Genomic DNA, 72089 nt, shown 5'->3' with positions numbered 1-72089 from the left:
TTGTATTCTATCTTGGAGAACATTATGGTTGGCATCGAAGTCCAAAACATCACTAGAGAAATGGTCTTTTGTAATAGTCCACTTCATAATCAATTAACACCAACCAACCGTGATGGTAGCTTCCACACCTGTTCAAGGGACACAACATCGAATAAGGTCCGGTTGGCAAAGAAATAGTGATACAACGCCAATTAGTAACACTATTGCTCCGCACCACTAACTGGCTGAGATGCTTTGAAAAAACTATCACGACCGATTTCTGACATGGATTGGTTATTTTTAGAGAAAAGGTCTCCCCGCTTTATTAATCATAAAACGTTCAAACATTTAGGTTGAAGGGTATTGACGAGCCCGCCACAGATAGAAAGGCCTAACAGCCAACTTCGTGCTCATCACAAATACCCAAGACGCTAATTCTAATATTTTCATTCGTGTGATGAGCCACAGCCGAAGAATCCTGTCCCTAGTGCAGAGCATCTGGCGAGTCCATCGTTAAGTAGCTTAATGTTTCGGCATTCCAACCGATTCTGGCGGCTGCAAGGCTTGGTTCTGCTTCTGCAATAGATGCACAAAAGAGTCCACCTTCGCTCCTAGGTCCTGATCCCACATGGGCCTCCATTTTTCCCACATGATCCCACATAAGCAAGCTTTTCTCTCCTTACCAAGTGACTCCCTGAAAGCACAAAGAATTGTATAATTTCCACAAACACCGCAAGACAACCGAACCAATGAGGTTATAAAGCTCATGTTTCTTATTAGCAATCCATTAGTAGCAACAAGCTCAAAATTAATATCCTTCATTAATCGCCAGAACCAAATTTAGATGGCCTAGATGTTTTTTAAGCTCAATCCTATTGCACTTAGCTCATTGACAAAAACTTTTATAAACACTATTATATGCCATTAGCTAATTAATTAGGCGTCATTTTGAAAGAATAAAAAACGTTTTTCACGAACGCCATCCAGGTCATCATGAAGCTCCAAATAGCTACCAAATATATAGGCTCTACTCTAGAATCCATAAACCAAAATGGCATGCAGGGTTGTCATGTATAAAGCATGGGCAAAGTGATATCAGCAACCGTATACCATGTCGAGGTTAATAGAAAGTGACAACTTAAGGCCTTCTTTGGAACGGCTCCAGCTCACGGCTCAAGCCACAGAGCCGTATCAAACGGCCATATAAAAATGGTTTCTTACAAGGAGATTACAGAAGCCGAAACATTTTTTACGGAGGAGTTTGAAGCCATGAAAACATGGCAAACTTGACATAGTTTTATTATAAAAACTAGGTAGCATGTTCGTGCGTTGCTACGGGATAGCTAACATTTTGTACTAAAAACACATGGATCGCACGATAAGATAACAATACTGTAAAAATTAAATATCAACGTTAAAGTTACAGTTAATCCAAAAAGCAAAGTTTGTGAAATTAACAGTCACGAAGAGCGCGGCGTCACAGGCTTACAAACTCTACTTTATAGACCTTTCCGTGATGCGCCTAAGATAATGTTTTATATCGGCAGGAAGAAATCTCTGATATCTATTTCTTTCGTGCGCCAATAAATCCACGAATAAGTTCCGTCGCATCTCCATACCATCCTGTACACAGGCTCGATTATATATGTCAATATTAGTGCCTGTCGCATGGGTAATACTGCGTCTCTTGAAAAATCTTCCATAAAAACTTAAAACAAAGTGTTATACTCATCGTATAAATATGTGTGGCTTTTGGTCTATTCCACGCAGACATATACTGTAGAATAAGATATCCACTTAAGTGTCTGTGGCAAGATTTACGATCAGCGATATATAGAAATAGTTAAATCGTAGGTATTATTCTTGCAAGCTATAGTGACTCTGCGTTAGTTACCCATTATGTCCTCTGCAATGTTTCCTTCCCGTCTGAATTTCTATTTGAAGACATCCTCGTTCCATCTAGAAATATGTACATTCACTGCGTTCGTGTACTACAAGGTAAATCCAAGAGTGTATCTGTCATACATCAGCATTGGTGTGTCTTTACACCAGTCTTCAATAGGTCTAGGATCAATCATGATAAGCATCTTCTCCTTCTGATCGAAAATATAAAGCATATATTTTCGAACGTGCAGCCATGGCAAAAGAAATTGCAAACATGGTAGCGTTTAGAATAGTATATAGGAAACAAGTAATAAAAGCATGAACAAGCGACTTACATATCTACATTGTGCTAAGCTGTATTCCATATCCTCACATACACCAATCGCAGCAGCCATTTCTTTCTTAGTGTATTTTTTATGGTATCCTGCATTTTTGTTAAAGCACACATTTTCTGGAAGAGAAGGATATCGAGAGTCAAGATTAGTATAACTTGGCCTACTTTATACAATTAGGAGAACAACAAATAAGACAATATAATATAGCATGATAAGAATTTTAAAAATGCGCTTACACAGAATCTCAGGTCCATGTGATGCTTCGTAATACTATTGTATTTTTTTATTGTATTGTACTCTCGAACTGCCTGAAAACGGACACCTAAGTTGAAACAGTTCTCAGAGATGTCTCGATTTTTCATTAACAACTCTTGTAGGTCCTTGACACTTAGAGCAATCATGGAGGGATGAAAACCTTTAACCCAAGGCTTCCTGCAAAGCATTAGACACAGATGATGGTTTTCATCATATAAGATAGCCACTATTATTAGTAAATAAAGTAATTAAAATAAGCATGTAGCTTACTTCAACGTCACTTCATCCTGAATTGCCATGACGTAATCACACAGTAACTTAGTCATCTGTTCCTTGTTTATTGGCATGTCTTTCATGGCCTCAAATACCCAAAACTCATCAGGGTTTTGGTTGGCATGGACTTGTGGGGATTTATTCTGAGTTTGTATGTGTTGAGGAGTGCACGTTTGAACCACTAAGCATTCGGCCTTCTCATAATGTTTTCTCTTTTTCGTGGATACTTGATCAGCCATCTTTGGATTCTCTATTATGGCACAGTCGCTTAGGCTTCCAATATTTTCATCCCTATCAAGATATGGAGCACCCTTTCGTTTGTTTAACTCTAACGATAGCAAGATCGCCGCAAGCTTCAATCTAAATTCTTTCATATCATCCTACATGATAGTATGAACCTAATTATTTATTAATTAAAAACCCACAGCTAGTGCACACTCATAACTTATGGTAAGACGCATAGTTTACCTGATTGAATTCGTCTGACAAATCGTTCCCAGTCCAATACTCCATAAAGTTTATTAAGAATAAACCGCATCAAAAAAACTACATACAACATTAATAGAGGTTCAGGCTCACATTAGATCAAAAGGAAAAGACACATAAAATTCTACTTATATGACATGCCATTATTTCTGATGTACCCATCTGTTTGTAATAATTTACCGTAGAAAATCTCCCTAACCGGCCAGGTATCAACCTCAATATCTAGCCATTTGTGCTCTTTCGGGCATGTCTCCCCCAATATGAAATCTATCTGTTTCTACAATCCACCTCGCTATTTGTTCATAGAAGAACGAATCAATCAGCATTTCTAAAATATAAAATGTGTACAAATAGCTGTGTTAGGAAATACCCACAATTTTATTGAGGTCAACACGTCCAGACATCTTGCCCAAAGAGTCTAGCACCTGAACCTCACGTTTGTCAGCGTTTATAACAGCAAGGTACCAATGTGTATTTGTAACATTTATTGGAAGGAACACTTATCAAATCAAACAATAAACATTTTATCAGGCATAAAAAATTGATAATGAAAGACCAATAGATCATTTAAAAAATTGCTACCATGTCATGCTTCAAGTAAGCTAGCACCCTTTGAACTAAACCAGGACGCTGTGAAGTGCCATGGTTAGGGTAATTGGCTTCAATGGTCTCATCCTTTTCTCCATCCCGCTTCATGATTGCAACTAAGCACGCAGTTTCAAGATAGACTGTACCTCCTGGCCTCTTTTTTAAACCCTCCTGGGCCTTCAGCGGTTTAATATAAGCATCTATGACCTGCATACATTTTGCCATTAGAGAGAAAGAGCATTGAAGTTGGCAATGTTTGATTGAGTATTATGACTTGGTCTGTTACCTCATCAGACAAGTATTCATATGGCTGAAAAAGACCTTCCATGTGGTTTCTCGACACCAGAACATCATCTATGAGCACAAGCTCCTCATTCCCATGTGAAGATGGATTTTTTGATAGATTCAATTATGGCTCTATCAGTATTGGTACAAACATAATCTAAAAGATGATTAAATTAAAGTATACAACAATAGTTAGCAGTTTTTTCTAGGTTAATCCATCAAAGAGAAAATATCAATACCTTCTAGGCAAACGGTGAAGACATAGATTTTTGGGTTATTTTATACGATTATGATTTCCGAAACTCCTTTTTCTCCCGTCGGATCTACCCCAGAAGTTGATAGGGCCTTTTCATCATGGGCCGTGCTAAAGCCCTGGTCAACTGGTAGAGCTTCGTGGGTAACTTCTGTACTCATGCTTTCTTGCAACCATCTAGAATCATCCATAGGCTCACTGGAATTTTCTGTTTGTACAATATCTTCTAAGGGGCCTCCATTTTCCTTCAAAACCTTTGCATCTGAACTATCCATCGAGACCTAAAAGACGAACATATTAATTTTTTTAAAATAATTAAGGTATATGAAACATGGATGTCATTAATTCAGAACTGAAATGATATATAGCTATATAAAATTGTATTGTCTTTGTTCTACTTTGTTTTTAAAAAAAGTATTATATACTCTCAGTTTAGTTTTCTAAGCACTAATAATGAAATCATTTAGATTTGTTCTGTTCAATTGAATAACCAAACAAAAAATAGCGATTAATTATTTAGTTGATTTAATCAAACCCTAATTATAATGTATTTTTATGTAGCTATATATCATTTCAATGCTCACACCAGGCAGCTTTGCCTCGGTGTAAAGCAAACATTAGTCTGAACATAATAACTATTATTCTATGGAGATCGGCAAGCAATTAAAGATTTAAAGTTGTTCGCGTGCTCTGTGCCTCTGTCCTGTTATCTTGATGACGTCATGTAAAGCCTCTGAATAACTACAACACCTACATTGTTAATTTGTTAGCATACATGATCGCAATTTGATGCCCGTGAGTGGCCACATGCCAACAAATTTTGAACTGCAGGTGATGGATCATGATGCAAATCAAACCACCAAAATAAGATCATGTTTTGGTTGCTATCATGATGCCTTAGAAATAATTTTTGGTTTATGATTTTTTATTGGAGTTGTGTAGCCTCCAGAAATCCAATCCAAACAAGGCCATGAAATTTTTAGGATTTACATGCTCTAAGAAGTACAGGGAATAAATTTTATAAAGAGATAAAATGAGCTAAGCCTTGTATTAGCTAGAGATCCCAACACGCATCACATAGCATCTGCACGTATCTATCCAAGACTCTTAAAGAGACATTTCATATCACACAAGCACTGGAGGCAATAACAAATAAAGAAACGCATCAGGGTAGGATGGGATTCACTAACAGGGTGGACGCATTCTATATAACATCCATATTTTGTTTATCCACGTGCGCGGAGGGTGCGCGCATTCTACTATTTTTTTATTTCTTTCTTGCGCCGTGGGAAACAAACAGATTTGGGGGAAGGCGGACAGCGGGCGCCTCTGGTTTTCTTTCTTGGAGCATGGGAAAGAAGAACGCACGACCAGGGCAGGGACAGCCGGATAGGCCAGAAGGATCTGGAACTGTTCCACTGTTGTTACGTTTGGGCCTAACCACTACTACACGTGGCTATACATTCGTTGCGGGCTTGTGGCAGCTCATGGGCTCGAGGCAGATCCATCGGCCATCACCATGGCTGAAGCACAGTAGCAAGCAACGCGCTCGTCGTCTCGTCGATGGTCGCAGATGTCAGTGAACGCGTGCACAGCCGAGACGAGACGCAGACGTCGAATTGTCAAAACGACTCACTAAAATTGGCGCCGGTCACTTTTGCAATGTGGTGTGTATGCTATGTTCTCTCGTTCAGTCATTCCGGAGGTAGCGCTGTGCAACAGTGCAAGTGACATGGTTGCTATTTTCCCCCTTTTTCCGGATGGCTTGTGTTGCTGCTCCAGCTAATGTTGCAGGTTTGTTAGCAGTTGCAACTTGCATCAACGGCATCAACCCAGTGATGAACGTCTCAAAAATAAACCAGTGATGCAACTGATGGTTACTGTAAAAGTGATTGTTTGCTGAAACTTTTAACTTTTACTCAATGGTAAAAGAAAGTTAAGCAAAGGAACTGTTGCTACGGTAGACTTGCAGAACCAGATCATGGAGCGATCGAGCCAGTGCTAATCATCATTCAATTCAACAGTCGTAACAGGAATACTCAGCCATTTGAATCTATAAGGATCATGACAGCTTAATGGAAAGATGGAACACAGGCAATAAACATCAAATCAAAGTAACCAGAAGCACGAAATCATGGCAAATGGCTGCGGTAATGATTCGATTTCAGGTACAGATAGAGGTTCACAGTCTAAGAACTTAAAGCAGAAACACAGAGGGTTCATGATGAATTACTGGACCAACCATTCCCAAACCACTACCACGACAACACACATCACATAGCCTCTGCATGTATCTATCCAAGACTCTTAAAGAGGCATGATTTTAGATCACACAAGCACTGGAGGCAATAACAAATAAAGAAACGCGTCAGGGCAGGATGGAATTCACTAACAGGGTGGACGTTTGTCGAAGATAGAAGATGTTGGAAGCTCCTCATGGCAGTCCGTAGTCCTCCTTGAGGGCACAGCAAGACAGCGAAGGCAATGGCGGCAGGCAACGACAATGGCGACACGCTATGGCGAAGCACAGCCGGTGCGCAAGGGAGGGCGCAGAGGGCAGAGGCCGGTGTGAGCGAGGGCGAGCTCAGCTGGCGAGGTGGGCGCTATGGCGAGGCCACAGGATTTGTAGCAGAGGTTTGATAGCAGTCTCTCCCTTTCCTTTTGTCCTAATTCGTTTTCCTTCTGTGTTAATTCTCTTTCCTTGGAGCAAGGCGCATGGGAGCCGGGAGAGGCTCGTTGCCATGTATGCTGGTGCATGCAAACATACAATGTGTATATGGATAGCACAATAATTTTCTACTTCCTATTTTGCCGTGATTCCATGTAAATTTTTTTTGCAAGTGCTAGCTTTCTCCCACGATGCAAATATGCTAGTGCTAGCACCCTTCTTCATCCACATTACAATTTACAAACAACAAAATATAAAAAAAAGATTATTTCTATAATTGTATCACAATACTAAACAAAGTAGCATAGTAGCATGGCCAAATAAATTTGCTTATAAATTGCATTAAACACATAGTGTTTCCCTCCAAATTCATCGATCAAGATTGTGATTCATTCTAAATTCATCGATCAAGACTGTCAACTATATGCTATTCTCCCTCTTATCTCACTCCAACTATCAACTATATGCTATTTGTTTAGTTCAGATGTAACAGTTGTGGCAATTTTCCAGACCACTTTCAGTTAACTCAATTAGAAAGCCTTGCCTTGTTTTCTGTAGGCAACACCTATGGTGTATTGATTTAGTGATGCTATAACTTCCAATTTGTCAAGACTTTCTAGATTGCTTCCTAAGCTTAGCTGAAATAGAAGAGCTGAAGAATGGTCCTTATAAAAAAACCAACTACATTCTGCAGGTTGGCTATGATACAAAAATAAGTGATCGCTAGAGCTGCATATGTCACAAGGGCAATATCAATCCAAATGCAGGCAACAGTGGTATGCCTGATTGCCGATCACTTAAAAGTGGAAAAGTCACTTGCAAAGTCTGAAACTTCTGTAACTAAAAAGGAAACTGAACTTGAGAAAATGTCTTGTTTCTTTGACCACAATATTGTTAACTAATCTGACCAAGGCTACAGCTAAATAAATTAATTTGAACTCTATGCAAGCTTGAACTGAACAAACAATAAAATAAGATAACTAAAGACAAGCAAGAAATGATTATCTAAAGAAAGTCACTGTAGCAGAAAGTGAAAGTTCAGAATCTAAAGTCTGAAACGTGGAACTTACCTACTTGATGATAAAGATGCAGTGCAGACTGTAATGGTGAATGATCTGCGCCTCCACATATACGAGGAATATAGTAGCATCTATAGAGTGCGGGATTAAAAAATCATCAGTTTTCCTACATTGATAAGACCATCAGAAATGCAAAGTGTGCAACTAATAACTAAAAACTTACACGAGTGGCACCAGCAAAAGCTCAAAATATCGAAAGAACACCAGTGCCGCAACCCACATCCAAAACTACCTGAAGTTATCATTTTCATAGACCACAAGAGTTAACTGAGTAGAACAGAAAGCTATATCATATACAGGAAAACATCTACCCAAGACTTATACATTGCTGGCCGACCGGGGGTGTCGGCCAGTGCCAGCTGTGACCAACAGGGTGTCGATTCCATACAGCAGTGGCTTCCCGGGCCATTGCTTCCGCATGCTTGGCAGCAGGACGGCTGCCCCCCTCATCTGCAAATAAACAGAAGCAGACCAAAATTTGTTACAATCCAGAATTCACAGAGAACTACTCACGCAACAGTTATTGACCACCAAACCCATCTCCATACCTCGGTTGATTCCCTCCAGTGCCGGAGTAGGAGGTGCAGCTCATCCACATCCATTTCCGGCACCACCAACGCCGTGATCCATAGCCGTCCTAGCAGTATTACCTCTTCCACAAGTTGTACGACGAAGGCTATAGCTAAATAAATTAATTTGAACTCTATGCAAGCTTGAACTGAACAAACAATAAAATAAGATAACTAAAGACAAGCAAGGAATGATTATCTAAAGAAAGTCACTGTAGCAGAAAGTGAAAGTTCAGAATCTAAAGTCTGAAACGTGGAACTTACCTACTTACTTGATGATAAAGATGCAGTGTAGACTGTAATGGTGAATGATCTACGCCTCCACATATACGAGGAATATAGTAGCATCTATAGAGTGCGGGATTAAAAAATCATCAATTTTCCTACATTGATAAGATCATCATAAATGCAAAGTGTGCAACTAATAACTAAAAACTTACATGAGTGGCACCAGCAAAAGCACAAAATATCGAAAGAACACCAGTGCCGCAACCCACATCCAAAACTACCTGAAGTTATCATTTTCATAGACCACAAGAGTTAACTGAGCAGAACAGAAAGCTATATCATATACAGGAAAACATCTACCTAAGACTTATACATTGCTGGCCGGCCGGGGGTGTCGGTCAGTGCCGGCTGTGACCAACAGGGTGTCGATTCCATACAGCAGTGGCTTTCCGGGCCATTGCTTCCGCATGCTTGGCAGCTAGGACGGCTGCCCCCTCATCTGCAAATAAACAGAAGCAGACCAAAATTTGTTACAATCCAGAATTCACAGAGAACTACTCACGCAACAGTTATTGACCACCAAACCCATCTCCATACCTCGGCTCGGCTGATTCCCTCCAGTGCCGGAGTAGGAGGTGCAGCTCGTCCACATCCATTTCCGGCACCACCAACGCCGTGATCCAAAGCCGTCCTAGCAGTATTACCTGTTCCACGAGTTGTACAATGTTCAAACCAGGCAATCTACGTTGTCATGCACCAATTTAATATGAAATAGGAGACTGAAAAGTTCCACTAATTTTATTTCAACAGAAAATGAGACTATTTTCATTATTCAGAGATTTCACACAGATGTGATACAAATATATATAGCCCACACACTAAGCAACACCCTGTAGCAAGAAGACAAAATAAGGACATTCTATAACCATCTATGAACTAAATAACTGGAAAACTTAAAGCAACTGTGCCTTGATGATGAACCTGCACTTCTTTTAAAAACTAAATCATGAAACTAACAGTGACACATATGTGGTAAATTGTTGTTGCCCCCTCAGCCATTTATTTCATAAGAATTTCCTTACCTGAACGATGAACAATCATAGCATTGCTTTGATGATAAGAGAAAAAATGGCAGCTGAACCTCATTTTAGCACTTTTTAAAAAAATGCTGCAAGTCAAGCTCTGCAGTTTATTTGCACACAATAAGGTCAATTTCCAAGCTTCCAGTTTAAATATCCATGACTACTTCCCACCAAAGCACAATGGTCTCGGACATAAATAATTAATCTCTTGGAGAAAGTTTGTGAATAATTTGCTACACACTTCTAAAATCCCTCACTCCTAGGTCTTAACTATACAAAGAAATTACATGCATTGCACATTCATACTTAATCATACCTAAAAATTAGGAAACAGGGAGGACAGAGTCATCCTGCAAGGAGGGATTGAACAAGACTGGAATCTGAGCAAGCCTTCGCAGACTCTTCAGTGGGGTTGATCTGGTTGTATAGCGAGGACGTCCTCCTGCTCACACGCGCATCCCAAACAAATCAGATAAAATCAAGCACCAACAACCATAAGAAGATAAGAACATAGACAGCTCACACCTCCTCAGTCTAACAGGAAGCTGGTATGTAACTGAAACGTGCCACGCCAGAGACGGGGTCACTTCAGAATGACTCACTAGCTGTGGCCTGCGGTAGAGCCCCTAGCGCATTTAAATCAATCCAAAATATAATCAGAGAAGTGAGGAAGAAAGCAATCGACCGTGCTTATTTGATGCTTGCATTCTAATTGCCATCAGGATGAGGTAGGTGCACGATGTAATTCGCAATTGCCAGGTCTTTCTCAAAGCAAATGTAAAAAAATCGTTAGGATCCAGATATAGTTGGGGTTGAATTAGGCACCTTGCACTACGGGTAGTTAATCGGAAGGATCTAACCAACTATAGCAAGACAGTAAGAGGAAGACCACACAGTCGAGCTTTTCAACCGATCCAGAGACTTGCCACGGCTGTCGTCTGTCTGGGTTACTTGCATCGTGTGCAAGGAGGAGATCTGCATCGTGTGCGAGGAGGTCTGGACGGGAAAAGGCCACCGCCATGCTGCACGATGATGGACACGGAGGGCGTGGGATGCGGGATGGATGGGGATTGGAGTCACGGATCCAGAGCCCGCGGGATGGATGGGGATCAAAGTCATGGATCTAGAGCCCAAGGGCAGCTGCCCGTCGCCGGCACCCACGCATGCAAGGCCATCAGGAGGGGAGGGGGAAGGGCACTGCCACGGTCGAGAAGAGATCACAAGCAACTCATGACCGCACAAAACCACATATTAGAGCAAAGGCGATAAGATAACAAATGAATGAATAGTTAATCTTGGAGTAAAGCCATAGAATTGACAGTGCAAAGCTGAATGTAAAATCCGAGAATGACATCATATCCAACTAAGATTTGGGATACCTTTTCCTACAAGCAGGGCACACAACAACAGCATCCCCAAAGCTAAGCATCAGTTCGAATATATGCCCAATCCGCCATGCCACTGGAAGTAACTTCTAAGCACCTGAAAGATTAATCTTGTATCAGACTATCAGTAGGCAACAACTACAGAGCAGTAAATATATTTGAGCATAGCACATAAAACAAAACACAATTTATATGAAAGGATCAATTATCAAAAGGAGAAAACCTTAAGACGGCATGCCTAAAACCCACTAGACGAGGAAAGCAGCCCCAAAAAACATAATGTAGTGGTTGCTGATGAATCCTAAACTCATCCCAATCTACTTCACTTCAATGGTAGTGTGCCAAAATTAGATTACAAACACTAATTGTAGAAATAAGAATGTGTTGACATTGGGCAACATTGGCAAACTCATCAATGGCAAGTACAGCACACAAGCAGGAGCAGCGCGCACTGATTGTTTGAGGTTTCAACGTTAAGACAGCAGTGGGAAAAAAACTGCAGTGATTACCTCGCAGCGGGAGAGCTCGGCCATCTAGCCTGCCCTTTTCTATCACACCGAAAGATCCAACCTGAAGCCACCCTATCAAAAATCCACAGAAGTTGAAAGACGATTATTGAGTAAAAGATCGATACAGGTGAGTCATTACATGAGCAAGGAACTATAGATGAGAACTAAACAAAACCTAACAAATCACATGGTCACAAGCACCAGTGCTCCACCACGCTAGATCGATAGTCTGTTGGATCCTGCTGAGGAAGAAGAAAGGATCCCACTAGACACAGAGATTCGACACCCTTCTCCGTGGGTGACCGTGGATCTAGCTGACCCTACATGGATTCGACCCTCGCTTGTTAAATTTGAGCCAAAGGGGAGGGGAGGAGAGGGAAGGGGCCATGATGACTGCTGACCTACCATTGTCATAGGTGGATCTACCGAGACGCAAACTCAAGGAAGAGCAGGGGGCTGGGTGGTTGCCGCAGCCGCTGGTGTATGCCGCCATGGCTCCGACCGACTTGAGGAAGAATAGAGGCGGCCTGGAAGGCGCCCTTGCCCTGCCTGGTGACTGGCGCCCTCGCCCTAGTGGGCTGCCTCGCTTGCGTTGGCCTTGCTGGCCTTCTCGGAGCTCCCACCTACAGCAAGCGCCTCGACCTCAACCGTGCCGACCTGCCGATGGTGGCACGAGCGTAGAAGCGTGCGAGGGGCGAGGGCGATAGTGGTGTAGGGTGCGCGGATGGGGATGGGGAGCGGCATGCGCTGTGGCAGCCCGTGGGATCCAGCGGGTCGCACGGTGGGTGGGGGCGGTGATTGCAGCTTTCTGTTTTTAGAGCGACTTGCGCGCGGACGGGAGGCGGGTATCGCAAGGGGAGGGGCGAACCGATGGAGCGATGATTGTCGCACGAAACGGTGGTCTTACTTTCTTTCTTTTTAGTTGTAGGAGATACCACTATAGCTGTTTTCTTGTCAAATATTCTCTAAAATGGCTTTAGCTCCATCAAAGAAGAGAAATCGAAGTCGGATCTCTTTTGAGGAGTCGAGTCATATTAAATTGGTACCATTGTAGATAACCTTTAGTCATGATAATAAGTGATAGGAGACAACGCAATGCGTAACGTCTTAATCGACGAGCCATACTCCCTTCATCCTGAAATATAAGTTAAGCAGTGAATTAATTCTAATCTACACAAGTCAAAGGATGATTGTGAGCTTTAGTTTAACACCTAACAAGTGGTGACAGAGGTGGAGTCAAATTCTTTCAAATATGACCTAACTTAAAACTTTTCAAATGAAAAGACAAAACTCTTTTATTCAAAAGTAAATTTTATTTCAAAATGTGCATGAGTAGTTTTAATCATGTCTTTTCATGTGCATCGCCTAATCATGAACATATTCTGGTCACATGAAAAGTTGCATGTTGTTTTGGATCAAAAAGTTATATGAAATGATAATTTTTGCTTTGCTTAAAAACACTTTTATCAATTGAGTAGAAAGATGTGATGTCAACTAAACCTTGCATTCATGTTCAAACAACTCTAATTTAACTCTTGAACAAAAGTTATTTAGGGTTTATATTTGGAAAATGTGAGGAAAATGCTTAAAAATAGCTAAAACTTTAGTTTAAACTTTTTCATATTGCTGCTTTGATCAATACAGAACTTTGGTTTCTGTTCTAGTTCTGAAGTTTGACCTTTAAAAAAAGTTGTAGTTTAGTTTGTGTGCAACCAACTTTGTTTTTGGACCCAAGCTTAAATCAGCCTCTAACCTGACGAAATAGTGATCACAAGTTTAAATGCAGTGTTGTTTTAGCTTTCCAAAAATCTTTCTAAGTCCTTGAATATCAGTTATCAAGTTTGAAGTTTGGTGAATTATTAAATCAAGATAAAAAGAGGGGAGAAGATAGAAATGCAGTCTGCTATAGTAGCATCGGCAGCAGAGTGCTCGCCTGTTCACCGTCGTCGTCGTGGCCTTTTAGCGCCGCGTGTCCTCATCGAGGATGTTTGCCAACTCGCCCGTGCTCATGTTTGGAAAGCCAAAACGCGCTCGCCATCTCTCTCGCTCTCTCTGTTTCATTCTCTGTCTCTCTCTATCGTTGTCTACCATGGATGAGCGAGCAGAGCTCCATCCCCACAGCTATCCCTTGCCTTCGGCCATCCTCCGCCCAAGCCGACCGTGACCCCACGTTTCTCACACCGAGCTGCAGCCATCTCGCCGTCTCCAGGCCCCATAGACATTGCCACTGAAAGGTTCTAATATGGCTAGAGGGGGTGAATAGCCTATTTAAAAATCTACAAACCAACTAGAGCAATTTGATTAGTATAACAAATAGCGAAATGCAAACTTGCTCTAGCTCTACAAGGGTTTCAAGTCACCTAACCAACAATTTTAGTTACTATGATCACTAGACACTAAATTTGCTAAGTCACTACTCACTAAGAGCTCTCACACTTGCTACCCTAAAGAGCTCCACTAGATGAACTCAAAACAACAAAGCAAGATCTCAATTCTAACTACACTAAAGAGCTTGCTACAACTAGTTTGCAAGAATATAAATGAGTGAATAGGATGATTGTACTGCCGTATAGAGGAGTGAACCAATCATAAGATGAACACTAAATCAATCACCAGGAGAATACCAAAAGGGCAAGAGACAACCAATTTTCTCCTGAGGTTCACGTGCTTGCCAACCCGCTACGTCCCCGTTGTGTCGGCCAACACTTGGTGGTTCGGCGACTAAGAGGTGTTGCACGAACCTCGTCCACATAATTGGACACCGCAAGAACCTACCCACAAGTGAGGTAACTCAATGACATGAGCAATCCACTAGGGTTACCTTTTGGTGCTCCGCCGGGGAAGGTACAAATCCCCTCACAATAACCGGAGATGGCCACGAACAATCACCAACTCATGCCAATCCTCCTCCACTGCTCTAAGCCGTCTAGGTGGTGGCAAACACTAAGAGCAATAAGCAAATCCCGCAGCGAAACACGAACACCAAGTGTCTATAGATGCAAACACTCAAGCAATGCACTTGGATTCTCTCCCAATCTCACAAAGATGATGAATCAATAATGGAGATAAGTGGGAGGGCTTTGGCTAAGCTCACAAGGTTGCTATATCAATGCAAATCAGTACATTTAAGTTGTGACCGGACGTGCTGCTTTGAAGTGACCAGATGCACCAACACCAGCGTCCGATCATTTCTAGTAAGGTTCCACTCGCGACCGGACACGTCAGTTTGATAACGACCGGACGTAGGACCCCAGCGTCCGATCACTTGCAGTAAGCATCTAGAGACAATATTTCATGATCGGACACGTCCGGTCACCCCTGACCGGACTCACCCAGCGTCCGGTCAGTCACCCTCTTCTCTATGCGTTGCCACGTCAGCAGGACTGGACGCACCCCGTCAGCGTTCGGTCATGAAGTGACCCAGCATCCGGTCGAAGACCGACGCCAGCGTCTTCACTGCTTCCACTAACCGGACACTCCAGTTCAGTTGAGGCCAGTGTCCGGTGCACTCTGTGAAACCCTGTCTTTTTCTGTATAGGGCACCGGTGGCACTCCATCGGTGAAGTTTCTTACCCTTGCTCCCAAGTGCTAAACACAATGTATATCACCTTTGTGCATGTGTGTTAGCATATTTTCATAAACATTTTCAAGGGTGTTAGCACTCCATGAGATCCTAAATGCATATGCAATGAGTTAGAGCATCTAGTGGCACTTTGATAACCGTATTTCGATACGAGTTTCACCCCTCTTAATAGTACAGCTATCGATCCTAAATGTGATCACACTCGCTAAGTGTCTCGATCACTAAACATAAAAGCTCCTATCAATTTCACCGGTGCCTTGAGCTTTTTGTTTCTCTCTTACCCCTTTTCCAAGTCCAAGCACTTGATCATCACCATAGCATCACCATCATCAAGTCATGATCTTCATTTGCTTCACCACTTGGAGTAGTGCTACTTATCTCACAATCACTTTGATAAACTAGATTAGCACTTAGGGTTTCATCAATTCACCAAAACCAAACTAGAGCTTTTAGCCGCTCACCGTTGTTGCTGGAGCGTACAGCTTCGAGCTACCGGTGCTTGTGGCTATCTCGGCGTCGCCTCTCGCCGCCGACTATCCTCCACGGCCACCGGACTTCAGACAGCCAAGCCCGTTCCTATGCTCTACCTGCGTTAAGGAAGAAGAAGAAGAAGGAGGAAAATAGATTGTAAGCTTTTCTAGGGTCCAGATGCAAAGTCCTAGACTCATATGAATAGTGTTGTATAATGTTTTCACTATGAGTTAATTATAGTTTCATGCAGGGGCTTCTGTGAAAAGTGTTTGTCTTATTAGGTTTTCCTTTTTCTTTTATCTATAATGTGGCTAAAACTTTGGAAATTCATAGTAAATCATAGAAAAATCATAAAATGGAAAATAAAGATGTTCTGGAATCCTAATGACAAGATCTATGCAGTGGATGTATAATATTATATGTGTTAATGGAAAAATCTTGCTCTAGATTTTTACCAATGCTTTTTAGGGAGAAATTCATATCTACTGTTGTATTGCTCCAATTGACGTGAAATTTTTATGGTAGGTTTATAATGTGATTCTTAATATTTAGTAAAAATTTCAGCTTTATTGGAGTATGTATGAGTGAGTTTTTTATTTACCTAAGTCAATGCTTGTTTTATGTGCAGTTTCTGTGGAGGAACTGTTTTCATAGTGAAAAATATCTTTTCTGTGTTTGTGATCTATACAAAAGTTGTAGGTAACTTATTGATCTTGGCTGTACTAAAATTTCATGATTTTATGCCAATAGATTTGGGAGTTATGAATTTTACAAATTCCCTATCAGGTTTTACTTGTATGCTAGACAGATTTGAAAGGTTGTGTTGTTTATCTTAGTTAACTGTTTAATCATCTCAATATGATAATAATAAAGTTGTAAACAATTTTATAAGATTTCTGTAAAGTCTAGGAACACCTTTGTGGGATGCCTATAACTCCAGTTATAGTCAAAACAAGTAGCTACTGTGCTGCAGTCTAGAAAAATAACTTTTGCTAAGTCTGATTGCTTTAACTTGATATGAGTAATATGTTTGTTAGTGTTAACCCATGCCTTAGTTAAGGTTGTTTTCATCTACCTAAAACATCTGGTCACTTTGTGGTTTAATGATGATCAACTAATTAAGCTAATAGATGGTCTTGTATGCAGGTTGTTAGAAATAATGTTTGTATCCGGCTTGCTAGAACCTTCATCATATTTGTATGTGAATTATATGCATGTGAGTAGTCTAAACTAAGATAATAGGGTGCAATCGCCTGAAGCTTATTATTCCTATGTTGAACTGGTGTAAGGGAAATGCAACCTATATCATTCTCTTGCTCATATGATGTTCATGCATGCTCTCTATTTGGGTGCATGTTTTGTGGCCTACTTTGTATTTATGTATCATCTTTATGAACCTTGGTTAGGTTAATGACTATGTCAAGTGTGAACCCAACAGCCCCTTTACCCCTGGTATTGCCATGCTAGCTAATTTTTTATAGATGAATGCCTTGTAGTAATTTAACAAAAGTAACTTATGATCGAATGATTTGGATTGTAACTTGCTACCTCACTATGGTAAACTGTGTGATGTTTAGTTAACCTTCATTCATGTAAGTGCTTGTACCCAATCTAGTGTAACCATGTGCTTGTCTTGTTGCCTAATTGTAATGCATCACGTATCACTCTTTCTTCATATTTATGTATTGCATCTTTGCATATATCATTTAGGCACGTTAGATAAATGACGCAAAGAAGTGAAGGGCAATGTTGGAGTCGAGCCGGAAGACGGTATCTGGTAGACAGGTCTAGAAGATGGAAGGACTGACCAAAGTACCTGGGAATGGAGATGCTCACCAAGCAGGCGTCATCTAACAAACACTGACCTAGTGTTGAACCCCAGGCAAGTCCCGGAGCATTCTAAGCCTCCTACCTCTCTTTTAAAATACACTTGAGTTTATATTTTGTATTGTGCATTAAGTATAGGAGTTGAGTTAAAACCTATTGCTGCATGTCTTACCTTGTCTATAATATATATACCTGTATCCTTACTAGTATGTATAGGTCGCTCTATGCTTAGCTATGCTTAAACCGGTAGAAGTCGGGTAATTCCTATCGCCTGCGAGACATAGGTGGCTACTATGACACGATTGGCTATATTTGCTATCGTGAAAAAGAAATCAGGTGATAATGAATAACTGGAGACTGGATGGGGTCCAGTGCTATTATGGTTGTTGTTGATATCAGCTAGGCATGTATTCTTTGATCCCGTCTGTGTCATTTAAGGACCGTTTCGTTGTCGGGCCTTGATTGAGATTGAAGGTACCAAACACATAACACGGGCCTGAGTTATAGTTGACTGTGAAGCCGATTAGCTCATTCGGGCTGAGTATATTGGACTGTGAGCATTGCCAGGAGGAGAGCCTAAATGAAGGGGACTGGTCCAAGACCATGTTTTCTATGGGCTTTGGGCAATTCATGTGAGGATACAGGATCATGAGTTTTACGAAATGGTCCAGACTCACCACCGAATGGAGTGAACGGTGACCCATGCGAGCTAATGTGGGCTCGTACGGGTGTGTGTTTGGAATTGCCCAGCTGGATGTAATCGATTCGAATCGCCGTCTCTCCCGGATAGTGAGAAACGCATACCTTGCTTCGGCAGTCGTAGTAGCTGATGAAACATGATGGTTCTGTTGATCATGATAATTGAATATGGTTACTACTGTGATACTTATTAATCAAATGATTGTTACAGGATAAATGCAAACTTAGCTATAATTAGCTTCATTGAACTTGATGCTTAAATATTGAAAGTAAGAACTTACATAGTAAGCTCTTTTACAAAAGATTATGCTATCCAACTAGATCCACCAAATAAACCATACATATTCTTGGAGTCTTTATTTTTCTCCAGTCGGGTAAGTCTTGCTGAGTACAATTAAGTATTCAAAGTTTTATCCCACTTGTTGCAAGTGAAGTGATATGTCTGCTGAAGGTGGTGACTAAGTGTCGGTGGGCTCGGCTATTCTGTATTTGCTTCTCCTCTATGCTTTTGTTGGAGGGTGTCATCAGAGCTAGCAATATGATTCAAAATTATGGTTTGGTAATCATTTCAAAGTTATGTTGTTTTAACCTATTGGATTTGAAACTGAACTTGTATTAATTTACTTGTGACCCTATTGTAATATTATTTTTGTTGTAAACTTTGTGTATGTGATAGGTATTTGCTTAATCAAGTACGATCTTGGTTGTGAAGTTGATTTATCGAGTCTTTCGTGGTACTCGACGGACTACTGGGTTTATGCGCGTGTCAACATATTTAACGGAGACAATCATACTTAATCTTGTATAAATTGGGCGGTTCTGTCGCATAGTGCATTCTGGGTATTCTCAGACAAAATAAGGAAGAGTGCAATAGACGCATGTACCCCTCATTTAACTTCCTAATCTATTAAAATCTAATTCTATTCCGCATTAAAGGGTAAACTCTCAGTCTCCTTATACAAAATATGACAAGTACATGAATTACTTTTCTTATATAAAATAATTACATATTTTTATTTAAGTAAACATTATCTTTCTATTTTCTAAATGCACTATACTTTAAAATAAATTTTAAATGTCATAATGCATTATATTTGAGAACGGAGAGACTGCATCTCTACCGAAAACCTTCGGTGATGGGCAACTATTGGTTGCAAAAAATGATGAGCATAGATTCTGCAACTTGGCCATGCTGACGAGGCCTCTTTGCACAATCTTAGTAACGAATTTGGAATCAAGGCAGATATTTCTGCTCACAGACATGCTGACAGCGGGAATGTTACAAAGGCTGTGTTTAGTTCCCAAAAAATTTTCCAAAAAGTGCTATAGTAGCCATCACATCGAATCTTGCGATACGTGTATGGAGCATTAAATGTAAAAAAAAAAATTAATTGCACAGTTTGGTTGAAAATCACGAGACGAACGTTTTGAGCCTAATTAATTCATGATTGAATACTAATTGTTAAATAAAAACAAATTTCACGAACTAAACACAGCAAAAGAGCGATATTCTGCTGAGCGCTGACTGAGCACGTGCATGCATTTCATCATCGCGTCCGGTCCTCGGTTCCTGAGAATCGATCCGTCTCGACTCTCGAGGGCATTTTTCCAGGCCTTCCTAACACTTTGCGACAGCCAGCAAGTATCCCATCCAATTGTGTTGCCCGTATATACTCTGGGCCTGCCAAGCATGATTAACAGATCTAACGGGCTTCACTAGGTACACACACCCCCTTGATGATGGCCCTTTCCAAAGCCCAATCAGGAATCCTGGCCCAACTTTTTTTTTAAAAGGAACCAGCAAGAAATGAATCCTGGCCCAACTGAGGAAACCAACAGGCACTTCTCAGTTTTCTCCTCGCATCGTTGGTCCTGGCCTCCTGGGCGCCGGCGCTCGGCTCGGGCGCCGCGATCCAGCGACTCTTTCGTCTTCGATCAATTTTCTCACTCGAACCTGGCGTCTTCCCGTGGCCACTGGTTCGTCTTAGGGCCCGTTCGGTTCAGGCAAAACCACACCAGGAATCATTTTATTTACTGAAAGCTTATACAAATTAAATAACAATTTCGACTAGGAACTCTTCCTACCGGTCGTTCCTGATAAAACGAACGGGGCCTTATACTGCGTCTTCGATCCTGGCGAACCAGTGGCCACGGGAATCAAACAACATCCCTACTTGACCGGGCTTACAGTATAAGACGAACCAAACAAAGCCCACGCGCAGAGCATGGCTGACAGGGACCTGGCCGGCTCGCGCAAGCCTGGCTGCCCTCCGAAGGAAACCAGGCGTGATTGGTAGGGTGCACGACCCTCGGCCAGGCCGGCGGAAGCAACCAGGCCTTATCCTGGCTCCTATCCAGCAGTGCGGTCAGTTGGTGTATATATGGTGCATATTCAGCTACTGACTGTCTCTCTCTCACACACACACTCACTCTTGAGTAATAATTATCCAGAATTGGTGCATACTCTCTCTCTCTCTCTCATAAATTTTATGCAGGCTGGTTCGGATGCCCCTGATGGCATATTTATAAGCTCCTCTGATGCTTAATAATAATCAACAACATATGATGCTCTTTTAGAGTTTAGACACATTTTGTTCGTCAGGATTTGTCAATGTATTGTGACAATAGGGATACACAGCTAACCATCTACCATCAGGTCTTTTAAGAACACAACAGAAAACTTGGTTGCGAAGTTGGCCCCCGAATCGCACAATTAAAAAATTGTAATACTACTGGATCAGACACGCATCAACTGTATAAGAAAAGTTAGATAGAGAAAACTGAGAAGTGATAAATTGAAAGCAATTTTGAGTTTCGCAATATTCAAAGCAATTTTGAGTGTCGATTGGACCGTTTGACTACAGTGGAGCGTTGGAACATGCCCATCCAGTTTCCAGTGTGCTCAAACCATTTAACGTCCATCCATGAAGTGATAAATTGCCCTAGCAAGACCTATATAGGTATTTTTTAAATCTACACTCTCTTACTTTACCTTTAATATTAATAATACACATTGTACTAATACATGTACTATTTATACAGACATCGCAGGAATTCTTGTGCACTGGGGTCGAGTTGAGACACCACGTTCAGGGCTGTGTAGAGAGGTTGTCCTCATGGATACAAGGTAAGATTTATATATTGTAACCATTTCTTTCTGAAACATGTGTATATGTACTATATGCCTCCTATATTCTGACACGTAAATATGTGTAATTTATAGATGCGATCTGATAGTTGTCGTCATGTCGTGTAAAGTCTTGGCTGCGCATAAAGTAAAGTTGCAAAATGCTGCCCTAGACAATACTGTCGTTCTTGCGAGTATGCTCAGAGTGAACCATAAACACAGTAAGTAATCGATTCCATTCAATCTCTAATACATCAAATTAGTTTTTTATATACATCTGAGATGTACAAACAGTCTACGAACTGACCGTTCATTTTGATTAAAAAAATTTAACCCAGGGTGTTTAGAAACGACTGATTATACGACTTTAGCATTCGATCCACCTCACCGTACAACGAACGAACTTCAGGGTGAGTATATCAAATACGAGATTTACAGATAAAAGAAAGTACCCTTTCTAATCTATGTATTTTTTGAAAGATAATGTTCAATAATACATCATTTTATATCAAAAATTGTAGGCATCCGACAGAAGTTTCTTACAATGGCGGATACGACATTCGTCAGTAGATTTGTCGCAAGGCGGTGGAGCTATTTGGCAACTGTGGTGTAATAGTTAGGCAATAGTTATCTGTATTATATATACTATTAGCTTTACTATACTTTGCATGACTTGATGTATATATTTGCAATCTGTTATTGAAAGCTGCACTCATCTGTCTCTATTCGAGATGCACATCAGGTTTTGCTTTTTTGGACATCAGGTCTCGAAAGATGCTATGCTTGCCTAAGACAACTCTGGATATTCCCAGATTTGCTGCTGCCTTCGGTCCCTCCACAGTCCACACACCCCAGCAGCTCTGCATGGAAGGCGCTTTGCAAAAATGCTTCTCTGCCTGCACCGGCTTGGATCATCTCTCCTTTTTCATTCCTGATTATGAATCCCCAACCTCCTATGCCTCTTCTGCTGTCAAAAGCTCCATCAGTGTTTATTTTGAGCACACTCTGCTCCGGTCTCTGCCATCTTCTTAGCTGACGAGAATCTGACAATAGCGTGACCACATTCTTTGTCTCAAACCTGTCAGCAAGTGCAGCTGTGATGTACGCCACATCTATAGCTGTCCTCCTCCTACCTTCTTCGCCCTTAGCCAACGTCGACGTCGACGCTCCGTCGCCGACGACGACGCAGTGGCAGCTAGGAGGACGCCGTGCCGCGACGCTGGAGGCTGCCAAGAGGACGGCGACATGCAGATTGAACAGCAGGTCGGTCCAGGAGATGAGCACGTACAGGAAGCACCTGGGGCACGCCACGGCCACCATCCCGCCGCCGCCGAAGGGTGAGTCGCAGCGACAAAGGTGACTACTGATTTTTCTACCTATTCGCTATAGTACTTTTATATATATAGTACTAAACACAAATCTAAGGCAGATCGATCAAGATAGTATTTGTTTAAGGTTTCTTAATTTACAGACCTCTACTCTGAATCTTACTTGACAGCAACAAACGGCAGACTTGGGCGCCGCCCCTCCTCACCGCACTTGGTCTGAGGAGGCATGGCGTCACCGGCACATAGCTCTGACACATCATGGCTTCCTCCAGGGTAATTGCTTTTGCTCTTCTTTTTCTCTTCTTATCTCTTGTCGATTAGAAGATGGAGCACGATCGAGTAGACTTTGTTGGTTGTGCAAAGTTTTGATATCGTATTGATTCATAGGATGGACCCTGAGTCCAGCTACCTGCTGAAAATCAGACTTTCTGGGAATCCTAAAAAGCGTAGGAAGGATTTTGCATGCTTTCATATCACCAAGGTGGTTGATGCTGATCGATGCAATTTTAAGGATCTTTTCTACGAAATTGTCAATGCATATCCACTTGACTACAATGAAATAGTAACTGTTTTTTACTATGATGAGCTCCAAAAGATCTTCCCTCAAGTCACAACAGATCAAGAACTTCTTGCAATGTTTAGCAAACATGTTCATAGCAAGGTAGTTCGCATGACCGTTACATAAACTAAACCCGGAGATGTTGTGCCTATCCCTGAGCCTTATACTTCTGAAAATTCAGAGGTCCTTGATATCCCAAATACTCCATCTGTGGCTTGTCCAGTTATACCTCAAGCAAACCAGTCCACTATGCCTTCTGCTAGCCAGTCCACTATGCCTTCAAGCCAATCTAGCATAAATGAGCTTGCTGATGATGATATTCTTGCTAATGATGTATTCTTGCAAATCCTAAGCCACATAATGAACATGTGGGTATTGATGATGAAGCTGAATACCTGACCCATGGTAAATCTAGACCTGCTCAAATTGAGAGCAATGACTCCGAGTCTGATGAAGAGTATGAGGAAGAGGATGGTCTAGTTGGGAAAGATCATCTGTCACATACACCAGTTTTAGCTTATGACAAAAATGATCCTCCAATGTGTGTAGGCAGCATATATCCCAACATACGTGAGTTTAGATTAGCACTTTCTCAAAATGCTATTAAACATGAATTTGAGTTTAACATCGAAAAGAGTGACCCAAGGAGAGTGAGGGTATATTGTTCAAGGAAGAAAGATGAAGGATGTAGATGGAGATTACATGCTCGTACAATGAAGGACAAGATTACAATGAAGGTAACCTTTGTCCAATTGAATTCTTTTTGTTCTGTGCTTTATTTTGAAAAAATTCTGGATATATTGTTAAAGGATGAGTGCTTCATTTAGCTACCCCCTAAGAACATTTGTTAATTTGTTGAAATGTATATGTAGGTGACGAGGGACCCACATAAACATTCATGTTCTAGTTCAAGGAGGAGTAAGGTAGTGAGGAATGCAAGCAAATTCTGAGTGTGTGAACAAGTCAAGGATTGGCTCGTGGAAGATGCAAGCGTGGGAGCTAAAGAATTGGTGAGGCGGATAAAGGATAAGCACAAGGTGGATGCACGACGAGCCCGACAAAGAAGCACCGAGGGTGGGGGATTGGGAGGGGAGACAGAGGAGGAAGGAGGGGAAAGCCACGGTGGGCACCGATTTTTGGGCAGCCACTGCCACACCCCGTAGGGCGGCGATGGCGGACGGAGGGGAGGGCCGGGAGGGGGGGTCTAGGGGCGGCGGGGTGGACGCCCCCGAGTCGCCCGGGTGAGGTCCGGCCGGTCGGGGTCTGGGCTTCCTACGGTTCTAGCCGGCTGGCCTTGCGCTGCTGCTCTGCTCCCATGCCACTTCTGGGCGGCTAGGGTCGGTGAAAGCTCTAGTTTGGTTTTGGTGAATTGATGAAACCCTAAGTGCTAACCTAGTTTATCAAGTGATCATGAGATAGGTAGCACATTCCAAGTGGTGAAGCAAATGAAGATCATGACATGATGATGGTGATGCCATGGTGATGATCAAGTGCTTGGACTTGGAAAGAAGAAAGAGAAAAACAAAAAGCTCAAGGCAAAGGTATAAACCATAGGAGCTATTTTGTTTTAGGTGATCAAGACACTTAGAGAGTGTGATCACATTTAGGATTGATAGCTGTACTATTAAGAGGGGTGAAACTTGTATCGAAATGACATTGTCAAAGTGCCACTAGATGCTCTAACTCATTGCATGTGCATTTAGGATCTAGTGGAGTGCTAACACCCTTGAAAATGTTTGTGAAAATATGCTAACACATGTGCACAAGGAGATACACTTGGTGGTTGGCACATTTGAGCAAGGGTGAAGAAGTTAGAGATGAAAATGAGTTAGTCTTGCTGATCACTGCGTGACCGGACGCTGGTCCCAGAGGGACCGGTGCGTCCGGTCAAGTGTGGTAGTGAAGACGCCAGTGTCGGTCTCTGACCGGACATTGGGTCTTGGACTGACCGGACGCTGGCAGGGTGTGTCCGGTCCTGTTGTCGGGCAGCGCAGAGAAAAGTCACTATGTGACCGGACACTGGCAGAGTCCGGTCAAGCATGACCGGACGTGTCCGGTCGAAGAAAATCATTTCTGGAACCTTACTGGAAACGACCGGACGCTGGAGACCCAGCATCCAGTCAGTTTTGTGCGCTGTGTCCAGTCAACAGATGACCGTTGAAATCTAACAAACAGTATTTGAAGCAGGGGACACGTGGCGTGAGTCACGTGACCGGACGCTGAGGGCCAGCATCCGGTCGATCGGACCAGAGCGTTCGGTCACCCCGTGTTGTGCCTAGTGAAGGGGTACAACGGCTCTATTTCGTGGGGGTTTCTATTTAAGCCCCGTGGCCGGTTGAAGCTCACACCTTTGGCCATTTTCATTGACATAGCAACCTTGTGAGCTTAGCCAAAGCCCTCCCACTCATCTCCATCATTGATTCATCATCTTTGTGAGATTAGGAGAGAATCCAAGTGCATTGCTTGAGTGTTTGCATCTAGAGGCGCTTGGTGTTTGTGTTTCGCTACGAGATTCGCTTGTTACTCTTGGTGGTTGCCGCCATCTAGATAGCTTGAAGCAGCAAGGATCGTTGAGCGGAGGGTGGTGATTGTCTCCGGCTTCGATCGTTGTGATTATGAGGGGTTCTTGACCTTTCCTCGGCGGACAGCCAAAAGGTACTCTAATGGATTGCTCGTGGCTTGTGTGATCCTCATCTTATGTTGGTTGTGTGGCACCCTATTGAGGGTTTGGCGTGTGAAGCCAATTAGCGCGTGAACCTCCAAGTGAGTGAATCGCCACAATGAGGACTAGCTTGCCGGCAAGCAAGTGAACCTCAGTAAAAAATCATTGTGTTCATCATTGATTCCGAGGTGATTAGTCTTCATTGTTATTCTTCCTTGTGATTGATTGGTTCCTTCATCTGCACGGTGGTATAATCTTCTTGATCACTCTCTTTACATTACCGCAAACTAGTTGTCAAGCTCTTTTGTGTAGCTAGTTGTGAGAGCTTACTTGCTTGGTTGGTGTGGCTCTTTAGTTAGCCTTTGAGAGCACACTAACATAGAGTAGTGTCATAGCTATTGTGTGAATAGATACTATCTAAACTAGAATTGTGGTAGGTGGCTTGCATTTTGAGTAGGCTAGCGCAACACTTGCTTCGCCTCATTGTTGCTCCTACTAACCCTTCTTGTAGCACTTTCACTTCTACCTCATCTAGTTGTGATGGTCTCACTTGTGATGCCTCACTAGTGGTTGAGAATGAGAACCTCAAGAAGGAAGTCAATAAGCTCACTCACACCTTGGCTAAGGCCTATGGTGGTGAGGACCACTTGCTTATGTGCTTGGGTAGCCAAAGAGCTTCTCTCTACAAGGAGGAATTGGGCTATACCCCCAAGAAAGGCAAGGCGGCCTTTGCTCCTCACAAGACTAGTTTTGTGAAGAACAATGGTCGATTTTGTGCTAGTTGCAAGCAAGTAGGTCATAAAGAGCAAGAATGCAACAACAAGACCAAAAATACTAATATATCCTCCATAAAGCTTGATTCATGCTATATGCTTATTAAGGGTATAAATGGTGTGAAGGCTAAGTTCATTGGTAAACCATGGATAGGCACAAAGAAGAAAGTCATTTGGGCACCAAAGAGCTTAGTAACTAACCTTCAAGGACCCAAACAAGTTTGGGTACCTAAAAGAATTGATCTTCTTTTGTAGGTCAATTACAAAGCTAGAGGAAGGCATTGGGTTCTTGATAGTGAGTGCACTCAACACATGACCGGTGATGCAAGAATGTTCAACTCAATCAACACCAATGGCAATGATGGTTATGATAGTATTACTTTTGGTGATAATGGCAAAGGCAAGGTCAAAGGGCTTGGTAAGATTGCAATATCCAATGACATGAGCATATCCAATGTGTTGCTAGTAGAGAGCTTGAACTTCAATTTGCTATCCGTGGCTCAATTGTGTGATCTTGGATTCAAATGCATATTTGGGGTAGATGATGTAGAGATCATAAGTGTAGATGGCTCTAACTTGATCTTCAAAGACTTTAGATATGAGAATCTATATGTGGCAGAAGCGCCTAATCTAATGCCTCACAGGAGTGCTCGTCTTCTATTAGACACTAAGCACTCGAGGGAGAATACTAAATTACTCGGTTCCGTCGAGCACACCCCAGGGGAGAACCCGAAAATCCACATTTTTGCCATCAGGATCACAAATGAGAGAATAAAGCTTACATCATTTTTAACCATTTCTTACAACACTTTTAATACAATATCAGAGTATAATATGTATTATTATAACAGCGGAACGTAATCATGTTATCCGAGTTATGAACAATTTAATTTAACAGCGGAATATAAACATGTGATTAGAATTACAGCGAAATCAATATCTATTCATGACATGATGAAGTAATGATATATAAATCACGACAACTGATTATGAAACTTTCATTTATAAAAGCATTTGGTGAGAGTTATAAATAACAACTACGATCGCAGCGTAAAGGAATCCTCGCTGAGCCCACCAGGAGGTATCCACACACAAAGGTCAGCTCTATCATCCACCTGTCACCTGCAACAGGGGGAATAAAACCCTGAGTACTCAATTGTACTCAGCAAGACTTACCCGACAGGAGAAAAGAAAAGACTCCAAGACTATGCAAGGCTATCTGTCTTGTGGGTTTATTACAATTGTAGGAAGCATTACTAAGCGTGCGTCCTTATATTCGATTTTTATTTATAGCCGCATTGGTTCATTAACTAACCATTCTATGTAAGCACCTGTGCTACTTTCAAGTAGGTGGTAAGCAATCAGGTTTCCCTTTTCCATCTTCCATCTTTCATCTTTCAGTTCTTACTACGATGCTAAACCATAGACAAGCCATACCGGATTTCCCAACGATTCGCGAATCAATGCCCCTAGCTGGGTACCCCAAAAACACACGCCCTGCTTGTACCCCATGCATAAGCAGGACCAACCCATCACTCTCCTATCCTAGGTGTCTAGGTCCCCGTCCAAACTAGGACCCCAAGCCCCCGCTCCTGAGTCTCGGACTCAGTGCAGTGCAAGGACCTCCTCCACCAAAATAAAACCCTAACAGTCAATCCGAAAAGAGCCGGATCCGCGACAAGAGAGCAACAAGTCTTCCAAGCGTCCATACACAAGTATGTGCTTGGGATAATAAGTCTGTGACCTGCCTAGAGTCTTATGCAACGAACGGTCCTTAACCGACCAGACAGGGAAAGCAGTGTAACCAAGCTATGCCCTGCATCCGCGGTGACACAACTTCTTACACCCACCAATACCCAAACCATATCCCTGCCCGGTCACCATTTTCCTTTCCACCATTTATATTTTTTTCCAAGTGATGATAATCCAATAATATATCTCCTATCTCTCGCGAGTGACAGGCAATCACTCGACTTCTACCGGAGTCCTATAGCATAGCATTCTACACGATCCTGTCATACTAGTAAGACTCATAGGATAAAGATAGGTATATGCAAGTGGGTTTCACTCAACTCCTTAAAACTTAATGCATAATTATAATTTAAACTGCAGAAAGTAGGGATTATGTACCGGGGCTTACCTGGGTAAGATATATTAAAAAGTTAGTATCTGCATCTTCAGATCATCCGAATAGAAAGCTCATTGCATCATCTCCTGGAGAGAATACCAATACACCACCTTCGGATTCCTAATCATCCTTCAATCGATCCGTTGATCCATCATCGTACCTAATGATATGCATGCGATGCAATGCAAAGATGTAATTAATCAACTACAATCGTGACTCGTAAAATACGGCGTACGCCTCTCGAGTTAACGAGCTAGATCTAACGACGACCGTACTTATGCTACATATCCATGTTATCGAATAAAATGTCATTTCCCAACAATTATTTTGGTTATACAAACCCAAGTTGTTTCTTTATTTCATTCTATCGATTTAATCCTTATTCGAAATAGAGCATCATTAGTTACCTAGTAAACTAATTATTCTAGGGCTACAAAAATTACCACGAGTACCTAATATTACTAAGAGTCTACTGTAAAAATTTTAGATTCAACACTATCACCGATTATCCCAACAATTCATATAAGTTATATTTTTACAATATTAAGTATCCTAATTTAATTATATAGCTCCTAAAAATATCATCAAACTATGTGAACAAAATACACTAATAGGTAGATCATGATTTTAGAAGCTCAACCAAACTGGTTTGACATTTTTATGATTTTTCTATGATTTACTATAATTTTTACAAGTTATTTCCTCAACTAAATTGACAAATGCCTTAGAAATCTAAAAGGGCTAGCAGCTAATTATTCGGCCCAACATCCGCGCACACAGCCCAGGTGGTTGCATGGCCAGTAGGCCCATGCGCGGCTCAGGCGCGGCGGGGCGCACGGCCCAGCAACCAACGGCAGGCCGGCCCAGGCGCAAGGCAACGAACTGGCCCAACGCGGGGCGCGCGGCCAGCGGCACGTGGCTAGCAACCCAGCGACCGGGAGCGGCCGGCCCACAGACGCGCAGGCAATGAATGGCCCACAAGCGCGCATGACCGACGGTAGACCGACCCAGGTGGGAAATCCTAGGGCATGCCGTCATTTTGCAACAAGGACCCGGTATAAACTTTCTGCTTGCATCCTTACCCTTCTCCCTCTCTAAAAACAGAGCACCAGCGCCGAGGAACCGGTCGGCGAACGAATTCGGCTAGGAGGTCATCGACGATGGTGAGGAGGCCTACCCACTACCGGGTGCGCCCATGAGTGGACATGCCTCGGCCAGAGGTAGAGCACGGAGCTCTAGCCACGTGCGGCAGCGCTCGGAACCGGGCGGCACCGGGGTGAGGACACGCCGGCAGCGAGGTGGTGGTGTGGGGGCGACGCGGGGGCTTGGGCGCGCTGCGGCCGGCCACGGAGGACCCACAAATGGCGCGGCACGACAACGGGCGCAGGCAGGCGGGCACGGCGGCCACACACGGCCGCGGCAGAGGAGGAAGAGGAGGGGCACGGCGGTGGTGTGGCGCACAGCTACGGAACCGAGGGAACAATGCGGCCACACGGCCCAGGCGCGCTCGTGGGTGGCAGGGCATTGGCGGCGAGGAGCTCACGCTCGGAGGTGAGGGTGGCGCGAACGCCGGCGAGGCGCTATGGCTGTGGTCCAGCACGGGACACGGTGGGGGCGTTGTGGCTCTGGTGGCGGGAGCATGAGGCGGCAACGGCATCGGTGAAACCAGAATGGTAGGGCAGCGCAGCGGATGGGTCGCGTCTGGCCGAGCGCCGCGGCACGGGTGCAGCGGGACGCACGGCCACAGCGGGGAGCGGCGAAGCTGAGTGCGGTGGGAGGCATGAAAAAGCAGTGCCGAGGGACAACGGGTGCCGCGCGGGAACAAGGGGCTCGCACGCGCGCTCGTGGATGACCGGCGATGGATGGCGGGAAGGTAGGGTGCTATGGCCATCCCGGAAGAGAATCGGTGTGGGGCAACGTGGGCCAGGCGCGCGCTCATGCGAGAGAGAGAGGGGAAGAGGAAGGCGTGACGGTGAGCGGCTGCGGCGCGGCTAAGGAATGCTGCGGCAGCGGGCATGGCCACGCTCGGCCAAGCGCCTAGCGTAGGGGAATGGAGGCAGTGTCGGGTAACGGGCCAGAACCGAGGAAAGGGGGGTGGCGAAGCTACGCGTGGGTTGGTGACGACACAGCGAGGAGGTAGGGCTATGGCGCGAGCATGGCGTGCGCCAACAGGGGGCTCCTTGCAGCAGGCGGCCAGCTCAGATGAGCAGCAGCGCGCGTGGCGAACGGAGATGGCCACACGGGGGGAGGAAAACCAGAAGAGAAAGCAGAGCGAGGAAGACGTGCAGGACTGGGAGAGTTCCCCCATGGTGACCGAGAAGAAAAAGGAGGGGGGCAGGACTGATTACCCAGCATGGATGGCAGGACATGCCGGTTGGCAACGACAATATCGAGACCGCAGAGACGAGCAAGGCAAGACCAAGACAGCAGAAACGTGAGCGACTCGACCAACATCATTTAAGGCGATCATCAAAGAAAGGATGGGGAGGATTTGGCCTAGCCCAAGGTGGCCGGCAAAGCATGTCGGTTGGCACGGATAGCTCCAAAGAGGTGTGTCTGCGCATGGTCAACTGCAACAGTGACACGGTCGGCAACGCGATGATGTAGGTAGACGGGTCGAGTAGCAAGGACGAGTTCTAGTATGTTACGACATGACTTCAGGATATTTTTGAGATAACATCGCAGCGCCAAACCAACCTACGAACTACATCAAACCAAGGTACTCACCGGGAACCATCAAGCTATACAAAAACATGGATAATTCATTTTATCATTTTATGTGAGTTTAAAACTTTAAAACACGAGTGCTTGGTTAATTAATTTCTTTTAGGCCTCAGTTAAGGTGCTAAGCGAGCTCATAACACCAGAGGTGTTACACTATACTTGGTTGATTTCAATGCTAGTGAAGCTAAATTATCTATATACTTGTTCACTAAGTCTAGCATGGGTTGGTTATGGCATAGAAGGCTTGGTCATGTTGGAATGAAACAATTGAATAGATTGGTTAAGCATGACTTGGTTAGAGGCATGAAAGATGTTGTGTTTGAAAAGGATAAGCTTTGTAGCTCTTGTCAAGCAGGCAAACAAGTTGGAAACACCCATCCTAAGAAAAGCATGATGAGCACTAGTAAATCATTTGAGTTATTACACATGGATTTGTTTGGGCCAACTCAATACACTAGCATTTATGGTAACAAATATGCACTTGTGATAGTGGATGATTACACTAGATACACATGGGTATTCTTTCTAGTGGACAAAAGTAATGTATTTGCAACATTCAAATCATTTGTCAAGGGCATTCACAATGAATTTGAAACAACCATCAAAAGAGTGAGAAGTGACAATGGTAGTGAGTTCAAGAACACTAGAATTGATGAGTTGTGTGATAAATTTGGAATTAGACATCAATTCTCGGCCAAGTACACATCTCAATCAAATGGCCTTGTTGAGAGGAAGAATAGAACACTCATTGATATGGCAAGGTCTATGCTTAGTGAGTATGATGTGAGTCAATCTTTTTGGACCGAAGCTATTAACACGGCTTGCTATTGTAGCAACCGCCTCTATTGTCACCAATTGAAAGAGAAGACATTATATGAGCTCTTGAATGGTACAAAGCCCAACATTGCATATTTTTGGGTCTTTAGTTGCAAATGCTATATCTTGAAGAAAGGCACAAGATTGGGCAAGTTTGACAAGAAATGTGATGAAGGATTCCTACTTGGATATTCCACTACAAGCAAAGCATATAGAGTTTGGAATTTGGATAGTGGCACTCTTGAGAAAGTTCATGATGTTGAATTTGATGAAACCAAGGGTTCACAAGTAGAGAATGAGAACTTAGAAGATGTTAGAGGCATTCAACTTTCAAAAGCCATGAAGAACATGGATATTAGTGAATTGAGGCCTAGGCAAGTGAATGATGATGAAGATGATCAAGTGCAAGTGCTCTCCAACTCAAATGTACAAGATGATACAAATCAAGTTAGTACAAGTGGTTTTCATGAAAATGAACAAGATCAAGTGGCTAGTACATCATCTCAACCCAATGATCAAGCAAGTGCAAGCAATCAAGTTTCAATCCTCCAACCAACCAATGTTGCAAGGGATCATCCATTAGACACTATCATTGGTGATATTTCTAGAGGTATGCAAACTAGATCAAGATTAGCTTCGTTTTATGAGCATTTCTCATTTGTGTCATCCTTTGAACCAAAGAAGATAGATGAAGCATTGAAGGATATTGATTGGGTGAATGCTATGCATGAAGAATTGAATAACTTCATAAGAAATCAAGTATGGGAATTAGTAGAGAGACCAAAGGGACACAATGTGATTGGAACCAAATGGGTCTTTAGAAACAAGCAAGATCAAGATGGGATAGTAGTAAGGAATAAAGCAAGATTAGTAGCACAAGGCTATACACAAGTTGAAGGTCTTGACTTTAGAGAAAAATATACCCCAGTTGCTAGATGGGAAGCAATTAGAATCTTGCTAGGCTATGCTTATGCCCACAACATCAAGCTCTATCAAATGGATGTTAAGAGTGCATTCCTCAATGGCTACATCAATGAAGAAGTATATGTTGAGCAACCTCTCGGTTTTGAAGATGACAAGAAGCCCAACCATGTATACAAGTTGAAGAAAGCTTTGTATGGCTTGAAGCAAGCACCTAGAGCATGGTATGAGAGATTGAGGGATTTCCTACTCTCTAAAGGGTTCACAATGGGCAAGGTAGACACCACTCTTTTCATCAAGAAGATTGGAAAAGATCTATTTGTGTTGCAAATATATGTTGATGACATCATATTTGGATCAACCAATCAAGATTTTTGTGATGAGTTTGGAAAGATAATGGCTAATGAGTTTGAGATGTCCATGATTGGAGAATTGAGTTACTTCCTTGGTCTTCAAATCAAACAATTGAAAAATGGTACATTTGTGAGTCAAGGCAAGTATATCAAGGACATGATCAAAAAGTTTGGCATGAGTGATAGCAAAGTCATTAGCACACCAATGGGAACAAATGGCAACTTGGATAGTGATGCAAGTGGAAATATGGTGGATCAAAAGTTGTATCGGTCTATGATTGGAAGCCTACTCTATGTGACCGCATCAAGGCCGGATGTCATGTTTAGTGTATGCATGTGTGCAAGATTTCAAGCCTCACTAAGAGAAAGTTATTTGAAGGCTACAAAGAGAATATTGAGGTACTTGAAGCATACACCAAATGTTGGTTTGTGGTATCCCAAAGGAGCAAAGTTTGAGCTAGTTGGTTACTTTGACTCGAATTATGTAGGATGCAAGGTTGAAAGGAAGAGCACCTTGGGCACATGTCAATTGTTAGGAAGATCACTTGTTTCATGGTCATCAAAGAAGCAAAATAGTGTTGCATTATCAACCGCCGAAGCCGAATACATATCCGCCGGTAGTTGTTGTGCACAAGTACTTTGGATGAAGGCCACTTTGAGTGACTTTGGAATCAAGTTCAAGAAAGTGCCATTGCTATGTGACAATGAGAGTGCAATCAAGTTGACCAACAATCCGGTTCAACATGCAAGAACAAAGCATATAGATGTCCGCCACCATTTCATAAGAGATCACCAACAAAAAAGGGGACATTTGCATTGAGAGTGCAGGCACCGAAGATCAACTTGCCGATATATTCACTAAGTCATTGGATGAGAAAAGGTTTTGCAAGCTAAGGAATGAGTTGAACATATTGGATTTCTCAAATATGTGTTGATGCACCCCCACTTATATGACATGCCTCTCCTTCGAGCAATCCAAGGTAAAAGTTGATTGGCATGACATACATCCTTGCTAAGGACATGTTTAGTGCATCTAGTCATCTCTCTATTTTATTAGGCCCATTCATGAAAATCAAATGAATTTGATGTTTTATATGGTATCACTATCGCTTCTATGCTTGACTTAATCTAGTGGTAGCATATGACATGTTTATGGGCTTGTAAACCTAGTGTTTGATCTAGAAAATGAGCTCTAAAGTGTTTAACTCAACATGGTACAAGATAACCCTCATTTGGAGGTGTGAAGAAGCATGTCCTTAGATCAAACCGAGTTAAATATCTTTGGCAAATGATCTAGATTGGATCAAATTTGGGAAAATGGTCCTCACCCCATTGATTGATATTGATAATCTCTACCTATCTATATTTTAAACCTTTGTGGTCATTGATGACAAAGGGGGAGAAGTAGTGCACAAAGATAGTGAAAAGACAACCCAAAGGGGAAGAGAAATAAAGATACAAGTGATAGGGGGAGAGATATGATAAAAGGAAAGGAATCAATTAAAACTTTGAGCACACAAGTAGGGGGAGCAAGCTCATAAACTTGTATGGTGCATTTGAATGTGCATTTCATATGTTTGCTTGCATGGCACAAGTTTTAAATTTCGATATCCGTGCTTGTGTGATGTATGCTAGTTGTAAGATTGAATGATGAAATAAAATCACTAGATAACTTTCATTTCCAAGTAAGCTTTTACAAGTGGTATCTTGTCAAAGTATGTTTCCAAGTGGTATAAAGCTAACCATAGTTCTCAGGATGGTATAATGGTGCACTCTGATTGGTATCACACTTCAAAGGTCCATCTTTTATACCTTAGCATCATTTGGTAGACATTGACTCCTATATTTCCTATCTAAGCATATGTGCAAGCTATAATCCAAACTCTTAGCACATATGTAGGGGGAGCAATTGCTACCATTTGGAGTTCATGAAACTTGTCCATATTCTTTTACAAATGGTAAAAATGCTTGGACAAGCAACATAGATTCAATTGAATTTCAATTCATATCTTTGTGAAAGGGTTGTTGTCAATTACCAAAAAGGGGGAAAGATTGAAAGCTCTAGTTTGGTTTTGGTGAATTGATGAAACCCTAAGTGCTAACCTAGTTTATCAAGTGATCATGAGATAGGTAGCACATTCCAAGTGGTGAAGCAAATGAAGATCATGACATGATGATGGTGATGCCATGGTGATGATCAAGTGCTTGGACTTGGAAAGAAGAAAGAGAAAAACAAAAAGCTCAAGGCAAAGGTATAAACCATAGGAGCTATTTTGTTTTGGGTGATCAAGACACTTAGAGAGTGTGATCACATTTAGGATTGATAGCCGTACTATTAAGAGGGGTGAAACTCGTATCGAAATACGGTTGTCAAAGTGCCACTAGATGCTCTAACTCATTGCATGTGCATTCAGGATCTAGTGGAGTGCTAACACCCTTGAAAATGTTTGTGAAAATATGCTAACACATGTGCATAAGGAGATATAGTTGGTGGTTGGCACATTTGGGCAAGGGTGAAGAAGTTAGAGGTGAAAAGGAGTTAGTCTTGCTGGTTACTGCATGACCGGACGCTGGTCTCAGAGGGACCGGTGCGTCCGGTCAAGTGTGGCAGTGAAGACGCCAGTGTCGGTCTCTGACCAGACGCTGGGTCTTGGACTGACTGGACGCTGGTAGGGTGTGTTTGGTCCTATTGTAGGGCAGCGTAGAGAAAAGTCACTATGTGACCGGACGCTGGCAGGGTCCGGTCAAGCATGAACGAACACGTTCGGTCGAAGAAAATCATTTCTGGAACCTTACTGGAAACAACCGGACGCTGGAGGCTCAGAGTCCGGTCAGTTTTGTGCGCTGTGTCTGGTTAATAGATGACCATTGAAATCTAATGAATAGTATTTGAAGTAGGGGACACGTGGCGTGAGTCACGTGACCGGACGCTGAGGGCCAGCGTCCGATCGATCGGACCGGAGCGTCCGGTCACCCTGCGTTGTGCCCAATGAAGGGGTACAACGGCTCTATTTCGTGGGGGCTTCTATTTAAGCCCCATGGCCAGTTGAAGCTCACACCTTTGGCCATTTTCTTTGACATAGCAACCTTGTTTGCTTAGCCAAAGCCCTCCCACGCATCTCCATCATTGATTCATCATCTTTGTGAGATTGGGAGTGAATCCAAGTGCATTGCTTGAGTGTTTGTATCTAGAGGCACTTGGTGTTCGTGTTTCACTATGGATTCGCTTGTTACTCTTGGTGGTTGCCGTCACCTAGATGGCTTGGAGCAGCGAGGATTGTTGAGCGGAGGGTGGTGATTGTCTCTAGCTCCGATCATTGTGATTGTGAGAGGTTCTTGACCTTTCCCCGGTGGAGAGCCAAAAGGTACTCTAGTGGATTGCTCGTGGCTTGTGTGATCCTCATCTTGTGTTGGTTGTGCGGCACCCTATTGAGGGTTTGGCGTGTGAAGCCAATTAGCGCGTGAACCTCCAAGTGAGTGAATCGCACAACGAGGACTAGCTTGCCGGCAAGCAAGTGAACCTCGGTAAAAAATCATTGTGTTCATCATTGATTCCGAGGTGATTGGTCTTCATTGTTATTCTTCCTTGTGATTGATTGGTTCCTTCATCTGCACGGCGGTATAATCTTCTTGATCACTCTCTTTACATTACCGCAAACTAGTTGTCAAGCTCTTTTGTGTAGCTAGTTGTGAGAGCTTACTTGCTTGGTTGGTGTGGCTCTTTAGTTAGCCTTTGAGAGCACACTAACATAGAGTAGTGTCATAGCTATTGTGTGAATAGATACTATCTAAACTAGAATTGTGGTAGGTGGCTTACATTTTGAGTAGGCTAGCGCAATACTTGCTTCGCCTCATAATTGTCTAACCATTTTGTTAAGTGTTGTTGTAGAATTTTTTATTAGGCTATTCACCCCCCCTCTAGCCATTAGGACCTTTTAGTCGGGGCGGCGTCGGCCCGTGGCCGAATTTGGTCGGGCAACAGCCTAGGGGCAGCAGGCACCGTCCTTCTTCCTACGCGGCCAGGGCCACTCCGACGATGACCGCAGTCGATCGTGAGAAGGCGCGACACCTGACTTCTCGGCTTGGGGACCTGACGCCTCCCCTCATGAATTCTCGACTGGGGGACATGAGGATGGTGCATGCTACTCCTGATTCATTCTAGCGGGTGCTCGGTCGTGGATCCGGCCGGGCTCGTGGTACGCCGGTTGCCTCCTGGCGATGGCAGCCAGGGAAGCGGTCAGGGAGCCTTCCCCAGTGGGCATGGCGGCGGTGCTGGTCACCCTTTTAGATGGCCGACCAGTGGTGGGACTTGCGGTTGTGGCCAGAGTGCGTACAGACGGCTGCGTCTGTTCCACCATGGTGTTCTGGGCAAAAGCTCAGCCCGACTGTGGCCAGGCGGACGGCGGTGACGCCCCGGGCGCCACATACCTCCTTGGAGGCGTCGTCCTTTGAACCCATACCTCTGCTACGAACGCCGGATTCTGGGCGTAAGCCCCGCCTTAGATGCCTCTAAGGCTAGCAGAATGGTGTCCATGGTGGTTGCCTTGGGTGTCATCCCCTTGCTGAAGGTGTCATTGAATACTTACGGCTATTCGCTTGTCCCCGTGTCATCGCCGACGTCTGTGGTTCCTCCTGTGCGGCGAGCTCCTAGAGAAGCTCCTAATTGTGCCTATGTGTGTCTATGTTACACCACAATGGTTTGTCCTACTGCACTTGACCTCACCGGTGTCGTTCTAGCAGATGCTTTGCCGTTATCGCTTGTTTCTTTGACGGATGCTTTGTCGTCATTGTCGCTGGCCTCCTCTTTGGCAGATGCTTTGCTACTGAGAGTGTCATGGCCACCCCCCGCTGTGGATGCTTTGCCATAGGGGGTGTCTTCTTACTTGACAGATGCTTGGCCATCTGTGGATCCTTTGGCTCTTTAACCCCCTCTTTGGTAGATGCTTGGCTGTTGAGAGTGTGTTGGCCTGCTGTTTGGCGGATGCTTTGCCGCCGTGGTCGCTCGGTTCGTTGGCGGATGCTTTGCCGCCGTTGCTATTGTTTGCTCATTCTCTGGGTGGATGCTTTGCCATCACGGCTTGGTCTTTGCATAGGAAACCATTGCATTGTTATTTTATTGCAGGCAAAGTTGTATGTCTAGGGTGTTGAGGGCGGTCGCTCCTTCCTTTGTATCTTTTTATTGTTCCTATGTTATTCCAGGTTACTCACTATTATCTTAGTGGTTTGTAATCTGTGCTATGAGGGTTCTCTCATAGCTGACTTGTAATTCACTCCCCTTAATGAAAAAACGGGCTATATTCCCCGATCGCGAAAAAACCTATTTGGTAGTTGGGATAGTAGCTTTGACAACCTATATAGGTTTAAGGCAGAGGTTGAAAGGTGCAGCCCTGGAAGTTTTGTAGTCATAGATCACCACAAAATTGCTGATCAGATCAGATTTAATAGGTTCTTCTTTGCTATGAAACCATGCATAGGTGGTTTTTTAAAAGGATGTAGACCATACTTGGCCATAGATAGCACCTTTTTTACATGAAAGTTTAGGGGGAAGCTAGCATGTGCGATACTTGTTGACGAGCACAATTGGATATATCCCGTTGCTGTTGGAGTGATAGACTCAGAAACAAATGAAAATTGGATTTGGTTTATGCAAAGGCTTAGAGATGCCATTGGAGCTCCTGTAGGCTTAGCTATCTGTACAGATGCTGGTCAAGGAGTGATGGCAGGAGTGAAGGAAGTGTTCCCAAATGGAGAACATAGAGAGTGCATGGTGCATTTGGTGTCAAACTTTAAGAAAAGGTACAGCGGGAAGATATTTGAGGACCATCTTTGGCCTGTAGCATATTCATGGAGCCCCTACTTTTTTTAGAAGCATTGGAAAGCAATGGAAGATGCTAAACCAGAAGCAATGGCTTATATAAGGCAATGGCATACTAAGATATGGACGAGAAGTCAGTTCTGGACACATTGCAAAGTCGACTATGTGACCAATAATTTAGTAGAGTGCTTCAACAATTGGATCAAGAAGTACAAAGGTCTGAATTTGGATGACCTTATGGACAAGATCAGGCAACTTATTATGGATAAGTGGGATGTTAGGAGAACAATCTCAAGAAAGATTCAAGGGATCATTCTGCCACACATCATCAAGATGTTGAAGGAGCAAAGCAGGAACTTGGATATGGATGTACAGAGATGTGGGGATACCGTAGCAGAGGTATATGTGAAGGGTGGCAGTGGCTTCAAATGTGTTGTCAATCTAGAAGCAAGAACCTGCACATGTAGGAAATGGGAAGTCTCGGGGATTCCTTGTAAACACGCTATTGCATTCATCACATCTCTTCCGGATCAATTGGAGAAACATGTTGGCATCTATTATTCCGTTGAGAAATTTAGAGTAGCATATGAGGCCCTTATACCTGTCATGCCAGACAAGTCTCAGTGGCTGAAATCTGACCATGGTTTCTTCATGGAGCCACCGCTTCTAAAACCTACAGCTGGTAGAAGGCAGAAAGAGAGAAAGAAAGGATGTACTAAGAGTGGTAGCAGCACGACAAAGAGAAAAGGTTCACATCAGTGCCGCATCTGCAAGGGATATGGCCACCGTTGGTATAACTGCAAGTATGTTGACCCTGATGATATAGCAGCCATGCTAGCTGAGAAGTAAGCATGCTGACATTGCTCATCTTTATTTTTTTACCACTTGTTATTAATTTCATATTGCCACAATGCAGGGGGCCACCGAAGAGGAGGAAGAAAATAATTGAACCATCGTGTGAGAGTAGTATTGTTCAAGTTCAAGTAAGACCTAAAACAATGCAGTTTTCATCTAGGTATGCCCCTATACACTTAGAGATCTCACATAAATTGCTGTTCAGAGCAGCATATGAGGAAGTCTATCAGTTGAGTACTTTTGATACCTCAAGCTGCTAGTTGTTTAATGGGTTTCCCTACTCAGTTTTTTTTTTTTGGCCCATCTGTAATGTTCCAGTCTAAGAGAAACAATGTTCAAAGTAGAGAAATTAAATATAGGTTGCAGGAAAGCATGGTAGAATAAGGAGAAATGGGTGAATAAGGACTGTTCAGTTTCAATCCAACAGTTACAAATAGTTGTAAGAGAGATGGTAGCTCACCTGGAGATGAATTGCCAAACTTGGGTAGCATTGGTTAAATGTAAAGATAAGATAATGCTAAGCTTGCACGTAGCTTACAAGGTGATCTGTTGCTTGCATTATCCTTTTTTATATGCTACAAGCACCCCATGTTGCCATTTTTATATGCATCCATTATCCTTTTTTTCTCTGTTGCAGTACAGATAAATTTGCACTGGCAGCACCTATGCATTTCCTATTTTGTCTTATAGCCAGCTAATTTTTTGAAGTTGATATTTCATCACCTTTTTTTGTTTGGCACAGTAAGTAAAGTTATCCAGGCATCTAGCAAAATTTTACAAGCAGAACTCAAATCCCAATAAATATGCACTAAATTGAATCTATAAGCAGTAAGCTGCCATATTTTAGATGTATAGGTTGGTATTTGCAACAATTCAGATGTACATGTCCAGTGCGATTTCTTCTTGTTGAAATAGATACCTGAATGGTGATAACTGATAAGCAACTAGACAAATAAGCAACTTTTTCTCCAAAAAGAAGAATGTGTGATATCAGTATATCATCTAATGTACCATCCACACCTTTGCATTTTTGCAAAAAACTGATATGTCTTACTGTATTCGGATTAGGAACTGGTAACCAAGTTTAAGAAAAAGGGCTAGTTTGCATTTTCCTTACATATGCTTAGATGCATAGCTTATGTGTACACTTTTACAGATCTCACATGTTATATTCTTATTTGTTTTTCTTAAAAATGTATCTTTTTTTATTACAGCCAAGGCGCTTCAGGTAACTTAGGTTCTGCAAACTCTCTCGGGTATGCTGAAATTGCAAAACTCCCGTTCTTGATTATAGTATTCTCAATATCATATGCTCAAATTGTAAAGTTAGTGTTCCGGTCACACTATTCTCAATATTATCCTCAGAAATTGTAAAACTCTCTCACATGTAGGTCTGGAAGTGGTTTAAACCAACCTGATCCGCTTGCCATTGAGTACTTTTTCATGTCTGTAGGTGAAACAACACCACCACCTTCCACATCCATGCCTACAGGACATACAAAGGATAAAAGAAAGACCAAGGCGCAAGTGAAGAAGAAGAAAAAGATGGTTCCAGTGCCACCAGATAGTCCAGCTATGGCGACTAGAAGCAAGACTCCTCTAAACCAAAGCCCTGCTGCACACACTAGAAGCAAGAGAAAACTTCCAGATCTTAATTTGTAGTTCATGCATATCATCTATGTGGCTTGTGATGTTAAGTAGTGCAGCTGCCTTATTTTGCTTGCTATGCAAACTTATGGCTGCCTATTTTGCTTAGCGAGAACGAGCCAAGTTATATGGACAACGATGGCTGGTTGAACTTGCTCTTTTGCTTGGCCTGTGAACCAATGAATTGCTACTTTGCTTGGTAAACATTTGAACCAATGAATATCTATGTAGTGTATGTCTAATTTCATGTGAACTGTGTTCAAAATGTTGCTTTAATGCTGCCTGTCATGTTCCTATAGTATTTATATTGATGCAGTCATATTTATGTTGTTGTCATTTGTTGATCTTCATTTTATCTGGTATATGGTTCTGGATATCAATGGCATTTAAGGAATTTTGGGATCAAATTTTTTGAGAGGTAAACTGTCTTCCCCGTCTCATCTAACAGAAGACTGGCAGCTAAGGAAAAAAACACAAATCGATGGCAGATAAGATAAGCTCTAATTTTTTTATGATGGCAGATAAGATAAGCTCTAATTTTTTATGGCAACAAGGAAAACGCTATAATTTTTTATGGCAGTGAACAAATTTTCTCCATGTATTTTGATGGTAGTTGTTTTGAATGTTGGACGTTCTCTGTTAAGGGACTGGCGTAGTACTGTACAGTTGAAATTGAAATATATTACTCGGTACTCCTACATGAGGATCCTCACAAGATAGCGCAGATTACCAGCAACGACATGCGTGCCTCGTGGGCTGACGGTGACACTGACACCTCGTGGGTTTTGTGGCGTGGCGTGCCGCGTATACGTTATTTGTTCCGATACGTATGCTAGCGGCCAGCCTATTTTATTTTTTATATGCAGTATATATATATTGCTTGGTGTGTTTTGGAAAATGCGAAAAGTCCTTCCCCCCAGCTTTTATTGCCGCCGCTCCGCTCCGCTCCTCCCATCCCCATCTATGTCTCTCGCTGTCTACTAAGGGTCACGAAGGAATAAAAAACATAGGAATGGAATGAAACACAGGAAACAGATAGGAATGCAGTGATAAAATAGAGGAAAGGAAAAACACAGAAATTTCATAGAAGTGGGTGTTTAGAACACAGGAAACAAAGAGTATATATCAAAGCTTCACTAATGTATTAGATGCTATTAAACAAGTAGTTGCAAGGTGCATGCATGATTCTACTCCCACAGATGACACACGTGCTTTAATGAGTGAGTTTCCCTCGGACTTCGCAAAGAAAAAGAAACCATGAGGCTGAAGTGGATTTTAAATTTCCTCCAAAACGTATAGGTATAGAAATCTTTCCTTTGAAAAGGAATCAATGAATCCTTTGTTCCAAACGCATCTACAGTAGCTAAAACTACAGGAATGACAATTCCTTTGAAATTCCGTGATCCAAACGCAGCCTAATAGAGGAACCCACCGCTCCCTCCCTCAGCCCCGGAACGAGATCGTCTAACGTCGAGCAGCCTGACTGCGTTCTGCAGTCGAGCCATCTGCACCGTCCGCTCCATCTACGGGCTATCCGACGTTCTCCATCTCACAGGCCATACAACAAAGGCCCGACGGCCCAAATAGGCCCATAACACCGTGTGGAGTATGTGCTTGGTCGACTCCTGTCCGCTGCCGTCGCCGCTCGTTTCTTCCCCTCCGCCGCCGTCTCTTCCGCGATTACAAGCGTCGCCTCCATCTCTTCTTCCTCCCTCGGCGCCCTGGCCTCCTCATTCTGGATGCTGCGCCGCCCAGCTAGCCTCCTCGGGGGCGTTCTCCGCCTTGCCGCTGGCCACGCAGAGGCTGGTTTCCCGTGCGCCAGATGTGTGGTGCTCGAGCTCTGCTGCAGTATGCAGCCACCGTGGTGGAGGTCCAGGCTGCCCTCGGCAAGTTCCAGGCTGCGTCATTTTCAGGAGGTCGTGCTTAGCCTGGGTGCATCGAGGCCATCAAGCTTGGACTGGGAGCATGGACGCTGCTGCACAAGCATTGTGTTCTGCAAACTGTGCTTGCACTGTATTGTGTGAATTGTGTTATTGCAGTAACTGAATAGGAAGCACAAGTTTTAGCAATTTGTGCAGGTAGACAGCAAACTGCTAGCAAATTGTGATTCTATAGAAACAGAAAAGCAGAGCAAATTGTATAGATTGTCTTCTGGAAATCTGGAATGTTATGACTGAATAAAGAGCAAATCTGTATAGATTGTCTTTTGGAATGTTTTGACTAAATAAAGAGGAGGCATTGGTGAATTTTTAAAACTTTAGAGACTACACAAATATCATTGTTCCCAGGCATCCAGTATCAAGTGCACATGACATAACTGCTAAATTCCAGAGACTACGTACAGATCATGGTAGCTCATTTTCAAGAGGCAAAAGACATTCATACAGACTTGCAAAACACATCCAGATTGCGTATCGGTAATTTTCCTTTGAGACACCAACAAATGTGAGGTTTGTAGAAACTGAAAGGTGTGATTGCGGTCCAAAATCAGCTCAGTGACTTTATAATTTCCCTTCTCCCGGTCTAGTACGAGACCCATACGAACTTGACAATCAGTTCTTGTTTCAGTTCCTGTTCGCTTGGCTTATAAGTCGTATTTTTTCAGCCAACGAACAGTATTTTTCTCTCACAACAAATCAGCCAACAGTACTTTCAGCCATGGCTTATCAACCAAACGAACATGACATTTATTAAATGATCCCTTTTATCTTTCAGTGACCCTCGTTCGCACGAACAAATTTGCACGACCTAACATTTCCATCTGATTTCCTTTTGTTTGAGTACCTTTTTCGAACCTCAAAACCTTTTTGACCACCATAGCTAACCCAAAACATCCAAGCCTCCTCTGTACTACTGAATTCCATGCCAACTGGAGGTGAGAAACTAGGAGAAAACCCATCCCTACAGCAAATAAAATATTTAACTTGGTGGTCATATAATAAGCAACTAAAATATGTCTGACCGCATGGGGAGAAAGAAAAAAGCATGGGTTACACACCTCTTTTGTTCCATCTCATATATCTTGATTCTATTTTGTGATGGACGCAAGTTGATGTTTCTTTAATCAATTCCAACACGAGCTGACGTAGTAGAGGATGACAAACAAATTAGGAGAATATTGATGCAATCTAAACACACACGGAGAGGAGTGCAGACCTGCGAACATGTTCGTGACGACACAACACAAGCAGCAGCCGATCGCCGACGCCTCGCCTTCGTGCTCGCGGGAAAAGCTGATCGCCGACGCCGATGCCTCACCCTCGCGGCCTCGTTCGCGGGAAAAGCAGACGGAAATCGCGCCAATAAGGAAAAGACGGCGCCAAAACGGGGGAGCGATGGAGTTATTCTTGGGCCGAGGCCCAGATAACAGAGGAGCGCGGCAGCCAGACCTGCAGGCTCCGAGCGCATAAGTCTGCATTCGTTCGATCCGGAGCTGACGGCACAGATGTGCTGACTGCACGGCGCAGTCGATCGAGGTGAAGTTAGACGATATCGTTCCGGCTCTCTCTTCTTTCATTCATTCACGCCCGCGTCCCAAGATTCCTCCGTCTCTCTCATCTTCACCCGTGTTTTTCATCTTCTGCTGCGAGATGATGGATCCAAGACTCTGCGAGATGATACGCGAGACTCTTTGGTTGTGCACTACCGCCGGCCGGGTAAGATCTAATCCCGGGCCTGTTCGTTTACCTTGAGATGGAGGGATTTGAAGGGGGTAAGAGGGGATTTTGATTTGTAGAGGATTGAATCCCTCTCAATCCTCTCCAACCCCCTGGTTTTGGGAGGGGATTTTGATTTGTAACCCCTTGGTTTTGGGGTCAAACGAACATGGCCTAGCTATCAGAATAGGATCCTATTAGATTTTACCTCTTAGTTCGGTTTTTTGTGGTTGATTGATCTCGCGATTTTGTTTTTGCAGTCGAGTCAAGTTTGCAGTTTGCAGGGAATTCCGGCCTGGCCTGCGTGGCAGCGATGGAGGGTTGCGAGGCCGTATCGGAGCGGCCTCTCCACTCGGCGCCGTATAGAAGCAGCCTCTCCACACGGGGCCGGATCGGAGCAGTCCACCTCTTTCACTCCCTCCCTCCCACCGCTCACGCACCTCTTTCACTCCCTCACCCCCTCCGCTCGGACGAACGCACTCACTTAGCCGGAGGCGACCACCGCGACGGCAACGAAAACTCCCCGCCGTCTTCTCGCAGGTAAGCGCCGCGCCCTTCCTCACATCTTTTCTCATACCTGTAGCTCTCTAGGGGTATTTAGGCTAGGTGTTGGGTTGGCTGCGAGATCCGGGGCCGCGAGATTTAGGGTTTTTAGGTTGGGTGACTGTTAGCGTTGGCGGCGGCAGCGAGATCCGGCGCCGCGAGATCGGTAAGGCTCGTCGTAGGGGCTGCTGCCATTTTAGCAACATCTGGTTGTCTGTATCCAAAACATTGCTAGAGATATTTGGGATCTGGGTGTCTGTATACAGCATCTGGTTGTCAATACTGTCTTTTAGGCTTAGGTGATCCCTAGTTTTAAGATCTAGGTCTGCCAGGTCGGACTTTTCTCCTCGCTTTCTAGTTTTTATCTATGTGATTCTTGCACCTCGGGCAACAACCTTCTTATTTTTATGTCTTCTTCGGTTATTCTGTTTGGCAAAATGGCATGTTTCTGTTTGTACCTCACCTTACTGTATTATTATAAGCTTCTTATTTTTGTGTCTTCTTCTGTCATTCTGATTGGCAAAATGACATGTTTCTGTTTGTACCTCTGTACTATTCTCTAGCACTCTTAAGACAGGCGCAAGATAGGGATATCTAAGTCCAATTGCCACTGCCCATTCCCAGTGGTAACAGTTAACATGCATCTACTGTTTTGCTTTTTCATTTGGGGCTTTTTGGAATTCGACCATTATAGAAAGTGGGCTTCGTCAAAATGGCATCCCGCAACGGGGCTTCACCGGATCGCCATTATGAAACATGGCCACCATGCCAAAATGCCATTGGAGAGCTTTGGGACTCTTTTATTCCTCTTCTGCCCCTGCCCCTTGACCGTAATTTCCCCGCTGAAATCGTGCTGGGCGACGGCAGACGCTTGTCAAGTGTGTCTCTGTACTCCGGGAAGCCTCTGGCCAATTCATCTCTGCCTCTGTACTACCCCGGGAGGACTGGCGGGCTCTCCGCTTCGCTGTGCATGGAGAACTCCATCGACCCTTCACTGGTGAAAGGCAAGATCGTCGTCTGCGACCGCGGAAGCAGCCCGCGTGTGGCCAAGGGAATGGTCGTCAAGGAAGCTGGTAGCGCGGCGATGGTTCTTACTAATGGAGAGGCCAACGACGAGGGGCTGATTGGAGACGCCCACGTCCTCCCTGCTTGCGCGGTGGGCGAGAAGGAGGGTGACGCGGTCAAAGCGTATGCTGCAAACGCCTCCAACCCGACGGCGACAATTAGCTTCGGGGGCACGGTCGTCGGCGTCAAGCCGGCACCCGTGGTGGCCTCCTTCTCGGTGCGTGGACCCAATGGGCTCGTCACGGAAATTCTCAAGCCGGACTTCATCGCGCCGGGCGTCAACATCCTCGCCACGTGGACGGGCGCCACGGGCCCGACCGGCCTAGAGGGCGATGCCCGCCGCACGGAGTTCAACATCCTGTCCTGGACGTCCATGGCGTACCCGCACGCGAGCGGCGCCGCCAAGGTGAGCAGGGGCCGGCCATGGAGTGCGGGGCAGGCGGTGTGCGTGCCGTGGTCGTCCGCGTCACGGGGCGACATGAACCGCGCACCGACCAGCTACCTGTTGCAGGACGAGGCCGGGAACTCCGGCCCGGCGTCGCAGCCGCCACTCCAGCGCGCGGGGACGGACGGCAGGTTCCTGTCCGATAGGCTGCGCCGCTCAGGCCAGACGCCGGTGTCGGGCAAAACGGAACAAGCGCTCTTCTTCAACTAGCGCTCATCTTCTCCGAGCACGGCGAGCTCCCCACACCCACCCGCCTCCCCATGCCCCCACGCCCAGCGTCACCCGCCTGCCCTGCACGCCATGGCCGGCCCTTGCTCACCTTGGCGGCATGACTGCAACGCCTCCCCGTCGCCGTCCCCCACGCTAGCCATGGAGTACAGCACGATAGCGACGCACCCAAGGTCGGCCATGGAGAACAGCAAGTACTCAGTACCCCCAAGGCCAACCATGGAAGGCAGGGCGCGCGCACGCCCGGAGAGGACGGCGCGCAGAAGGGAGGAAGCGTGCGGAGAGAGGCGCGTCATGGGAGAGCTAGCTGTGGGAGAGGTGGGCCGCCATGGTAGAGCGCGCCCGCTGGCTCCTCGCTCGGCGCTCGGAGAAGCAGCAGCAGCCTGCTCGATGCGCCCCTCTGTTCCGTCCGTGCGAGCTTTGGTGAAAGGGACAGGGGCAAAAGAGGAAGAAAAGGGTTCCAAACTCATCGGATGGCATTCTAGCGAGTGAGTCGTGTTTCATAATGACAAGCTGGTGAAGCGTCGTTGTGGGATGGCAAATCACCGAAGCCCATTTTCCATGATGGTCGCCAAAAAAGCTCTTTCATTTGTTGTCAACAGTTATGGATTGTTTGTTCAAATTCTTACTGCATTAAAACTTACTGCAGCGGTTTTGTCATACCTAGCATATGATCAGTATCGGTTGGGTGAGGACACTATTCACATCGAGGATGCCTTCGATCTTGATGAGTTTGTTATGTTGAATTTCATGGTTGATCACTCCTTCCCACATATGCAAGCAGATGAGAATGGCCTTGTCTTTTACCCAGGAGAGACTGATCAGAGTCTGCACATTTCTGTTCCCAGTGACAAGGCAAAGAAGTTTGTATCGTCACTGCTGGATGCTCTCCAGGAGAATGAGAGACATGGCATATGTTTTGGAGAGTTTGGGTGGAACAATCTATTGTTGAGCAGATCTACTGGGAAAGCTAAGTTTCATGGTGTGGCCTTGATCACAGATCTAGTTGGACCTGCACTGGATCACCAGCTTCGACTTAACTACACCAATGCCCATGCTGTCATGGCTCACCTGTTCGTAAATGATGTTCCTGATGACATAGGCGCTCTCTTGGATCTTATGCAGTATAATTTTACGGAGAGATCACTGTTTCCTATTCATTTCTCATTGGTTTTCATGGCAAACCACTCTGGTCTCTTCAAGGAGCTATTTGACACGCTTTTTAATGTTGTACCACCAGCTGAGCTGCATGATATTCTGCAAAGAATGAGAGCTGCTTTCCCTCTTACTCTTTTGCATTGGAGGGCATGGGTAAACAGTAATGATCTTTTGATGGAGACCTTTAATTTTAATGGTGGACAAAGCTATGTCATTCCTCATAATGCACCCAACCAAAGGAATCTCAGCAGAGATCAAAGGATTATGCTTGGCCATTTGATGATTAGTACTGTGGGCAGGCAGAGGTAAATAAATAGAAGGGTCGGGACATGCACTAGTACCAAAATGACAAATAGTACGCGTTACGATTTTCAGAGGTAAATAAATAGAAGTGTCCACTAACATAGAGACATCCAGTAGATGTTACAATTTCCAGAGGTAAATAAATAGAAGGGTCCACTAACATAGAGACATCCTCAATAACAACTTAACACACATCACATGCAAAGTCTGAATTAATACTAAGACCATAAACAGTTCACAAGGCTAGATTTCAAATAAACTTCTCTCCAAATCAGCCATACATTTGACGAGCAGGGATCCTCCAAAGGTGACCCCTCAAGTGTAGCTCCCACTGAAGGAACACGGGGATCAAAGGAAAACGACCATGAGTGACGCGTTCAGAACCTAAGCTATTGAAATCCTGATCAGCATGGGCCGTAAGAAATCTCTGATAGTGCTCCATCCTGTGCGCAGGACGATTCCTGAGAAAGAGTAACAGTTGTAGAGGCTCAATAAGTTCAAGCTCTGGTACAATTAGTATCTGCCTGTCCACAGTACTAATCCTTAAATGGCCAAGCATAATCCTTTGATCTCTGCTGAGATTCCTCTGGTTGGGTGCATTCTGAGGAATGACATAGCTTTGTCCACCATTAAAATTAAAGGTCTCCATCAAAAGATCATTACTGTTTACCCATGCCCTCCAATGCAAAAGAGTAAGAGGGAAAGCAGCTCTCATTCTTTGCAGAATATCATGCAGTTCAGCTGGTGGTACAACATTAAAAAGTATGTCAAAGAGCTCCTTGAAGAGACCAGAGTGGTTTTGCCATGAAAACCAATGAGGAATGGATAGGAAACAGTGATCTCTCCGTAAAATTATACTGCATAAGATCCAAGAGAGCGCCTATGTCATCAGGAACATCATTCACGAACAGGTGAGCAATGACAGCATGGGCATTAGTGTAGTTAAGCCTAAGCTGGTGATCCACTGCAGGTCCAACTAGATCTGTGATCAAGGCCACACCATGAAACTTAGCTTTCCCAGTAGATCTGCTCACCAATAGATTGTTCCACCCAAACTCTCCAAAACATATGCCATGTCTCTCATTCTCCCGGAGAGTATCCAGCAGTGACGATACAAACTTCTTTGTCTTGTCACTGGGAACAGAAATGTGCGGACTCTGATCAGTCTCTCCTAGGTAAAAGACAAGGTCATTCTCATCTGCTTGCATATGTGGGAAGGAGTGATCAACCATGAAATTCAACATAACAAACTCATCAAGATCGATGGCATCCTCAATGTGAACAGTGTCCTCACCCAACTGATACTGATCATATGCCAGGTATGACAAAACCATTGCAGTTAGTTTTAATGCAGTAAGAATTTGAACAAACAATCCATAACTGTTGAAAACAAATGAAAGAGTTTTTTGGAATTCGACCATCATGGAAAAATTCTTTTTAAAAAAATTCTTTTTTTGCAAAAGCCTTTACCTCCAGCAACGTTTCTTTTACCTATTATTAACATTGTATGAAGCAATATAGGTGCTCTGGAGGAGGATGCTTTGAACAGTCCTGAAGGACTGGTTTTGGTTCAGCGAGCCAGTGATCAAAATGATGCTGTCATTGGTTCTCATATAAGAGGAGCCCGTCAGTTTTGAGGAAGTAGATCTCTTGCTTCCAGGCACCGCAAGGCGAGTTATACTGTCGTCATATGCTGTCATTTGTTGTATGTTAAATGCCAGCGCAGTGTAAGGCTGACTAGAAATTATCAATTTTATCAGGCTCCAGATCTAACTTGGGGTTAACATGCCGGCGAGGGCAGAACAGATGGTTCAGGATAATGACAGTGAGGCCAATGGTCAGGTGTATGATGTGGTGCTCTACCTGGGAATAATTGATATCTTGCAGGAGTACAACATAAGGAAGAAGATTGAGCATGCTTACAAGTCCATCCAATATAACTCAATTGTCAATATCTGTCGTGGAACCCAATTCTACTCAGAGCGCTTCCTGAAATTCATTCAGACGATCTTTCCTGAGAATTCATAAAATAAAATCCAGTAATTCTTCACCTTCAGGAGCAAAGTGGAAGAACCATTGTTCAACGTGCATTGTGGCCCTCTGCAAGTATTCTTTTGCTACGTCCTTGATTGATTCTCTTTCTTGACTTGCATTCATCCTAGGATGGCTCCCTGTGGACATTTTGAGCTATGTGATAAGAGAATGTTGGCCTGATCATGGTAAGGTATAGCCTGGTTTCCGGATTATAGGAAGCAACCGGTATCTTGTTCTACATCGAACACTGACAGGCGGTGTACGCAAAGCCTTGCACGTTTGGTTGCTTGATATCCATGGAAGGGATGGAATATATAATATTTGGTTGGATGGATCACTGGGACAAGCAAATCCATGGATAAAGAATATACCTCTAGATGGTGGATTTCCTGGTCCGAAAAAATCTAGCAGACTAGCTTATCCATATCTTATCTTTGTCATTAGTAAATGAATTAAAGATTATTAGTATGTTATATTATTACTTAGTAATTATGATGATAGGATTAGTTTTGATAAGTGCTAACACATTGATTAGTGCATGTTTTGTGTGCTAATTAGGATATTAGTGGTGCTAATTAATATATTTTATTTTAAATTAGTGATTATCATGACAAAATTAGTATTAGTGCATATCTATTAGTGTCTAATTAGTTGTTATTTTTTTAAAAATAATAGATATAGTTAGTCAACTATTTTTATTCCATTCACTTTCATTCATCCAACCAATCAAAAAAAAATGGTTCGTCCAATCCATCTAACCAAACCAAATATGCATCACGGATATCCTTATCCTAATATTTATCCTCCAACCAAAGGCACTCTTAGTGGATAAATGTAACTTGAATTCCGCGCTCTAAGTCCATTGTAGTACTGTATGTGTAAACCTATTTTGCGCAAGGCCGTATTCTGTACGTAAATTTAGCTATTAGATTTTGGAAGTTCGCGCTTGGAGATGCTCTGAGCCTATTATGGTGAAAACATGAATAATATATTAGAGCATCTCAAGATTTTTCTATTTGTTTCCCAAAACATGTTTTCCAACTTGCAAAAGGGTATTGGGAGAAAAAAAAGAAATGCATCTCTCACTTCCAATAAATCAAATATTGGCCTCACAAGTTTTTTTCGTTGCCGCATTCTTTATTTTTCTCCGCACGATATAGTACATGTCGATCATTGCGCTCGCAAGAAACAGGTCGGTGTCCAGTCCAGCCTTCACCACGCATCCATGTAATGCCTCTGCAACGTGCCCTCCAACATCACCGCCAGAAGCACATCACTTGATGATGCTCCCAAAGTTCCACCCCACGCCATGTCGGCCCATCTCGTCGCCACCGGCGTGAGTTGGACAGGTTCCCAAGACCGTCCAGGACGGCCATCGCGTGCCCGCGAGCATGTGGCAAGTGCGGCGGCGTACGTGAACCGCCGGTCGACCCTGAACACCGCGGCGGCCGTGCGTGAGAACGTACGTCGCCAAGGCACTGGTCATCTGGCAGCAAGGCCGATGGTTCGTGTAGGTGTCCTGGCCGCCGCCGCCCCTCAGCCCCTCCCAGCCTCCCGCGCAGGCCTTGTCATCGCAAAACTAGAGATCCAGACTCCAGAGGGGAGCGCCACCAACAGGCCGTCAGAGAGATCGGGCGCCTCCAAGGGGTGGATTGCGGCAAAAGAACGCGCGCGGAGATGGAAGAAGTGCGAAAAGATGGGAAAGGGATATGGAACTCTTGAAGATGAGTTTTTCTCTTTTTTTTCTAAAAAAAATATGGATGGAGAAGGGATACGAGACACTCTTGGAATGCTCTTATTACAGAAAGAATTCTATAAAAACGATAAGTTATTAAAGGCCAATTCTCCTTTTGTTTCTACTTGCACAAGTTCAAATTTTGCATAATAGAAGATAGAAGATGATAGCATGCTCCGTCCGTCCATTCTACATGTATGCTAAATTACTAATAAAGTGGCGTTACTCATACTACTAGCGGAAGTGAAAATTTTGCATTTTGATCCTTTTTGGATTTTTGTTTTTGTTTTTGCAAACAAACTCCTGACGAAACCATCCCTAAAGATAGACCCAAAGCTCGCCGTCTTAGGAGGGTAATCCTAGCTACGTTACTCGGCGTCATATCAGTGCACGTCAAACCCCTGCCTGCCTGCCATGAAGGATTCGACAAGGCAATAGGCCCCGCGGACCTTGGCGTTGGTTCAATTTTTTTTATATACTAGCAGATTCCCGTGCGTTGCTATGGAAGACTCAAAATTTTCAACACAATAAAAGTACGATGAAAAGAAAATAGTGGGTCGAGAGCCTCAATTTTCCTCGCAATAAGAGTACACAAAAATATAGTGGGTCAAATTCAACAGACAACGACAAAAAAAACTTAGCTTAACAACATACTATTATGATCCACATTCAAATAAATAAGCATCGATTTTTTTTGTATCACTGTCAAACACAACCACAATTAGAATATCAAAAAAAGGGCTCGCAATAATCATAGAGAGCATCCTTACAAAATCTGTAACATTAGGCATCATATTTTATAGATAATTAATTTTGCAACCAGCTACAGCTAGCCATATACCACGCTAATGTGCAAGTGCAAATCGATCCTTCGTCAGAACACATCACTACTTGCACAACAAAACTATTATAGCTGAATCCAAACAGGGCTTGAGTCCAAAGCTCGTAGCACACATAAACTTTTGTGGTTATATTACTGTGCGACTATAACCAGTACTCCTCCAGCTTCTGCTTACCACTCATCTACAACCCATCCATATCCATACAATAACACTGAGAACTTATATGTGTTATGATCTAGGGAAAAAACTAAACATGATTTAGAAAGGCCCCATTGATCACGCATCCAGCCAGTTTATTCGGCATCAAATCAATAAGAAAGGCAAAGAATAGTAGCTATAACCGAAACGCAATAGAGCCTCTTCTTAGAAAAATAGATACTAAATGTTTAATAATCACCAATCTGAACTACCAAGGTTGTTAATTATTTAATGTTTCTCAAAACAATTCGACCCTAACATGATCAGATGTTTAGAACATCTGAATATGACAGCATGTGTTTTATGAGGTGATAATAGTAATACCTTGGCTTTTTTGGAAGTGGATCAGCTGCCTCCTGCTTGCTACCAGTAAGCTACACTGCAGATTACAAATACTCCAACATGATCTTGGGTTAAATTAGTACAGTGTACATGACACAATGAGATATAACTGCAAATAGTTGGGTGGAGGTAATAACTGAGTATATTCCTAATAGAAGCAAATAGAAAGAATGGTAACTGAAAGGAGGAAGCCAACAACCAAGATCAGTTATATGCCTCACTAATTTAAAGTACAATGAACTTTAAAAATAATGTAACATATTAAGCATGTTTGACGTAATTGAAGATTGATGTTGCTCCTTGAGGAAAAATAATTTGTTTCCTGATAATTTGGCATTATCTAAAAGCACACTTCAGCATTCCGTTGTAGTCAGTGTGGACCTATTTTTCTAGAGATCTATGCATGCATATATGAGCACCTTTTCTGAAAAAAAAAAAAATCAGTGATGAGCTATTCATTTCTGACAACTCAATGTGAGTACTGATGGGAAAGGTAAACTGCTATTCAGTCTAACCAAGCTTAATTAACAGAAGGATTGCTTTTGGGAAATTTCAATTTAGTTAGTAGAATTACTAAAACAGTCGTGGAATAGATCCCAATGAAAAAATAGCAGCAGCATTTAGCTAAAGCATAGGTAGTAGTGGTTAGCAGGGGCTATAACTAAGTATAGATGCATCATGTTTGAGTGCCTATTTTCTGAAATTACAACTCTGGTTCAACGATCCTACACTGTTCCTAATCTGGACACCTAAATTTTTGTCTCAATACCTGCAGCAGAGATCTGCAAGGGACACCTGACAACAGAATGGCCAGCTTCACTTTCTAAGCCACTGATCATGCACATATAATCACTAGATAAATGCCCGTGCGTTGCATCGGGTGAGAAAAAATTATCACGAGATAATATATAGTGCCATCAACATCCAATTGCCTAAGGATCAATTATAGATGTCACCATCTTTTGCAGGCACCTCTTTTACCTATCCTTCCATGCTATGAAGCTTCACATGAATAGAACTTCGCCTTTAATTTAAGGAACAATGTATCAATGTCCAACAATGAGTATTGTTTGAATAGATTGTATAAGGTGCTCATCAACTAGCTCTTCCTGTGGCTTGAAAATTTTCCTGCCCTTCCGATCGGATTTATCAAAAATAGTTCTTCATATGCTATCTCCCCTAATATTTTAGAACTCAGGCTTGACATCAATCTTAGAAGATTCATCGGGAGACCAGAAAATATGCAGTTGACGTCCCACCAATTCTTCCAAGTGGGAGCAGAGATATCAGAACAAACACTATAGCCCTGTTTGGTATAATGCCAAAAAAAAGATCTGTGCAAGCAATGCAGATGAAAACAAAACTACAGTACACTGACACCAGTCTATTAAAATGTACATTTTGAATACACTCGCCGAATTGGCACATACATCCTCATTCCTGGTAACTCTCAGCTCCAGAATGTTGCTTATCAGCAGCATTGTATTTGTTCAGCCTGTCCTTGTATGAAGACACCTTTTGATCTGCTCTCCCCGTCTTGACTCATCTTCCAAGTCTATCCTCACCTGTACTGTCTCTTGCCAGTGCTAGAATATTTTGCAGGCACACTCTTACATGGACTTGTGGTAGGGAAGAGAGTGAGCTTTTCTTGACTGGACTGCAGAGACATTCCAGAATAAAAGAGGGAACTGTAAAATCTCCATCATTAGCCAATTTCTTCCCCGAAGAATTTTGTAGGCACGCTCTTACATGGACTTGTTGCCAATCCTACTATAGAAGCATTTGAATCTGACAACCTCATACATAGGAAAAGCCATGTCAAATACTTGGAATCATATTAAAGGAAGTAATGCAATTGGAAATAATAACCTTTCAACATTATAGATAGGCTTAATTGTGGCATGCTTTATTAACCCCAATTAATAGTACATGTCAGTGAGGGCCGTGGAAACAATTACATTATTCTGAAATCTGATCCTATAAACCATGTAATGGATTGAGTGCTCAGGCCCACTAAGCCAAAGCACGAACTTTATGTTAGCACAAATAACACCATTTTGCATAGACGCTGCAAAGAGTCTGACAACTTCTAGTATTATGAGGCTCCTTGAATAGCTTGATTGCGCATTGCAAGGTTCCAGTCTCCATGTTGACAATGCTCTCAAGAGCTGAACAACATCAAATACTGTCTATTTAATAGATTGCCAGCATCTAAATGTATCGTGACATCAGTTGGTTGATTAATCATTTAAAAGCACCATTGCAATTCCAGGTTTAAAAAGAAGTAGCGTCTAATAATGTGTATTGACTGCCACCCAAAGGCAATAGCTATTCCACTCTAATAATGTGTCGGTAGAATAGAGAAGTCAACAAATGGCATAGCAATGGTTTGATGAGACCATAGATACATCACATTGCTCAGTTTCATGTATCATGGAAAACTTTCATTGATGAGCATGTTTTTTACTCTGTTCTTCATGCAGCCCTCTTTCAGATAATCAAGACTGCATCAAGCACTGGTCTACTTTGAGGATAGAGAAACTGACAGCCAAGGAAAGATCTGTCTTCCCATAATGCCAGGCACACCAAGCCAAAGGAATCAGGAATCTGAAACGCACACTTTTAATCATGGCTCTGCTTCACCTGCAGTGACCAGACCATCTGCTCTTGGTCTGCAAAATGCATCACCACAACAACAATAATTCGATTTCATGGCTTCAAATATCATGAGCTGAGGAAAATATGAAAGCAAAATATTTAGTGAGGTAGCTGATTATCACAGGATACTGCTACCATCGGTGTGTGTTACCAGAATATAATTTTGCAAGCTAACAAACATCCAGCATTTAGGATAAAACAATTATGTACCATCAAATTTATAAAAAGGAAAGCCTCACTTCACATCAAACTTACCAGTATAGCATTTTTAAACCAATACTGCCAACTTGCTCGAAATACAGGGTCAGCACAGAATAAATACAGAGAATAAGCCAAGTGGTAATAAATTTTCACATGCTAAAATATTTTCTCTTTGTTAAATAAACAACGAAATTGTCTGGTGAGGTGCTTGTGTTCTCACCTAGGTCACACCTCTTCACCAGAAATGAAATAGTAGCGTCCAATACCACCAAATTGTCTGCCAAGAAATGTTGCACAATTTCAGGTCACGCAGTATAAATTGCAATTATAAATCAAGGTCTTCCATATATCAACAACTCATCTGCATTTGGACCAAACTATTTTTCGCAATGCATAACCTGAGAGACTAATTCTGCAGACAGAGAACAAAGGAAGCGTAGCAGCCCGACCACCATTTTTGCACTTCAGGAACACAAATCTACTCTCGTAACAACAACCTATAGACTGTAGATAGAGTTTGTCTGTTTTTTTTTATCTCGTGTAATCCATGAATTAATTAGAATCAAAGTTCTAGCTATTAACCGAGTTACATGTCCCAAACAAAATGAATGCATCTACTCCGAATTGCAGTTTACGAACTGTTTCCAAAAGATTGTTGCGCAAAACAGATGCCCAAAAGAAACATGTTACAAGCTAATTGATTTTGTGATTTACTGGAAAAACAAATCATGACTCCTAGAGCAAACCATAGAGTGCAACCTCTTGATGTCTCGTCTCCTAGAGTCCGAGGTCATGACGAGAATGATGCTGCAGCCCCTTCTTTGCCACTGCCTCTTTCCGTGCTGCCACTGCCATATAACCGAGCCACGGATCCTGAATTGCAGCCTGCTGTGGGAACCAGTGGAGGTGCCGTCGACATGGAGGTTCTAGGAAAGCAACAATGGGGCAAGACAATGAATCAGCTGTAGAGTGAATAGATCGGCAATGGTGTAGTCCGGCGACTCGATGTCATTAGCTGGCCACGTACCCCAAACCACCAGCGAGTTTTCTAGCGAATCGACGGCATTACCTTGGTCTCCTCCCACGGTGCGGTATACTGAGGCACCAGATCTGCCGATGGGGCCTGTTGGATGAGCGGACGTGTGAGGTGGGAGTCATGGATCGGAGTGGGAGCGGGGTAGCAGGGGAGCTATGGTGCCGTTGAGGCCTACCGCGGCGGACGTCGAGACGTGGCGGAGGTAGGGGGCGGGCGAGCATCAGGAGGGCGGCGACGAAGGGGAAGCGGAGGAAGACGAGGCAAAGCTGGCGGTCCCCGGGCTAGGAGAGGATGCGAGTCAGAGTTTGCAGCGTGGAAGAGCTGGAGAAGGGGATCGTCGCGTGAGCCGCCATGGCTGTCTCCTAGCCGCTGCATCGGCGGCGGTGAGAGTGCGGGAGGGGATCAGGGGACAGATAGGAGAGGGAGGCGAGGCCTGATGTGCCGTGAGGGGCGCTATCAGCACTGGGGGCCCACCTGTCAGCGCGGTAAAAAAACACGGAGGGGAATGGAGTCGCGAATCATGTCGGGGTAGATGGGTCCGTTCGAGGTTTTTTAGTTGTAGAGATTGAGAAAGTGTCTAGCCTTTTTTTTCTCAAACGACGCAAGAGACCTGCGTGTCATTTCATTAAGAAGAAGAAAAAAGGAGCTACAAGGAAGGTGTCAAAGACCAATCCTGAATCCCCTACCAGAAAGTTACAAAGGGAGGGTCGAGAGACCAATCCCACACAGCACCAAAACTATAAAAGAAAAAACGAGTAAACCAACAAACACACACAATCCAACTCAGCTCAACAAAAGAGAAGTGTCTAGCCTTATTATTATTATTATTATTTGTTTTGATAGTAAGGTTGACACATGTCACATTTAGGAAATATAACTTGACTGGGCCAACTGCCATCGATGGTGTCTTTTCTGCTTAAAGTTGTTTTTCAAAGTCCAAATAGGATTCGAGAAATTATTCTTGAATAATCCAAGCAGGTCACTAATGTTGCTAATCAGTCTGAGTTTAACATTTCGGACAAATATATAGCATGTCATCTGCTACTGCACACTAAATCTACAAGAAATGCAGGGGAAAAATGAACTGAGTTGATGGCCAATGCAACATGAAACTCAAAGCAATTGAGTATTCTAAAAAAACTCTACTACTGTTGAAACCAGGAGGTTATAGCATGTCAATATCAGACTCCTAAGCATTATTTTTGTCTACTCAGAGAACTGATCCAGATTAAGAAAACAAGCAACTAACTCTGCCAGCACAAAGGCACATGGTAACCTGCTGCTCTGACCCTATACATAACTAAAAAAATATACTGGCTCAAGGATCAAAGAAAATTAAGCTCTTGAACAAGTTGTAATATCACAGTTTGGCAACTTAGCAAATAAATTGGCCAATATAAAAAACCTTGCGATAATCAGGGTGCAGATTTATTACCAGAAAATCACCAAAATAGCTTGAGTTCTGAGTTTCAGGTTGATACAGTCAGAGAAGCACCAAAGTAACTCTGCATGAGATAAGGAGATTGATAGTAGTGTGACATAATCGGTGTGAGATCTGAATGGCATATTAGATTATTATAAACAACCGGAGCCGCTCATCTAGTTTAGAAAACAACCTTCTAGCATTCTTTGAAAATACACAAGCATTCTCTGAAAATACACAATACAGAATCTCATACAGGAACTGAGTTCATGCAGAAAAAAACTGCATATCCAAATGTGAATAGAACTACCATTCATTCAGTAACATCTAGCAGCAAGGAAAATCTAACTGATAGACAATAAGATATCGGCACAAATTAAAGGCACATCGATCATACGTTATGAGTTACAATATTTAGAGAATACTCATAAAGGTACACGTAACAGCACAAATCTACCGTTTTTAAAATACTTGTTAAAACATTGCTAAACCCCTAGGACATGCTTCCCTCCATGTCAGTTGTTACCTTAGAATACAGCAGAAGGGTTCCAACCTAGGGGCCGTTCGGATGGTATGAAATTCAGCGGAAGTCACTGTTCACGGCTGAAAATACTGTTCACTCTCTCACAAATTCCTCTAGATTTCTTCAGATTCCTCCAAGCGAACAGGCCCCTAATAAGTATGACATCATTGATGGTGTTGTGAGACAGTCCACAACTCACCTGTGTATAGTCTGTGAGCGCATGGTGATACATGTACCAACTAGACCAGTCCAACACTTGCACCCTCCCACCAGCCCCTCCCTCTCTTTCTCTCCCTCACACTTCATTCACCCCAGCAGAGAATTAACGTGAACAACAGAGAAGAGAGGAAGGGAGGGAGAAGGACTTACTCAAAGGTTCATTTGACCATTTATATATATATATACACACAAATTCAAATTCAAATTAAAAAAGATGATTTGTTGCTGACTTGGCCAAAGAGAAGTCATTTGTTTCCCTGCCCTTCCTCCCCTGTGGGTTCTCCGAGTTCCTCCATCTCTCAAGGTACGTATAATACTATTATATATATTGCTGCTGCTGGTTTTATCTATGTCACCCTGACATACTTTCTTTAACTCAAATTATTTCTTCAAAAATACTTGTTCACATCATTTGTTGCTGCTACAGGAAAAGAACCAAGAAGACAACTGTCAAGGCTCGGAGGAAGAAGGCAAAGACAGGGGACATCCCTGCACCTAGAGAAGCCACTCCAAGGACAAGAGCAGTAGTTGCCAGAGAATCTACAGTTAGGGCCAGGTTAGAGGCGGAACAAAGCTGAAGCCAAAGCAAAAGCAGCACTGGAGGCTGCACAAGCAGCAGCAAGGGAAGCCAACAGAGAGCTCCCTTATGAACCAGTGCCTCCTAGCTCCAGCAACACCATCAGGTCCAAGCACTAGGAGGTATGTTATGTTTCCACTTTAGTTTGATTCAGTGTGTTAAGATCTATGACATTGTGCTCCACCATACTTCAAAAAGTTGTGTTGAACACAGGAGGTTGGCAATGGTTATAGTCCCAGGAAGCCAAGAAGATGGAGTTGAAGTTTCACAAGTGCTACAGCACCCCGTTGCCAAGAAGATAACACCAAGGAAGAAGCATATCTGCTCAAAGATCAAGAAAACAGGGAAGTAGCCACATGAGGGGCTTTTGTGCTTTGTGTGAATGTTTGTTGTCCAAAAACTGTTAACTGGCTCCCTTTTGAGCTGTGTTCTGGATGGTCTGGATATAACCATAGGGTATGGATTATCCGATCTAAGTTTGGGTATGGGCTTGGAATACACGGGGAACACCCGTTTCCCTGTTTCACCCATTCTCGTCTCCTCACGGGATATTATGTTTCATAATTATGAAATATGATTCTTTTTTTAGTATTACTCAGTTAGGATTTATATATTAATCATCCGATTTTAATTAGGTTCTAATCTAATTAGTAGTAAGTATTTTTTTATTTAATAGTCTCTGATTATCACTAAATAAAGGGTAGATCAATTCTTTTTTCTAGAGATTCTAGAGAAAGTGAGACAAAGTGAAGTGAAAGAGTTTTTTTTTGTATAAGAATTAGATTATATCTATTATTACCACATAAAAAGTATGGACGACTTTCGTCCAACCCTGCTTGGTGCGCACGCCCGATGTAACTCTGACACCGGTTCCCTCGCGTGCCCGATGTGTATTTTTAACTCTACAAACCAGGTGGGCTCCTAGGTAAGAACCAGTGGCCACGTCTGCTAAATTAGTTGGGCCGTTTGATTGCTCACTCGCACGTCTCCGCGACTGCATCCCTCCCTATGCCGCAAAGCCGCGAAGCTGCAAATCGGCCAGGCTGCCGCCGTCGCCCGCCACCCCGCCGGCCCGCCCTTCGGGCTCTCTCTGCCATTTGCTGGCAGTCCTGCACTTTGCCCGTTCCAGGAGAGCGCTACTGAAGTACTGTACAGTAAATAGGTAATGCACTCATAACAGAATCGATCTTTAGTTTGTTTAGTTTAATAGGTGGACTGAATTGAAAGACATACTCTAGGGTGTTAGCTTAGTTCCAGAACATTATCTGTTCGCTTGAACTTATCAGCCTGGCTTATCAGCTATGCTACAGTGTTTTTCTCTTACAACAAATCAGCGAACAGTACTTTTCAGCCTGACTTTTCAGCGAAACGAACAATGATTATGTGAAATGGGCTCTAGAGGGTAAAGGTCATTTTACTAACGAAATCCTTATATCGTTTTCTTACTAATAGGGGAGTTACTAGCAAGGTTGCTGGTTACATCCGGAAATGCAAAATTCCTCTCAAAAACAATTTTTTTTCTTTGGCAAGTGTTCAACAATAAACTTTAGGTTGCTAAAAGTTTAGCCAAAAGGGGGTGGAAAGGAGATATTCACTGAAGCCTTTGTGGCTTGGACTTGCTATTCAAATGCCATTTGGCTAAGCTAATTTGGAGTATTGTCAAAGAAATTTTTAACTTGGAATACTGTCCATCATCTCTAGAAGATCTCAGCTGTCTTTGGCAGCAGGGCAAGGGGCCTCTGCCTTGCAATCTGTTAATGTTTGTTTTTGCTGGTTTTGCATGGGCTCTATGGATTACAAGAAACAAGAAGGCTATTGAGAAAGTTTTCCCTAAGGCTCGTTCTGATGTTATATACGTTGCTATATATCCCTTATGCAGAAATGGAGTCATCAGCTCAAGGAGAAGGACAAGGAGCGCGTTGATCAAATTCTGTACCTTGTATGGTTACCATTTGCTTTATAAAAGCAGAGTTAATTCTACTTTTTTTTAAAAAACAAGTGGTTAAGTTAAGTAAATTTGATGTTATTTATCTATTCTATGAATAATTTCTTTTTTATCTTTAATTTAGGCATTTACCCACTACAGCAGATGCGTGCTTTGCCGAGTGCAATTGCACTCGGCAAAGCCTTTGCCGAGTGCTGCACAGGCCGCCGCCAGCCAGCGCCCACCCGTCTTCATCGAAGTCGGTGCATTTTTTGCGCTAAATTCACGGCTAATGCGGCCGGCAGGATTCGAACTCACGACCTCTCCCTCGCGTGTCTGCTGCTCTACCACTGCACTACACTGTCACTTGTATCTAGATTCCGTTATCTATCCTTGTATATTATACTAAACCGAGCGTAAATTGCTTGTTTGAGACCCTAAACGAATTCAAATCAAAAAGTGGTCAACTATAAAGTTTCATAACTTTTCGAGATCTACAATTTTCATTTAGGAAGTTTTTCCATCCGAGGTCGTTTGAAAAATTCGAATTTCAAATTGAGAGATTCAAACATAGTTTTGCATGATAAGATGATTTCAAATCAAAAAGTTGTCAACTACATAGTTTCATAACTTTTGGAGATCTACAATTTTCATTTAGGAAGTTTTTCCATCCGAGGTCTTTTGAAAAATTCAAATTTTAAAATTTTTAAATCCAAACGTCGTTTTTGCATGACAAGATGATTTCAAATCAAAATGTTGCCAACTACAAAATTTCATAACTTCTCAAGATCTACAAAGTTTATTTTGGTCATTTGTTCATCCGATATAGTGGTAGTAACATTGTTCACAAATCTTATATATCTCTCTTCTACTTTCATGAAACTAATATGAGAGATATGAGAGATGTAGATTTTATGAACAATGTTATTGTCATTTTGTCAAATAAAGAAATGACCAAAATAAACTTTGTAGATGTTAAGAAGTTATACAACTTTGTAGTTGAAAAGTTTTTCATTTGAATTTATTTAGGGCCTCAAAAATTACTTTGAAAAACTGATTTGACGAGGACAAAAAAATGCACACGGCAAAATGCCTCTTTGCCGAGTGCCAAAACAAAGACACTTGGCAAAATACATATTTGCCGAGTGCCAGAAAAAGGCACTCGGCAAAGACGCATTTTGCCGTGTGCCGAAAAAATAGCACTCGGCAAAATATATATTTGCCGAGTGCCAGAAAAAAGACACTCGGCAAAGACGCATTTTGCCGTGTGCCAAAAAATAGCACTCGGCAAAATACATATTTGCCGAGTGCCAGAAAAAAGGCACTCGGCAAAGACGCATTTTGTCGAGTGTTTTTTTTTTGCCGAGTGTATTTTATTTGGCACTCGGCAAAGACCGTCTTTGTCGAGTGCCCAATAAATTACACTCGGCAAAGCCTCCGGCACTCGGCAAAGTACCGGTTTCCGGTAGTGACCATTTGCCTAAGACGAAGAGATTAAAGAAAGTCGATAGTTTTTTTAAGTCTTTAACAAGGTCTGGCAGTTGCAGCTGTAGCAGCAAAAACATCAAAGCGACCAACGACAATGATAAACCTATAGAACCGGTTGATGACCAAACTCCCAATCATATTATACTTCTGCTCCATCACAAGCTGAACCAGAACCACTAAGGGCCCCTATGGAACTCAGGAATTCCATAGGAATTTTACAGGATTCAGTTTATTTTTCGCAAGAAAAACGTAGGAACAGAAAAAAAAAATCCCAAGTTCTAAAAGGGGCTAAGAATTTTAACTATGGAATTTGAGAGGGATCCAGACAAGCATGCTCAGATAAAGGATTTCCCACCAAGAACAAGATGAAGCCCTGCGATTGTATGTATCGGAGAAGCGTGCTCAAATAAAGGATTTCTCACCTATAGAACAAGATGAAACTCAATTGTTTTATATATTGGAGGGTTCATATCAACCAATATTAATAGGGTATCCCTTTGTAGCACCATCGTTGATTAAATAGTGTTGGCTTAAAGATTTTTGGTGGCTCGAGTATTTTTTTTAAGAAGTACACGGTACAACGTCGACACCCATAACACGCACGTATATTCACTCTTATGAACATACGTACGCAAATCATACCCCTAGCGGCGTTAAATCCTAGAATAAATCTAAGAAAATGCGAAAGCATCCGTGCCAAGTCGAGGACTTAAATCCGCTGGGCAGGTTCCACCACGAGCCCAATCAACGGATCTATGAACAGTTCGCTGGTGGCTCGAGTATTCATCTCACGCAGACCGCGCATATGGCCTGCCATGGTTCTCGATCTTTTCAAAAGCCAATTGAGAAGTGTGGTTCTGACTAGACTTGAGCATTTTGTGGGCTAGGTTGAAAAAAAACCTTAGAAGAATCAGGTTGGGCCTAGGCCTGGGAAGGTCATCCGTGCATTTCTAGTGAAAAAATAGTTAAAATAAATATCTCGGGCTGAACTCGATCTAAGAAGAAAGTTTCTGGACAGTATAACCTGTGTCCAAACCCTTCTACTAAAGGCCATGAGCTGAGCCAAGCCCGGCGGGATCTGGCCAAGCGGGGCTGAATTTGCTTAGGTCTAGTTCTGATACATTGATAGTGAAGAGATTTCACAATCGAATGAAGGCCAGTAATGGTGATAATTGTGCTTTTCTCACTAAGGACCTGTTTGGTTCCACCCACTAAAGTTTAGTGGCCCCTAAAGTTTAGTGACATCTGTGACCCCTATTTGGTTCCACCCACTAAAGCAGTTGTCCTATATACACTTTAGTCACTTTTAGCTATCTCTTAGTGACTAAAAACCACTAAACTTTAACGACCCCTAAACTTTAGTGGGGATGTTTGGTATTTTAGTGACTAAAAGTGACTAAAGTTTAAACTTTAGGAGAGGTGAACCAAATAGGCCCTAACATAGGTCGCAATGCTAGTTTAACTGGATTGGCCTGCTGCTGACTATGAGTGAACTTTGAGACAGATTCGAGTTCGGCTTGGGAGAGAGGTAAATCGAGTTCGGCTTGATGAGGCTATTGAGGCAGGAGATGAGCTAGGGTTGTCCACCTCAAAAGATAGTATAATGCTAATACTTAGGGCAACCATAATGTATTAGATCAAGTAGTCCATATGAGTGGGTTATGTAACTATGGTCCTGTTTGGATCTAAGGAGCTAAAGATTAGCCCTCCTCTTTTAGCCACTTTTTAGTCCTTGAGGATCCAAACATGAGGATTAAAAGTAGGGGCTAATCTTTAGCCCTCCATTAGCCCATTAGCTCTTGCAAGGTAGGCTAAAGGGGGCTAAAAGTACTCACATGTGACTTTATTTTCTCTCTCTCTCATCTCTCTTTAGCCATGTAACCAAACAAGGCCTATATCTATTGCTACAATACGAAAGGCTCCAAAGCTCTATACATAGCAAGAATCAAGGAGAGAGATGGAGAGAGAGAGAGAGAGTAATTGTTTTTTATTGCTTATGGGTGGCCCCTAGGCTTATGGATAGCTTTTGTTATATACTACTTTAGGACTAGTTTCACAAAGTTTGAGATAGTTCATATGAATTAATTTAGTCTCTACGGACAGTTTTTGGAGTACACTGTGGTAGCTCTTAGGCTCATACAAGTTAGAATACCAGTTTGATTTAAAACCTATTAAATAGACCATGTAAGTTATGCATCCGCAATGCACTGAGATGTTTGCTAGTCATGATGAAAAGAAAATAATCGCCCTGTCCTTCGTCATTACTTCAGTAGTACTTTTCAGCGAATGAACATTGTTTTTCTCTTATAACAAATCAATATAAGCAGCAGTACGAGACAAATTTCAGTGAAGCGAACAGGGCAAACGTACAACACAATTAATCACTTTCCATGGAACCCAGTGATGAGATGTCAACGTTCTAGCTTGATGAGCAACTCACGGCTAGAAGTCAAGATCATGTTTCGAACTTGTGATCGTAACATACTACCTACGTATTCGTACAGGCAATCGGGCATAACCCTGAAGGCCTGAAACTGAACAGGACACAGAGATCCCTACTTCCGTCGCAAGCAGGGGAGACCTTGGCCTTTCTTTTAAAGGAAGCTAGCTAGCCCCGTCATGGCATTGGATTTGATTTTTTTAATGCGGCGGAAACATTGGAGGAACATGGAGGCATGATGGACGACGACGCGTGTGGAGCCGGCCACTCCGGTGGTGCCGGTAGATCGTGGCAGGTGAGCTCGGGTGAGCTGTCCCCAACAATCCTCTTTTACGACGCGCGTGTTGACTTGCCGGGCCGCCCGTCGACGCCTGGCCGCCTGGCCGTGCACATGCTACCGCCGCGCGCGCATCCAGTTCCTTGCCAACTCTTTCAACTTTTCCAGAAGTTTACAGCCAAACGTCACCTACTTAATCCCAAACCTTTTGGCCTTTGCTGCTCCTGAAAATTACCTGAATCTGCGTACACTGGCAGGGAACAAACGACGGCCAGCACCCTGTTCGCTTGAACAGGGTGCAGACGTCTAGAGTGAAATTTTTGTATTTTGGTCCCTTTTGAAAATATTTTTTAAAAAAAGACCTATGTCAAAATGTTTGCTGAAAATAGACCATTTTTAGGCGTCTTAGAACATGACGCCAAGGTATGAGGATCGGCGTCGACTGACACGACGCCGAGGTCTTGCCACGTCACGGACGATCCCGGTCGACGGCGACACGGTGGCGCATGGGGTCCGACACGTCGGCGTTGTGTCAGCCAACGCCACAGGCCGAACCTTGGCGCTGTGGGACTACACGCCGAGCTATTGCCACCATCCGACGCGCGGCCCAGGCAGCCCAACAACGTTTCATGGCCCAATAGCTCGGCGCACGGCCCAGGCGACCCAACAACGCTTCGTGTCACTTAACGCTGAGCCACCAGACTCGGCGCGGCCCGACTCAACGCCGAGGTCTGGACCCTTGAAGCCGCGCCGCGGCCCCCTTCTTCTTCCTCCCTCCATTCTGAAACCGCCGGCTCTCTCCCAAATTCCCCCACGGCCCCCACGAAACTCTAACCCCAAATGCGACCATAGGTGCCAAGATCTCGTCTCCCGAAGCTTCCTCGAGGTAATGGTCCCTCCCCTCCTCCAATCTATCCGCGTACATGTGCTTTCATTGTCTCTAATCATGTGGAATCATGGGTGTATGGTGTTTTGGTATATGTGTATTTGCATTTGCAAAATGTATGGCTTAGATTGATTGAGTGCATTGTTGTGTTAACTGTTTTATGTGCTGAACATATTATGTTAGTTTGGTTTCTAGTTATTTTGGTCATTAGGGTTCTTTGTTTATTGTAGGTGTCATTAGGGTTAGTTATTTGTTGGTCATTAGGGTTAGTATGTATTTTAGTTATTTGTTGGTCATTAGATTTCAATTTTTTATGACTAGAAATGATTATGTTGTTGGGGTTGAAAAAGATGAAATGATATATTTTAGTTTCTACTTATTAGATTGAAACTCGCATGATATAGCAGTCACAGGCAGACCATGACAACCTCTTAGAAGGCTATTGAACATCTCTGCCATGCTACTAGTCATGAAGCCCCATCTCCAACCTCCGGTGTCATATGCAAGTGACCACTTATCCTTCGACGCCATCAACTCGCTCAAGAATTGCCTGCCATCAACATTTGTGGCTAACTTCAGGGCATCTAGCTTGTCTTTGAATAATTAAACCTCTTGCTGCCTGCAAACCTCCTCAAATAATTTGAAGTTGTCCTTTGTGTGATCACGCCTTATAAGATTCTGAGCAAGGTGTCTGGTGCACCACCGGTGATGTATTTGGCCGTAACTAGGAATCTCTTGTTCTACGGCATTCAGAATGCCAGCATGCCTATCAGATATCACACAAACATCACGTCCCAGATCAATTACCACTTGTCTTACTAGCCTGAGAAACCAACACCAACTATTTGTGTCCTCCTTCCGAACAATCGCAAAGGCCAATGGCACAAGCTGGTCTTCTGTATCTGTCCCAATACAAATAAGCATTGTGCCTTCAAATTTCCCTGTAAGAAAGGTCCCGTCAATTGAGACGACGGGCCTGCAATACTTGAATGCTTCGATGCTCTACCCGAACGCCCAAAAGGCCCTTCCAAATACCTGGCTACCATTCCTTATTTCACCCTCCTTAGGTAAATACTCGAAGTGCATCCCAGGATTTACAGCCCTCATTGCGTTCAACATTAAAGGGAGACGCTCATAAGCTTCTTCCCAATTTCCAAATATTATTTCCAGTGCACTCTGTTTTGTCCTCCATGCTTTTCCATACTTGACATAGTAATTGTACCGTTGGAAGATGATCTCAACCAACGCGGACACCATAATGGTTGGCATATGCTTCACCACGGGGCATAACTACCTTGCAATGAACCTAGAATTGAGTTGCAGATGGTTCTCTTCTGCCTCAGCAGTGGCACAAATATGTGGTTGCTTCACTGAGGTAATCTTCCATTTGCCTGCCTTCGTCTTCCTAGCACATACTCTCCAACCACACTGTTGTTCTTCACAAGCAACAGTGTACCTCTTCTCCTTGAATGAATTGATGACCCTAAAAGGTTGGTTGTGTACAATGGAGTACTCTTGCAACCATGTTTTCAACTCATCCATGGTAGCAAACAATATGCCCTTCCGTATGATGAGGCAACCGCTAACATCAGGCACTGTTGTATCACTTAGCCCACCATCAGCTACTGCCCTGTGACCATGGCTAAGGTCCTCGAAATCATCAACTAGTGGATCTCTCCAAGGCAAGACCCTAGACAATATATCTATTTCCCTAAAATTGAGACGACCAACAGGGCGATCGTCATCAGAGTCTTCGACTATCTCCTCTACGAAGGATTCATCATCTCCAGCTATCTCCATGTCAAAACGGTTCGTAGCCCTAGCATCACCAAAGTCTTCTTCACCACTAAGATCATCTTCGTCGCTAAGCTCATCCTCAATAGAAAAGTCTCCGCTAGCGTCGTCCAAACCTTCTTCTGCATCACCAAATACATAATCATCATCCTCTTCATCACTATCAAGATTGCCCTCACCATCGGCAACCGCATTCTCCTCCTTATCTCCACCGTAGCCTAGTTGTGTGACAAGTATTTCTTCTTCAGACAAAGGACCATAACCTATGTGAGCGGAAGAAAATGGGCATGCTTCAAAGTTATCATTTCCTAAGCCGGACTCCTTACTTACTACTAAATCTAAAGATCGTACTTCTGAGGTCAATACAACTGCCTTGTAATCATTCCATTCAGACTCGCTTGTAATTTTGAGCAATCGCTTGATCCGAGGACCCTTCGATGACCCAACATCTATGACACCTTCAAACTGAACATGCACGTCTCCTTCATTCCAGCCTAACTTAACCTTCACTCGCTCCACTAACTGGGTCAAAGATGGTGTTTCAGAAAAAATCAACAACTCCTCACACATGTCCAGAAATTCCAAACTATCATCTCTTGTCCTAACAATACGGCCTCCATGATGCAACCTCACTAATTTATCCATCTACAACCATCACACAACAAGTAGTGTCACATATCAATATATCATGCGAGTTTCAATCCAATAAGTAGAAACTAAAATATATCATTTCATCTTTTTCAACCCCAACAACATAATCATTTCTAGTCTTAAAAAATTGAAATCTAATGACCAACAAATAACTAAAATACATACTAACCCTAATGACCAACAAATAACTAACCCTAATGACACCTACAATAAACAAAGAACCCTAATGACCAAAATAACTAGAAACCAAACTAACCTAACATGTTCAGCACATAAAACAGTTAAACAACAATGCACTCAATCAACCTAAGCCATATATTTTGCAAATGCAAATACACATATACCAAAACACCATACACCCATGATTCCACATGATTAGAGACAATGCAAGCACATCTACGCAGATAGATTGGAGGAGGGGAGGGACCATTACCTCGAGGAAGCTTCGGGAGACGAGATCCTGGCACCTAGGGTCGCTTTTGGGGGCTAGGGTTTCGTGGGGGCGTGGGGGAGAAGAACAGAGAGGAGAGCCGGCGGTTTCAGAATGGAGGGAGGAAGAAGAAGGGGGCCGCGGCGTGGCTTCAAGGGTCCAGACCTTGGCATTGAGTCGGCCGCGCCGAGTCTGGTGGCTCGGCGTTAAGTGACACCATGCCGAGCTATTGGGCCACGAAGCATTGTTGGGCCGCCTGGCCCACGCGCCGGATGGTGGCAATAGCTCGGCTTGTAGTCTCACAGCGCTGAGATTCGGCCTATGGCGTTGGCTGACACAACGCCGACGTGTCGGACCCCATGCGCCACCGTGTCGCCGTCGACCGGGGTCGTCCGTGACGTGGCAAGACCTCGGCGTCGTGTCAGTCGACGCCGACCCTCATACCTTGGCATCATGTTCTAAGACGCCTAAAAATGGTCTATTTTCAGCAAACGTTTTGGCATAGGTCTTTTTGTAAAAAATGTTTTCAAAAGGGACCAAAATACAAAAATTTCACACGTCCAGACCTGAGCCGTCCAAACCACCGGTCTCGAGGGAACGACGGGCTCCATCAGAACGGTTTGGAGCCGGCACCGCGCACGGGCCATAACAGCCCCGCTGTGGGGGATAATGGCCCCGTTCGCTGGTCTGAAACTTGGCTGAAAAACACTGTTCCGGCTGGTTTGTTGTGAGAGAAAACACTGTAGCGGCTGAAACTGGCTGAATCTCCAGAGGAGAACCAACCGGCTGGTTCGCTGGAACCAGACCAGCGAACAAGACCAATATCTAAATCAGTTCTTTATAATTTTTTTCGTTTCATTCCGGTCC

At 43.4% G+C, this 72089-nt stretch overlaps 3 protein-coding genes, 1 long non-coding RNA gene and 1 pseudogene across 6 annotated transcripts; 3 read left to right on the top strand and 2 right to left on the bottom strand.

Annotated features, from left to right (window-relative positions):
• Positions 1 to 1913: 1913 nt before the first annotated feature.
• On the bottom strand, positions 1914 to 4611 carry LOC136463832 (uncharacterized; annotated as a pseudogene).
• A 16052-nt stretch (positions 4612 to 20663) lies between these two features.
• LOC136465865 (uncharacterized) lies at positions 20664 to 22178 on the top strand. The gene is made up of 6 exons (XM_066464435.1): positions 20664 to 20731; positions 21241 to 21398; positions 21481 to 21565; positions 21662 to 21786; positions 21904 to 21975; positions 22087 to 22178. The coding sequence occupies exons 1-6, from the start codon at positions 20664 to 20666 to the stop codon at positions 22176 to 22178; spliced, it is 600 nt and encodes a 199-aa protein (XP_066320532.1).
• A 17532-nt stretch (positions 22179 to 39710) lies between these two features.
• Positions 39711 to 40493, top strand: LOC136465864 (uncharacterized). The gene has a single exon (XM_066464434.1). It carries the CDS (start codon positions 39711 to 39713, stop codon positions 40491 to 40493), a length of 783 nt encoding a protein of 260 aa, XP_066320531.1.
• A 4820-nt stretch (positions 40494 to 45313) lies between these two features.
• Positions 45314 to 57313, top strand: LOC136467316 (subtilisin-like protease SBT1.6). Of its 3 annotated transcripts, XR_010761553.1 has the most exons (4): positions 45644 to 45802; positions 46063 to 46342; positions 51066 to 51214; positions 51305 to 51600. XR_010761553.1 is itself a non-coding variant. In XM_066465967.1 (2 exons), exon 2 carries the CDS (start codon positions 47058 to 47060, stop codon positions 48063 to 48065), a length of 1008 nt encoding a protein of 335 aa, XP_066322064.1. In that variant the 5' UTR covers positions 45314 to 45802; positions 46063 to 47057; the 3' UTR covers positions 48066 to 48225. The 3 variants fall into 3 exon arrangements, 1 of the variants encoding a protein (XP_066322064.1); XR_010761554.1 differs by lacking the exons at positions 51066 to 51214; positions 51305 to 51600 and adding an exon at positions 57179 to 57313; XM_066465967.1 differs by lacking the exons at positions 51066 to 51214; positions 51305 to 51600 and having other exon boundaries at positions 45314 to 45802; positions 46063 to 48225.
• On the bottom strand, positions 56015 to 60914 carry LOC136467317 (uncharacterized). Its single transcript, XR_010761555.1, has 4 exons — positions 58624 to 60914; positions 58314 to 58480; positions 56445 to 57831; positions 56015 to 56352 (listed from the first exon to the last, which is right to left on the bottom strand). It is a non-coding gene; the product is annotated as an uncharacterized lncRNA (long non-coding RNA).
• Between the last annotated feature and the right edge of the window lie 11175 nt (positions 60915 to 72089).

The sequence above is a fragment of the Miscanthus floridulus genome, chromosome 7 (genome assembly GCF_019320115.1).
Source record: "Miscanthus floridulus cultivar M001 chromosome 7, ASM1932011v1, whole genome shotgun sequence".
Classification (NCBI taxonomy): Eukaryota; Viridiplantae; Streptophyta; class Magnoliopsida; order Poales; family Poaceae; genus Miscanthus; species Miscanthus floridulus.
Note: the sequence above shows the minus strand (reverse complement) of the source record. Positions and strands in the feature narration are given on the sequence as shown.

What these genes read in the sequence shown, in the direction of transcription:
- LOC136465864 (XM_066464434.1), top strand. Translation starts at nt 39,711, where the DNA reads ATGGAAGATGCTAAACCAGAAGCAATGGCTTATATAAGGCAATGGCAT.
- LOC136465865 (XM_066464435.1), top strand. Translation starts at nt 20,664, where the DNA reads ATGGCTGACAGGGACCTGGCCGGCTCGCGCAAGCCTGGCTGCCCTCCG. An exon ending in AAGGAAACCAGGCGTGATTG is followed by an intron (nt 20,732 to 21,240) that starts GTAGGGTGCACG and finishes ATAAATTGAAAG; the next exon opens with CAATTTTGAGTTTCGCAATA. An exon ending in CCCTAGCAAGACCTATATAG is followed by an intron (nt 21,399 to 21,480) that starts GTATTTTTTAAA and finishes CTATTTATACAG; the next exon opens with ACATCGCAGGAATTCTTGTG.
- LOC136467316 (XM_066465967.1), top strand. Translation starts at nt 47,058, where the DNA reads ATGGCATCCCGCAACGGGGCTTCACCGGATCGCCATTATGAAACATGG.